At 38.1% G+C, this 72089-nt stretch overlaps 1 long non-coding RNA gene across 1 annotated transcript; it reads left to right on the top strand.

Moving 5' to 3' along the window:
- Window positions 1-48078: 48078 nt before the first annotated feature.
- LOC122223705 lies at window positions 48079-69262 on the top strand. Its single transcript, XR_006204407.1, has 2 exons — window positions 48079-48406; window positions 69013-69262. It is a non-coding gene; the product is annotated as an uncharacterized LOC122223705 (long non-coding RNA).
- The last annotated feature ends 2827 nt before the right edge of the window (window positions 69263-72089 follow it).

Here is a 72089-nt window from a genome sequence, read left to right as displayed (position 1 = left end):
GAATACAAAGTACGTAAGATATGCTCTCACCCTCAAGAAAGTTATGGTCTGACAGGGATCTTTGCAATTCTCAGAGCTGGTGTGCCCAGTTACCACCTCAGAGGCTTTCTATATCTTCCTCTTACTTCCACCTCTATATAGCACTCTTGGGAATTTTGCTTCAGCCCCAAAGATAACTCAAGTGACTGACCAGTAGAGGGTGGTTTTCTTACTTTTGGAACCAAGTAGACTTTCTGTACAGACATTTTAGAATTAAACCCAGTGACCTCAAATTTATGCAATTTTATGATCTTGGCAAAGTCTCCTAAGCAGACAAACTGAAGATTTTACAAACCATATGATGTTCCTAGGGAAAAAAAAAAAGGTTCTATGACCAAATAATTTTGGGGAGTGCTATATATAGTATATTCTGCTCTTGTTGATTATGAGTGTGCATGTTAAATGTTATCAGATACCCAACTGTAAAGAAATTTGGTTAACTTTGTTTAATCCAGCATTTTCCAAGCTTGTTTGAATACAGAGCCCTTTTTCAGTAATGATTATTAACATTTCATGGGAAACTAATGTGCTTTGGAACATAATTTGGGAAATACTATTCTATTCCAGGCATTGGCAAACCTTTATGTAAAAGGCCATATCATGAATATTTTAGGCTTTATGGCCCAGATAGCCTCTGTCACAAATACTCAACTCTGCAGTTGTGGCAGGAAAGCAGCCATAGGCATTACATAAACAAATGGGCGTGGCTACATAGTCCGATATAATTTTACTTGCAAAATAAGCAGTGGGCTGGATTTAGCCCAGAGGCCCTAGTTTGCCAACCCGTGGTCTATAGTTTCCACTAAAACTTTTCAGAAGAGCTAAAGCTCCACCCAGAAAGGTTCCAAACTCCTCTCGCTGTATGTAACATTCAAAAACAATCTATCCATTCTAAAATTTTATTTTTAAGGTATCTTTTTAGTCTGAAACTATTATCAACCTAAATAAATAGCTATTCTTTCCATCAGAGGTTTGAAGTGCTTGCCAAGAGGTAGTTCTTTAGCCACTGACTAAAGAACAGTGGTTATCATGGATTGTGGGACAGCAACAGGTTTTTGTTTTCTTTGTTGTACTTTTCTGTAATATTTTTGTGATCAGAAACAAAAACAACAGAAGATATTTTTTAAATAATCCTCCTGGAGTTCAACAGTTTTTGCAATCCTTCTCTTGTCTTGATAGTAATGTCACCTCATATTGGCATGGCAGTTGGTAATTCCCAATGCCTTCTATGGCTTTTATTTCATACCCACTTCCCATTTCTCCTTTTAAGTAAAACAGGACAAATACAGGTTCTGCTCTCAGCTCTCTTCAGTCTCTTGTCCGTGTTTTTCACTCTCTCTCATAATGTAAATTTTCACCTCTTTATGGCTGTTTCCTAAGTGTATATTCCTAGATCTAATTCATCTCCTCTTATCAGAATCACCTTGGAATTTATTAAATGTGCCAATCTCTGAATCCCCCTCAAGGATTAATCAAAATACTCAAGGATGGAGACTGGGTGTGTTTTTTGAATACCACATAAATCTAGATTTATCTTGCTGGTTTAAAAGGAAAAAACAGCAAACAAAATCCTCCTTTTGAGAGATTTAATTGTATATTATTTTTTCTTGGTTTGTCTTCTGTAGCAGACTTCTAAAGCAAGGTATATGGCTTATTTATCTTTTTATACTTTATATACCTACTTACCAACTCTAATGCCCATTGACATAAAAGATGGAGCCCATTTTAGCCATCAAGACAAATGAATATGCATTAAACATAAAGATATTTATGCATTTGCTCATTCTATTTTCCTACTTTCCTCATACTTCCCAATCCACTACATTTGGGTTCATTTCTTCTGCCACACCACTGACATTGTTCTTTCACAGATCACAAACAGCCCTTTAGTTACTAAACCCAAGAGCCACATAAGTACTCATCTTTTGTGCTCTCTTTTTAGCTTTTGACACTGATGACCATCCCCTTCTTCTTGAAAGGCTGTCTACTTAAATGTCCCATATATACACTAATTCATACTCAAAACTGAACCCATCCTGTGGTCACAAATGGGCACTTCCTGCTTTGTCTCCTCTCTATCCAAATGATACCACTATCCACCTCATTCCCCAAACAGACACCTGAATATCAATCTTAACTCACTCTTTTGCTTATTCTATCAACTTTATATAATTAACTTCCAACTATTTACCCACAATTCCAAACCAAAAGACTCCAAAAACGCAACTATTTTCCACAACTCACTTGGCAACAAAATCTGCCCTGAAATGACTGAAGGTTATTAATAGTTTTAATGTACCTCATTTATGGTGAATATTTGTATGTTTTACTGTGGAAATAGAAATGTCTTGATTACTGCCCAGACCTTCCGGAGAGTAGTATGTAACATATTTTATGTGCATCATATTACCTTTCTGGAAGTATCTAAAAAATTCTTAAATCCAAAAAAGTTTGGTCTTGGCAGATCCTGGGGATTGTGAGCTCATACCTCCTAAATAGCTCCAGAGCTCTTCCGGTTCTCTCCATCTCCCTTATGTAAGGGGACTGCCATCACTTGCTGGATTGCTTCTCAACTGCTGCTGTGTCCTCACTCTTGCTTCTTCCAATCCATCCTAAAAAGAAAAAAAAAAAAAAAAAAAAAAAAGGGAAAGAGAGAGAGCAAGAAAAAAAAAAAAAAAAAGATACATCTCTCATATTTTGCTTCTAGCATGAAGTCCCAAGTTTGAACATGGCCAAAAATTCCCCAGATGATCCGGCCGCTGCCTATGTCTCTAGCCATATTTCCATCACTTTCTACCCCCAACTCATACCAAACAACTAGTTCCTCCATGCCCCTACTCTCCTTCACATTCAGTCTTGGAATGGACTCCATAATTGTTTTGTTGAATGATTAAACAAAATATAATTCACTTTTTTCCTAGGCTGCTAAGAGAGAACCAATAGGTATTTTCTCTGAGCAGATTACTGTTATTTCTTAATTCCTCTCCTTTTGGTATGAGGAATGGAGATGGAGGCCGCAATAACTATACATAAGAGTATTAGTTAATAAAAATAATATATGGACAAGAGCAACCTAAATTTATGTCCAAACACAAATGCCCTGTTGCCCTAATGACATTTCAAAAGTATTTCCTGGTATTTGAACCATTTTATATTAGTTGCTTCTCTACCTAACACTTAACATTTGTAGTAATTGTACCTCTGGCAACATTTATTATTAAACATCTACCATGCACAGAACAATTTATATACATTGTATAAATTATTTCTAATCCTTGTATTAAACACGTAAGGTGGGTATTATTATCTCAGTCTTAAGGATGAGGAAACTGAGGCTTAACCTATTTCCCCCAAGGCCACAGATTCAAGTGTCAGAAATGGGATTTCAAGCTAGTCCTCTTCATCTACAAAGCCTTCTCTACTCCTGCACAGTCTTGCAGTTCAGTAAAAACCCGTCATAGTATTAGGCAAGGCTGAAGTGATGAATCATGGGTGACAGGGAAGGGAAACTAGTGAGAGGCACCCAGGGGAGTGACAAAGTAAACAGGAAGGCAGGAAGAAAAAGCATAGAACTTATAAACTCCTTAGTTATAAAGATATCTGGCTAGACTGTAAATCCTATCAAGGAAGGGTCTAATTCTTTTACTTCTTTATCTTTTGCCCTGCCTAGGACAGGGCTGGGAAAAGAATGGACACTTAATGAGGACTTGTGAACTGACCATTTGTTAATAAGTTGTTGACTAAGTATCACCATTAATCACTGCCTACAATTCCCCCACCCTTAAGATAGTGTGTAGCAGAGATCAGGGCAAGGTGTGGTAGGTTCAGGGAGGCTTATCAATAGAAGGCATTTTAATACCTATAATGATCTCCTCATTAAACTCTCTGACCTAAGATAATATTTGGAAAAGCTCTGATTGCCAATAAGCCAAAGTCCTGTGTTTGACTGTCAGTGAAATGAGCTGATGAGAAAGAAGTTGGATTTCTATCAATGAGCTGGATAGGTACTGGTTTCTATATTCATAAATATTTACTAAGTACCTCCTGTAAGGAAGGCAATGAATGGGTAGGTACTATGCATGGAAACATCCAAATACCCGGATGTATCCAACTGGAATAAATATGCCTTAAAATGCCATTTTGTTTGTCTAAAATGTCCAAACAGAGACCTACCATGAAGAGAAAAAAAAAGCCACCTTGATTAAACACTTCCAAAAAAGCACTGTAAAACACTGCCTTCCCTGCACTGATGATAGTGTGTCTGAAATCTGGTTCTTGATGAGAAAGCTATTATAGTCCCTCTCTTCCCTTTTCTGGGAAGAAAAGCCTCCTGTCCTTCAGAAAATCTCAATGAGGGCAGAAGACCTGTGCCTTGAGTAGACATATGTGCACTTGTGTATGGTGATTTTTCAGGGGATATAGAACAACATGAGTCCCAGGAAAATTCAAAACTAAAGAAGTCATGGGGCGCCTGGGTGGCTCAGTCGGTTAAGTGGCTCAGGTCACGATCTCGCAGTTCATGAGTTTGAGCCCAGCATCAGGCTCTGTGCTGACAACTCAGAGCCTGGAGCCTGCTTCGAATGCTGTGTCTCCCTCTCTCTCTCTGCTCCTCCCTCACTCGTGCTCTGTCTCTCTCTCTCAAAAATAAATCAACATTAAAAATTAAAAGAAAAAAATAAGAAGTCATATAAAAAAGAAGGAAATTGTGAAATGTAGAGGAGTTAGAATGGAGTCAAGGCTCTATGTTAAGCTGGTGCCCGTGATGTGCTTAAACCAGAATTTTCACACAGTTGTGGAACCAGAAAGAACTCTTTGTATTCCCAGTCATCAGTGGGAATTTGAGTACTTTAGAAGGTATGTTATAGGCAACTGATCCAGGAGTTCCTGAGAACACCTGGGAAACTTTCTAAAAATTGGAGACCTAGGCCCCATACCACCACCTGGATTTCCCGGTGGGTAGGAACTGGGAATCTGCTCTATCAGGCCCCTAGGTGATTCTGAAGATAAAAGATGACAAACAATGACAAATTTCAAACAATGAGTATTTTCCCATAAAATAGGGCTTTTCAGAAAGAAGAATGCCCAGTATAGGTTGGAGAAGTAAACTCAGAGAAGAAGGGTATAACAGAATTTACAGCCTCAGAAACACGTTCCTGTGACACAGTCAGAAGTAACAACGTAGTGGCCCAGCTCATCAGATGAGGAGACCAAAGATCTGCGTTCCCCTCTTTCCTGGTCACAGGAAAGTCACATGACTACCAGCCGACTCCTTTACGTAAACCAAACAGAAGAACCTATGCCTGAAACATAGGTGTGATCAGCATGTTTATAGTTGTCTGCACCTCAATTTCCTCATCTATAAAATGGGAACACTCGCGTGAATCCGCTGAAGAGTAATTTTCTCATTCCAAAAGTAGAATTGAAAGTTCTTTCTCCTGTAAATGAGCCTTTACCATAGAAACACTGGTTCGTGGACAGCATAATAAAAACAAGCAAGTCTGTCCCGCTCCTCTGTTCCAGAGACCTTATGGGGAGGAAAGTGAAAGACCTCTATTCAGAGAGAGGGTTTGTTGTACACTTTTGTGCCATTCCTGGCTCACTTCGTGGTACACCAAAGTGAGGGGTGAGTGTTGTGGACTGAATTGGGTTGGATTGTGTCCCCCCAAAAGATATGTTGAAGTCCTACCTCCCGGTACCTGTGAAGGAGACCTCATTTGGAAATAGGGCCACCGATTTAGTCAAGTTAAGGTGAGGTCAGTAAAATGAGCCACGCCCGACATGACTGGTGTCACTACAAGAAGAGAGAAATTTGGACACAGGCACAGAGAGAATATCGCGTGATGACGCAGACACAGAAGAACGCCACGTGATGAGAGAGGCACAGAGTGGGATGCCGCAGCTCCAAATGCAGGAAGACCACGGATGGGCAGCCACCAGCTGGGCCACGTGTGGCAGCTGCACCACAAGGACCGGACTCTACCCAGACTCCCAGGAGAGCCTGGCCTCAGTGTCAGACTTCTGGCCTCCAGAACCGTGAGATGAGAAATTTCTGTTGCTCTGAGCCTCCCCGTCTGTGGCACGTCATCAGGGCCACCCGAGGAAACTAAGACAGTCAGTGAAGACCTCTCGATCCTTAACAAAACCAAGTGTCTTCCTGTCCTATCGGAGGAGAGGGAGGACTTGCACCCATGAGTCCCGGCAGGCACGGCAGCAGTGGTACGGCTCAGGGGACACCCTTCTGATGGCCAGAGAAGCACCAATGGGCCCTACCCTGAGCTTACTCCTAACACCTGGAGTGGCATCACAGTGAGGGTTGCCAGGAGTACCGAAGAAGGGCTGGCACGGATACAGTAACTCCGCAGTCATTAAAAGCAGCACAAAACACAGTTAAAAGTTGTAACACCCATTCATTTTAAATTTGGTCTCAACACCTGCAAGCCAAAGGGCTGAATCCCACCCAAGCCTCCTCGGTTAACTTGCACGTAAGGCCCATAAGCTTCACATACTTCATGGGATAGTTCGGTGACTAGAAGTTTATTACAAAGTCACCTTTGCTTGGGGAACCAGGGGCTCCTAGAGGAACTTAGACCTGAACACCTTTCTGAGATATTGCCTTGCAGAGTTGTTTTGAAGGTGAGAGTATCAAAATAGCGTCCTTGTGAGCCAAAAGCATTGCGCCGACATAGGTGTGGTTGCTGGTTCTTAATCACCGTACTTTTGCAAAATAAAAAAGGTTTATTATTCCCATTAGTTCACTGGTGGAAATTAAATAATAAAGCCAAGAAAAAAGGAATGTATGTTCTTGCTGTCAGATATGCAAATGGAGTATGTGAAGAAATATCCCCATTAGCTTGCTGCCTGCCCAGAGAAGCAGGCCTTTCGTCTGACATCCCCTACAGGTTAATTGAGGATGGCTGCTTGTTTAAAGAGTCAAGCAATTATTCTGAGGAACCGACCAGCCAAATCTATTCCATTTGATTAAGAGTGAAAATGCAGAGCTTAACTCTTCTCTAAAAACAACAACAAAAAAGCACAATTTGAAAGTGGGAAGAAGGAAATCTGAATTCTGCCCAACGGCGGATGCTGGCTTTTAATCCTGTCAAGAAATATTAAATTGTCTCATCCCAACTGCCTTTTAAGTCATATATTACAAATAGGTGAGCTAGGCACTCGATGCAATGTAGTTTCTGTAGTAGCTGGGGAATACAGTGATTCTAAAATATTCCAGGCTTGTGTCTATTTCACTGTCCCTGTAGAATCTTCTGATTAAGTGAGGAAGCCCAGGAATACAGTCATAAAAAGATTTTATTTTTGGTTGTTGCCTTTGGCAAAAGTTCTCTGCCTAAATGGAGAGAATTTATTCTTAAAAAAAAAAAAAAAAAAAGGAGTTTTCTTTTCTGTCGCATAGAGAAATAAAAATAGCAAAGGCCTCGTAAATTATCATTCCTCAGTGTCAGAATGTCGCGTTGTGGAGCCCACTGTTAGGTGAGGCTGTTACAAAGTCACTGCAAGCAAGAGTCCCCTGCCTATTTCCTAACACCAAAATGACAACTGGGAACAGATGAACAGGCCTTTGGGCAAAAACATTTTTTTTTTCCATGAACAGGCACAGGTTTCAGAGAAAACCAGAGGTGACACAGACTTCCTCATCACTATCACACACTTCCCTTCCACCAGCAAAATTCTCAACGTCAAAAAGTAGTCGCTTTTTGTTCCATTCCTCGAAGATGTCAGAAATGAAGGAGCCCCACACGTGTATGCACTGGGGCCTTTCTCCTCACTCACCTGAGCCAACTTGACTCTGAGCCTGCCGAAAGAGGCTTTCGAATAGGTCATGGGTGGTGATTTGGCCACAGCTATCCTGTGTCCACAGGGCGATCTAACTGACCTGAAGCAGGAGAAATTTAAGAAGCTCCACATGCTGGATCTCAGTATACCCACTGTTACCTTCACTCTAATCCCACTGCGTGCAAGGGTGACGTCTACCATTTCCCTTTCTAATCCCCGGGGCTGTGGATAGGATGAGGTATCATGCCCATGATTGTGTTACTTTACATGAAAAGGTGACTTACCAATACAATGAAGTCTACGAATCAGCTACCTTGAAATAGGGAGAAGTTCGAATGGTCCTATTCTGATCACATGAGCCCTTGCAAAGCAGAGGGTTTCATCCAGCTGGTAGCAGCAGAAGAAGCCAGAGAGATCCAAGGAGTGAGAGGAATGTGATGCTAAGGGGAGGGGCCACAGGCCAAACCTGAGAGCAGCCCCTAAGAGCGGAAAGGGGTCCGCAGACAATAGCCAGCAAGGAAACCACCCTCAACCCTTACAACCGCAAGGAACTGAAGCCTGCCAACAACCTCCATGAACCTGGAAGCAGATCCTCCCCCAAAGCTTCCAAATAAGAGCCCTGTCATCAATACCTTCATTTAGGTCTTGTGGGATCCTCAACAGAGATCTCTGTGAGCCCACCTGGACTTCTGACCAACAGAACTGTGAACTCATAAGTGGGTGTGGTTTCAAGCTGCTGAATTTGTGGTCATTTGTTACCACAAATTATACCATATACCAGTATACCCTGTGCTTGAGTCACTATCTTTGTGGCCTGTAGAGTAACCCAATTCCTCTGAGACTAGGATCCTACCTTCCTCTTACAAGATCTTCTCACCTCTTAACCAAAATTCCCAGCTACCAGGGTCCCTTCTACCTGCTTACAATATTCCCCTGGTTTTAAGGGATGAGGAGTCTGCCTGAAACCCCTGTCCTCCGACCTACATGTTCTGGGTGGGGGCTGCCTGATCATTGGGCTCTCTTGTCTCTTTGTATTAAATTGAATGCCTGCTATTCACATACCTTAAGAGTGTGGACTTTGAAAGCAGCCAGGATTTTGAATCTCGTCTCGGCCATTTACTAGTTATGTGATATTGGAAAAGTCATTAAACCTCCAGGACTTCATTTTTCACTTTGTAAAATAGAGATAATACCATTCACTATGTGAGATTTTGTAAGGATTCATCATAATATATGTAAAGTATATAGTATCTTATCATTATGACTCTGTGTGTATGTGTGTTTGTGTGTGTGTGTGTGTATATCAATCCACACAACTTAATAATGCAGTCATTCTGCTGAAGTGCAATTCCTCCAAGAGTGTTCACCTGGATTTCTCCCTCTAACTTCAGCTTTGGCGTGTGAATCTAGTTACAATTCCCCACCACTCCCAACTGCTGTTAACTTCACTGTGACCTATTTCCCAATGCAATACACCTCTGTTCATGTACTCATTCATTCATTCATTCATTCATCAGGAGCCTTCCATATATCAGGCATATGTAAGAGGTATATGTAAAAGGCACAGGGATATAATGGTGATCCAAGCAGGTTAGGATCTCAGAGTTTACATTCTAGGGTGATACATGCTAGAATCATTCCATAAGATGCATGAATTTATTACAGTTGTGAAGTTATCTCAAGATCTAGGTCCATGTTAACATTACCCAAAAAATGTGTGGAAATATGTATCAACATTATTTTTGCATCAAAGAACAGTAAGCATTGCCTCTCACATTTGACAGCTAAGACTTAGTATTTCTTGTGCAAGAGAAAATAACAAAGGTAGTAACTTTTACATGGTAATGAAAGTTCATCTTACACTTCAGTGACTTAATGAAAAGAATCACTTTGTTTCAGAGGTTTGGGTAATTTAGTCCACCAAGAGAAAGCAGGCTGTGGCCAAGTCTGGGAGTAATGGAGAAGTATGTGAACAATTTGCTGGTTGGATCTTAAGCTAGCTGCTGCCTCCTGATTGAAAAGAAAAAAAAAAAAAATCCTCTTAACTTCCCATTGGAAGCAAGCCCTGACTCTGCCTGGAGGCCATTCTGTAACCCAAAAGAGCTCATTCCGGAGAACCACTGAATTTATCTCAATGACAGTTTATCACAGTGAGTGTCAAGGCTGAACAGCTTAACTGCATGAAAAGCCTGTCTGTGTTGGACCCATCCAAAGCCATGGTTTTGTAAGTGAGAGTCCTTCACTGAGGTGTTGGCCCAACATCATCAATATCACCGTTTACAGTTTGTGCTCCAAAGAAGTATATAAAAAGCAAGGCTAAAAGGAAAACAGAGTCTTCATTGAGTTGCCTCCTATTTACCAGTAATCCCACCGAGTGTTTTTTTGGATTGGCAAAACTGAGCTCCACATGTTTATATTGGTAACATTTTCCAGTAGGTTCTACCAAAAGGTATCTGAGTACCTTGTGTTGTGACGTTCAGAGAAATGAAAAACATTAAAACAAATAAGCCTTGTCTCCCAGTACAGCCTCCTGGAAAAGAAATTCTACCTTTCTAAGGGCATCAGCCTAAATGAGGCCTCAGTTCTTAAATTCCTTAATCAGTTGCCTTAGAAACGGGGAGAATGTGGTGAGCACCTCCAGTCAGCAAAGTAATACCTTGATAGGTTTAATCACCTGTTCCTGGCCCAACACACACTTGAGTGAAGGTGAAATTGTTACTGTTCATTGTGACTGACATTCTGAATTTTCCAGGTCTTTTGGCACTTAAATAAAAAGTCTATCTCCTATATCAGGAAGAAGAAGGAGGGAATGTTAGGTGCACTGAGATTCAGAATTCTTGTTTATCACTCCCTGATGAGTTATTTCAGCTGCATAGTACTCAAAGTGGAATTCAATCCTGTTCAACAATTTATTGAAGTCCTACTATGTGCAACTCACCTAGTGAAAAACAGTTAACAAAAAATTGCATTTACCCTCATGCCAGGAGAGCACCATGAAATTTACAAACTAAAGTATGATATGCCATAATCTAAATTTTAAAATGGCAAGAGGAAAAATGTTCTATCATTTATTTAATTTTACTAGAGGAAGGCAGACTTTGGGTTTATAGGTAAACAACAGAATCATCATATTTTAAACTTTTTTTTAATGTTTATCTATTTTGAGAGAGAGAGAGAGCACAGGCATGCAAGCTTCAGAAGGGCAGAGAGACAGAGAGAATCCCCAAGAGGGCTCAGGGCTGTCAACCCAGAACCCTACACCCGGCTTGATCTCATGAACCGTGAGATCATAACCTGAGCCAAAATCAAGAGTCGGATGCTTAACCAACTGAAGCACTCAGGTACCCCAGAATCATCACATTTTAAAATTAAATCTGAGACTTCCAAAACATTTATTCACACATATATCACTGTAAGTAAAGATCAGAGTTCTAGGTTCTGAAATCGGTCTCTAATTTCCTCTGCCAAGGAGATTAGATTTAACTTTTTTTTTTTTTTTTTAAGATTATTTACTTATTTTGAGACAAAGAGCATGAGTGGAGGAGGGACAGAGAGAGAGGGAAAGAGAGAATCCCAAATAGGCTCCGCACTGACAGTGCAGGGCCAGATACGGGTTCGAACCCACCAACTATGAGATCATGACCTGAGCCGAAGTCAGACACTTAACTGATGAAACCAGCCAAGTGCTCCTAGATTTAACTCGTAACTAAGCGTCAATAATTGAAGGTTTTGGTAGTTTTATAAATTCTGTGTGCTCTCTATTCTGGGTTTATTCCAGCCCTACTTGTGGGAAGATAATAATGCCTTCTTCTATCAGGACATTTCATTCTGAACTCTTAGAGTTATTTGTTATATGGGGGTTTGTTTTTCTTTGTTTTTTTTTTTTTTCTAGTGTTCTTGCTCAAAATTTGATTCTTTGTATCTTGTATCTTTTTTTTTCTTATCCTGCTTTCTACCCCTCTTCTCCCTTTACCTCCCATCTAGATAACAAATGTCAAGCATCTAGTTTCATATTTCTCCATAGTCATACCTTACACAAGTATGGGGGGGGGAGGGGAAATCATTGTTTCACCAAAATGGTATCATATAACCTGCAAGAATACATCTTACTTTGCTCGAATAACTGTGCAAAATAGCCTTTGGGGTTGAGTTGCTCAGGTCTAGCTTACTCTTTTAGCTGATTTGTAATATGCCATGTTTTTACCATACCACAACTTATTCACTCATTCTTCGACTAATGGTTACCCCTTTGTTTTTCAGCATCATGCCTCTACAAACAGCTGCAATAAACACTCCTATGGACCAACACTTCTGTTTCTTGGCACAGAACCACAGGAATGGAGCTGCTGAGTCAAACAGTATGTACATTTTTTATTTTAAAAAATACTGCCAGCTTACCAAAAAGTATTCTGCCAGCCGTGCATGGGAATATCCTTTTCCCCAATTTCCAACTTATTGTAGGTACAACCTTTATTTCATTTTTATTATAACTTGTGTTTCTTTGACTTGCACAAAAATTGAATATCAGTTTGTTTACTATCCATTTGGACTTGCTTCTCTATGAATTGTGAATCCTTTGTCCATTTTCCTTTGGTGTGTTTATCTTATGGTTATCAGTATGCAAGCCCTCCTTTAATATCACAGGTAATGGCACTTTAACTGTCATTCATGTTGTCTATATTTTTTTCCGCTATTGATGTTTACATATTACTGCCTACATTTTCCTGTTATGTGATTTACATGTTGTGATTTCATCTAGCAGGAATTGACGTAAGTGAAAGATGAGGGCTTAATTTTATTTTCTTCTGGCAGGGAGAGCCAGTTTTATCAGAACGATTTATATATTTTTTTAATGTTTGTTTATTTTGAAAGAGAAAGAGAGAGAATGAGCAGGGGAGGCACAGAGGGAGACAGAGAATCTCAAACAGGCTCTGAGCTGTCAATGCAGAGCCCAATGCAGAGCTCAGTCCCACCAACCGTGAGATCGTGACCTGAGCCAAAATCAAGAGTCTGATGCTTAACCAACTGAGCCACCCAGATGCCCCTACCGGAACCATTTATGAATTAAATTATCCTTTTCCCATTCAATTAAAATATAATGTCCCTTTTTCCTGCCCCTGATCAGTTTGTCAATTTCCGTGCTAGTATCTCCCTATTTAGGATTGTGGTAGATTTATAGAAATGTTTTATTATCTATTATGCTTAATCCTTCCTCACTATTCTTGTTTTCTTAATTTTTTGACTATTCTAAACATTCTTCAATATGAATTTTTAAATCATCTTGTCAAATCCTCCCCTTAAAGTACTGTCTGGTTTTTAGTTGTGTTGTACTGAATTTTATATTAATTCTGAGAGAATGGATGCTTTTACCATTTTAACTCCTCTCATCTAAAAATATAGCATATCGATTGTTTGTTCAGAGCGTTTTATGTCTTCACATAAGAATTATGAGTTTTGCTTTTGTTTTTTTTTTTACCATAAATGTCCTTATCTTTCTTGATGAATCTTTTCTTAAGCATTACATAGTTCTTGTCACTATAGTGAGGGTTTTCTAATTTTCATTTCTAGATGATTATAATTGATACATAGAAAAACTGTTGCTTTTTTCATACCTATCTTATTTCATCAATTCTGAAATACACATTTTTATATCTTTGAAAGTGGGACTGGGGCGCCTGGGTGGCGCAGTCGGTTGGGCGTCCGACTTCAGCCAGGTCACGATCTCGCGGTCTGTGAGTTCGAGCCCCGCGTCAGGCTCTGGGCTGATGGCTCAGAGCCTGGAGCCTGTTTCCGATTCTGTGTCTCCCTCTCTCTCTCTGCCCCTCCCCCGTTCATGCTCTGTCTCTCTCTGTCCCAAAAATAAATAAACGTTGAAAAAAAAAAAATTAAAAAAAAAAAAAAAAGAAAGTGGGACTTATCCTATAATAATGACATCTTAATTACAATTTCAACATTTTTCCTTCTTGGGGGTACATAAAGTAATGGGATATCTTGATATCTATGGCATCTTAGACCCTTTTAAATATGATATACCAATCAACTTACCTCATTTTCTTCTTCTGTTTAATATTACTGGATTTTTTAAGGTTTTCTAATAATATAATCGTATCTCTCAGAAGACATAATTTTATCTCTTTGTTTCTCAATGTATACCAATTATTTCATTTGCTTATTTTGGGGTAAATACTGTGTTTTTATGTTATGGAATGGTTAGCATAAACAATTTTAATTTCTTGCTATTGGTTTTTTATAGGTTTCAATCATACATAATTTCTTTTCCTATTTCACATAGACTTGTTATTGGAATGTCGGGCAAATATTAACAAATGCCTTCTAAGCATTGTATCTTTATTGGTAAATGTTGCAAGCACAGGAAAAAGGTGCAAACACGAATTGTGTCTTTCCACAATGTCAGCTTTATTCAATCATAAAGCAAGGTTAAACTGATTGTAAAGCGGTGTCAAGATTCCAGACTCGATGACATTTCATTATACATTTAACATAGCTTCATATGTGTCACACAACACAAAGTACAATACTAAGGCACACAACAAACAAGATAAAGCGAGAGGTAACCAAATGCAAACTCAGTCCCTGAGTGAGTGGTTTAGATAAGAATCCATCTGGTCCAAGTCAGCTCTCAGGGCTCACTGCTTATTCAAGCAGTGGAGGGGTCTCAGTTATGTTCAAAGATTGGTCGCTCAGGCAGACCTTTCAGTGGCCATTGCCTTTCTAATACAGAAGACATGGAAGAGTCTTGGAAAGAGTGATGGAAAATCTGATAGTTTGCTGCAGAGGATCCTCCCTTTCTAAAGGAGTTTACTCAGGGTTGGGCCTTTGCAAGCCTCTTCTGGTTCTAGTGATTGTCAGCTCCTGGCTCTTCCAGGTTCGCATGGCCTTACCAATTATCAGTCCGTAGCACTGCCACTCTGTGCTGGTTTGGGTGATATCTGGTCTTAGCTGCAGTGCCCATGGCTGCTTTCCTGATTATGTCACTCCTTGACATGAGTGACTCTCTCTTGCTGTCTGTAGTAAAAGCACCTGATCTTTCTCCTTCAACATATAAAATCACACTAACAGTTCTCTGGATTTTGAACCATTCTTGCATTCCTGGAATTTATCCTACTTAGTAATAGTGCATTATGGTTTGTGTATTTTGATACAATGCTGGGCTCAGTTTGATTATATTTTAATTTGGGTTTTTTGCTGCTCTATTTATAAGAGTTGGCACAGTTGTGTTTTATCAGCACTGTGTTTAGTAAGTTTTATCAGCATGCTGGTTTTATGAAATGTGGGGGGAGATCTACACCTTTTCCTGTGATTTGGAATAGTTTAAATACTTGGATAGATGATTTCTAAGGATTTGATTAAACTCAGCCACAAAGATACCTGGTCTTATTAACTTCTTTAATGGCTTATTTGTATTCACCTTTCCAGTATTTTCTATAACATTTAGCAAGTAGTTCTCCTTTTTGATCAATTGCAGTGATTTACATTTGTTTTAACATCAGTTTCCCCTAAGTTATGAAATGTGTTGCCGTAAAGTTTCATGAAGCTTTTTCTTAGATTTTTTTCATCTTTTCCATATCCACATTATGACTCATTTCTCCTTTCTAATCATTTACATTTTTCTCCTTCTTTCTTTCTTTTTGTAAGAATTCTGACAAACTTATTAATTGTTTCAAATAATCAGGTTCCAGGTTTATTTAACCTTTCTAACTTTTTTGGTTTATTTTCTATTTCATAAATTTTAGATTTTATATTTATTAATCTATTCTGGTTGATTTTTTTGATATTTTAATTTCTTAAGATGAGTACAAGGTACTTTCATTTTTAGCCATCCTCTAATAAAGGTGCCATGTATAGCTATGAATTTCATCTGAATATAGCTTCTGTCATGTTCCATAAGTTTTTAGTTAAAGCATTCTCATTTTTGCTGCCTTGGAGATAGTTTGCAATTTCTGCTTTTATTTTTTTTTCTTTGATCCAAGAGTTTGTGAGGAATGTTTTAATGTCCAAATTTATTATATAGCTATAAGAGAACATGGATTGTAAAATCTCCTCTCTTGTTTTTAAAGTTTCTTTTTGGCCAGACACATGATCAATTTTTGTAAATATTCCAGGGAAAAAAAATACCTGAAGGATGTAAAATTCCATATTGGGCTACTAATTGATTTTGTCGATCACATTATTCATTTCTTCTGTCATTACTTTTGTTTTCCTTACTTAATCTAATTTTAAATATGCTTATTGAAATCTCCTACATTTATAGTTTTCGCTTTATATACAATGCTATGCTATTTGGTAGCTATGCTATTTGGTACCTTCAGGTAAAAAAAGAAAGATAACTGAATAAAAATATATTTCCTGGTTTTGGAGATTTCAAAAGAGGTCCTGGTCACTGTTTTGACCACCATCCAGGTCTTAAATTCTCTCACAGAAAATACCTAATTGAGCACTGTGAGCAAGTTCCACAATATGCCCTGTTCTATTTGCACAATGTAATTTGTTTAACAAGAATTTCCTTACCCATCCAATTATTTTATGATTATCTATGCACTGGGGAAGCAGTGAGTTTAATGCTTAAGGCTGTGGGCTCTTGAGTCAGACTGACTTCTAAAATTTGGTGTAACTTTGTTCAGCTCTGTTTTTATGCCTGATAAATGGGACATAGTGCAGTGTACCTCAAAGTATTGTTGTGACAATCCAATGATGGAATCCATGGGAAGTTTGGAGTCAGACATGTAGCATACCTTCAATAAAAATTACCTGTTGATGTTATACTAAGTTTTTAAAGCTCCCCATAGACCGTGTGTGTAAATATGCTTTGAAAAGAACATAAAATTATATACAAATACAAATCAGCATGGTATTTTTTTAATGTTTATTTATGTATTTTTGAGAGACAGAGCACACAAGTGGAGGAGGGGCACAGAGAGAAAGGGAGGCACAGAATCTGAAGCAGGCTCCAGGCTATGAACTGTCAACACAGAGCCCAATGTGGCATTCAAACCCATGAACCGTGAGATCATAACCTGAGCCAAAGTCAGACACTCAACCGACTGAGCCACCCAGGTGCCCCAGCAATAGTATTATTAAAGCAGACCAGAGAAATGCAAATACTTCAGAGATATAATTATGTTACATATGATTAAAGAAGATAAAATTACGTGAAATAATATAAAAACAATGCCAAAAATTAAGTGCAAGTCCTTCAAGGACAAGGGCTGCACTCCATCCCATAGCAATAGATCCATGGTTCCAAGAACAGAGCTGGTCACAATGTAGACAAAAGCTGTTGCAGACTATTACTCTGGAGTTCTCTCTTGTCCAGCAAGAGAGTGGACACAGAATTGAGTACAAGAGAGGCTAATGTTCAGAAGGAGACAAGAGCCCCAAACAGGGGTTTTGTCTCCATATTTATTGAGCTCCCAAGATATTACCCATGTGGTGAGTGTGAAGAAAACACAAGATATTACCCACCTGGTGAATGTGAAGAAAACAAGATCTTACACATGTGAATGTGGAGAAAACAATCAGAAAGTAATCATTAAATTGTGTGTGTAAGAAGCAAAGGGTCTGGGAGGCAAGTGGAGTTTATGATCAAAGTACAATAGTGTATTGGCATAAGATGGAAAGTACTCATGATCCCCTTATAATATCTTGCTAGCTAACCTCAGGCGTTTTTCACCCCGTGATGGCGGTTTTCAGCCCTAAGCTTTTTTCTAACCTGTTTATGTAAGCAGAACCTATTTCCCCACAAAAACCAAAATATTTTTAAAATTTTTTTTTATTTTCTATGATTAGGTACTGTTTTCAATAAATTATTCTTAGTTAAATATAATAAAAATTTTAATTTCTTATCTTGTATCTTTGTTACAAAATGGATGCTTCTAAAAAGTCTTATGAAAATACTTTTTAAAATATAACTGGACTGGTATCAGAAAGATTAATCATTCAGAAGCTCAAAAAAAAAAAACAAAACAGTAAATTAAAAACCATGACACCTGACAAACTTTGAAAGACATTTAAAACTCTCTGCTTCCATTTCCTCATATAAAGAATAGGCTTATGTTTTTAAAATATTAGGATGTCTCAATTTCCTTGGCACTTTGAAATCCCTATGAGTCAGTAATTTTTGTAGCATTATGCAAAGTGGTCTAAGGAGATTTAAAAAAAAAAGTGTTACATCTTCTGCCTTGAATGAGTTTAACTTTAGCTTCAGAGTCCTGGCACACCCTTAAAAACTTTTATAAACCAACATATAAAGAGTACAATCTAATATAATGCAAATTGAGTACCTGAAGACTGAGGGGAACAAAATTGAAGAAGCTCTTAGTGTGAGATAAAATTCACTAAACCCCCCAACATCAGCAGTTCTAAATCTTGAGAATGCTTAACAATCACCAGTGGAACTTGATAAAATGCAGATTTCAAGTTCTAGCTCCAGAGATTCTGATTTGATAGACCTATGATGGGCCCCAAGATTCACGATTTTTCTAAAATTCATAATCAGAGGGGCACCTGGGTGACTCAGTCGGTTGAGCATCCAATTCTTGATTTCGGCTCAGGTCATGATCTCTCATTTTGTGGGACTCAGCCCCACATCGGGCTCTGGGCTGACATCATGGAGCCTGCTTGGGATTCTCTCTTTTTTCTCCCTCTCTCTCTGCCCCTCTCTCATTCCTATGCATGCACGCACACATTCTTTGTCTCAAAATAAATTTTAAAACTTAAAAAAAAGAGATTCATAATCAGAGGAAGGATGTAATGTCTCTTTTTCTTTCTCTGGAAAGTGAAACACAAAATGATGCTTGGTATGCAAAGATATGCCCGCATTTCACTTGAATCTCCTCACCAGACAAATGGGAAGGGAGGAAGTAAAACAATCCATGAAGACTCTAGTAGCTTTAGGCATATATTTGTACAAAACCAGACCTTGTGAATCACACAAATATATTTAAATTGTGTCAAATATCTGTACCATCTGGATTTTCTACCTCTTTTTACCATGGATAAGTCTCCATTTATACTATGGAAACATAACTAACACCATTGAAAATTGTGTCATCTTCACAAATAGTTAAAAAATCTACCAAATCAGAAAATATTTGCAAACAAGATGACCTTAAAAGCCAGTGCAATTAACACAGAGAAAACACTTATAAATCAATAAGGAGAAGCACTGATACTCTCATTAAGAAATATAGGAAAATAATATGAGTGTTTCCACAGTCCAAGAAATATCCTTGGCTCAAAGAAACCTGTGCAAAGCATTCAACTTCACAAATATTTAAAGAGCAAGTTAAAACGACAAGGATTTCAATTAGTGAAGAATTTTTTAATGGTAACTATATTAAAGTGTACTATTATGAAAAATGGACACTCATACAGTCCTGGTGTTGATTTTTAAAATTTTCTGAAAAATAGTTTGTAATAGATATTAAAAACCTTCAAAAATTCAGACCATTTTAGTAATTCTACCTAGGATAAAATGCTAAGAAGAAATGCTAAGATATTCAAATAATTTATTTCTAAAAATGATTATTATAGAATGATTATAAGGGCAATAAGTTACAAACAATCTACACATAAAAATAAGATAATTGCACAAATTATGGTCTATTCATACTGTGGAAAAATAGCCAGTGAAATGGTTTGTTTTTTCAAGAACATTAAATAAGATGAGAAAATGTTCAATGTGAAATATTAAACAGGGGAAGAAGGGTTAAAATTACATATTTGGCAAATATCCCAAATGTTTATTTTGGCATATGTCTGTGTATGCGTGCAACTGGAAAAAAATCGCATCAAACTCTTGAGTGTTGTTTCTGAATAGTGGAATTCTGGGTCATTTCAATTTATCTTTTTGTAAGTTTCTATCATTTCTAAATATTCTACAATGTGTGTGTGTTTCTTTCATACCGAGAGCTTAAAAAATTAATACCATAGCATATAAAAGGTTAATAGGATATAAAATGGTTCCTCAAATAAATTAAACACTTTTATGTACAACCAAAAGCAGTTGAAAAGCAGTTGTTCACATATATGTGTAATTGAAACAAGGACTAAATCAAGTAAAGTTCCTATGCCATTAAGAGTGATGCAGTCAGTGTGAAGAGTTCTATGCACTGTCAATATTTACGCATTCAGGGAAACCTCAAGTCAAAATTCTCTAAAGCTAATTTGTCTCTCTTAAGTACTGTGGAAAATTCGACATGTAAAAAATTTGGAAGCCATCCAAAGAGAGATTTCAATTCCAGCCTGATTCACAAAATTGTCTTCTGTGGCTCAGATTGTCCTGAACAACTACTAAAAGAAGTATACCAGAATTTTCATCCTCCCTCAGAGGCTAGGAAAACAAACATGACCATAATATTTTAAAACCCCATTGGAAAAATCAAGAATTTGATGGAGACTTCGAATCTAGAGTCAGGAAAGACAGGTGAAGACTCCACAGGCTTCTAAACCCAGCCATACATCAGAATCACCCATGGAGTTTGTTAACTGTGATTCCCAACGCCACCCCCAGAGATTCAGAAGACTGAGGTAAACTTCAGGAATATGTATTTTAAACACATATCCCAGGTGATTCTGATGAAGTCCAAATACAGATATTACCATATGAGAGCCACTGATCTAACACTGACAAGGCAATTTAGCCCAAAGAAGGAAAGATCAATTACTTAATTAGTAACAAAGCAACTGGACCTCTTGCTATATATGACCTAAGTAATAACAGAAAGGAAGGATTACAAAGAGAAATGGTCTTTCCTGAACATAGTCATTAGTTTGATAGGATGATGGGGAAGGGCAACAGGAGGAAAACTTTTGTTGAGCAAAATACTGTGCTAACTGCTTTATGAAGGTAGGTATATACCTATAAATTGGTCAGGGGTTTGTGTGGCTCTTAGAAAAATCCTGAATGTCAGAACATTTCCTATGATAACAGATAACTCAGAACCCAGCTTGAGAACTAAATAGCCACATGTGGTGCGATTTTTTGATCAGTTCATACTTTCCATTTTCTTTTTTGAAGATCAACTCACCAAAAACCAACAAAAAATGTATTTGCTGTGTGATGTTACAACTATTCAAATGAAACAAATATTGACATTTTAGCTCTTCTATCCTTAGGTCATTTCAGTAGCTGAAGTTCTAGAATGGGGAGTCATTAAGAAAAGAAATCACAGAGCAATGTTATATGAACTTTAAATCTCTAGGCAAAGGGTTCTCCCTTTTTACTAGGCACCTCCTCTGTGCTAAGCACATTTAGTCTGCACAAACCTTGTTTAGTAGTCATTGTCTTTCCTCATTTTATAGATCAAGAAATAAAAAGAATGAAAATCATATTAAATATTTTACTCAAGGCCAAGTGAGAGAACTTGAATCCAGGACCAACTTGTAAGCTCAAGTTGTTTCTACTTCCCTCTAGAGCCTCCTTCATAACTAAAAAAGTCTTTGTCAGTAGACATATTTGAATGAAAGGGCCAAAACATAGATGTTACCCTAAATGCTAAGTGAATTCTTGATTCACTATGTTCTTGCCCCCAAGTAAAATATATATATATATACATATATATGTATATATATGTATATATATATATGTGTGTATATATATATGTAAAAATCTGATGCAGAATATATATGTATATATACATATATATGCATATACATATGAATATATATGTATATGTACATATGAATATATGTATATGCATATACATGTGAATATATATGTATATGTACATATATATTCTGCATCAGATTTTTAAAAGTTATTATTATATAATTTGTGGGGAGACACTACAAATCTAAAATACCTCCTTGGTATTTCAGTCATTGAGTGACAATCCAAATTGTGTACTTGTTCTTTTTAAATGGCCACTGATTACAGGATTGAAAAGGCTTTGTTATATCAGAATGGTGTAATTTTTTTAAATTTTCCTGGGGGTCACTGTATTCTCACATATGGTAAAACCTTTCTCGGAGGGTTCTGCTGAAATCACAATGGAAGTTACAACAGGAGTCTTATCACTTGCCAGTTTTTCTTTGGGTCCAAGAGCTCCCTGAGAAATTTTCCTCTTGAAAAATCAATCTGGTTTGGAAGAAGAATGCCAATGACACAGCAATGGTAACTAACAGTGTATGAAATGGAGACAGTTTGGATATGTTTTGTCTTATCAGACTGTTGCCTCTATGCCATTTAAAGAAGTATCATGTTCTAATTAAAACTTAGGAGAATAGCATAGCAACAATTGTATCATCAAGGAGACAAATTTCTAACACTTAGAGTTATGATTTATAATTTTTGGCTTTATTATCATCATTACTATAGTCATAAGATATCTGAGTTCTAGAGCTTTCAAAAACATATTCCTTTGCAAAATCCAGTCACACTATATTAACACCAGATTCCATAGACTTTGAACTTATCCCCAATAGACTATTTTTACTGGAACTAAAGACAATAAGCCTCTTGTGCATATTGTGAAATATCCATAGATATTCATCCCTTGGGCCCTCCTGAGTTTTTCTCATTAGTCCTCAGTAGGTCCCTGTGAAGCAGAAGAAGGGGTGCTATCTTAAGTCATCAAATTAAAAAAATTAAAAGCAAAAAACAAAAGGTGGTGAGTTTGTCCAACTGAAGTCATATACTACCCCAATACAGAGGAACCTGAGGTCTTGACATGTGATTAGAATGAGAATTCATTCTAGATCTAAATGTGGAGAAAACAAGAGTATGAGGATGAGGTGGGGGAGAAGGAGGAAATACAGATGCCCCCTACTCTTCTCTCTGCCTTTCCTATTCCACATTCCCTGGAGGAGGAATGAGGAATTCTAAAAGCCAAAGCAGAAGGAGAAAACTGTGGATAAGGAGGTTACATTTCCTGGTTTAGTGTCCTGTTAAGTTAACAAAAGAGGCTCTGTCTTTTGGGAAATTAGCATATAACCTCCAATTACCATTCAGATGTAATGAAATTTCTAAGCATAACTCAAGTGGGCTGTTAATAGGGCTCAGTTTTCCATCTTCAGCTATTTTCTCTCTAGAGTTCCATTCTTAGGAGTGTATCCACTTGCATCCAATGCTACAAATTCTCATACCTACCTTAATCAGCACAAATTTGGTGTCTCCAACACTAATTTTGTAGTCAAGATTTAGTTCCATATTTATTTTCAAGAAAGAAGATGCCAGCAGGACATTTCCACCAGAACATCCTGCTTTAATTCCAAGTAAAATCAAACAAAGGCACAATTCCCACCTGAATAAGCTTTCTTTATATGCAGCTTCAAATTCTCTCCCACCACATTTTCCAAATTACTCAGTAGCTAAACCTTAGACTCTTCTAGTCTCTCTTCCACCCAGCCCTAGTAATCAGCTACCAAGTACTGGCATTTTTTTTGTTTTATGGTCTCTAGTGTTTATCTCTACAATGTCATTCCTTCAAATCTAGGCCTTTATCTTCATAAAGATTTGCAATTTCCATCAAATTTTCAGCAATAAACTCTAATACACTAACTCTACAATAATCTCTCTGATACAACAAAGCTACATTAGTCTTTATAAAACCTCTAATATCATATCATTTACTTGCTTAAAAATCTATACTCTTTCATCATGGCCCTTCTCATCAAGGCCAAACTCTTCAGCCTAGCATTCAAGATTTTCCATTATCTGACATCACCTTGCCACTCCAACCATATAAAAAACCCCATTAGAATGTGATTCCTGAATCCATGTCTCTTGCTTTGGTCAAGGTGTTCTTAATGCTTCCTTCTCTCCCTAAAGCACACCAAGTATCCTAATTCTAGGCATAGAACTTATTCATGAACTTCTACTTGGAATGCTTGACCTTCCATTATCTAGGTGCTACAACTCTCTAGACTCAATTCCAATGTCAACATTCAGTGAAACTTTTCCTGATAACATATGCACAGAATAGTTACATGCTTCTCTAAATGTCTACAATATGGACCATGTGAATTTGATTATAGAATATCCTGTGTTATTTTTTAGCTTATTTTATAAGCTTGCCTCCCCCTGGATTACAAGCAGTTGAAGAACCTTAATGACAAGAAGTGGTTTTGTTTGTTTACTTGTTTCTTAAAAGAGAACAAAACAGTTGCAAGCCGATACGTTATGTTTGATGTTGTCTTAATCATAAGAATTTAAAATCTCTTTTTCAAATGTTAAGGGTCTTGAGAAATTCTTTAACATTATTCATGATCATGAAATTTCATTGACTCTACATAAAGCCTGAGGTCATTTCGTTAGAAAATCACATTGAGACAGTCACAGATTCTCCCCCAATATGTCAGTCTTGTTCAGTTCTTTGTTTCCTTTTTACCTATTCCTAGATGTTTAGTTCAGGTGAGGGAGAGAATGCTAATGGGCATTGCAATTTTATCACTGCCCTTTCAAAAACAAAAGAAAGTGGTGTTAAATCACTAGCATTTTTTCACATTTGGAAGTGACTATATAAAAACGTATGAAGATATTTAGGAGAGTGCCAGAGAGAGTACTGCAAGAATAAGTGCTTCACACTCCTGACTGACCAGAGAGAAAGGTTGGCTTAACTTATATGATTGTCCTAGGCTAGTTCTTAGCAGCCATCCCTGAGTCATTGACTTACATGCATGTGACATATTAAGGAAGTGGTCCAGCAGAAACTGATAGAAAGTAGGGTAAGCAGGACCTGGAAGGCTCAGTCAAATAGGGTATGATTTTAGGCAAAGTCTCAGACTCAGCCTCAGTCTGATCCCAAAAGGAGTCTGGAGGTGACTTTCTCGTCTACCACTCTGTCATTGGCTACAGCCTGATCTAGTGGGTCATCAGCTCCCAAGCCCTTCCAGCCCTTTGTGTGAAACAAAGCTGCTCTGGTAGCCCAGAGGCAGCCTTCAGCAAGCACAGAGACTAGCCATGGGGCCAGAACTGGTAAGCAAGCTCCAGAGGATGTGGGTGGATCACAGACAACATGTTTACCAGGATGCTTTCCTTAGTTCTGTAAAGGAAATAATATAAGTGCACATTTATTTCAAATGCTTGTGTGTGCATAGAAAAATAATGCTAAAGGGTATAAATCCAGTTATTAAGTGTGGGCTCTGAGATTGGAGAAAGGAAACTAACACTTTACTTTTCACACTTCTGTATTAGGTTTTTACAATAAGCGTTATTTCTATAAGGAAAACAAAAACTGTTAGCAAAACAGATTTTTCTACCAAAAACTCAATGATGTACTTTGTTTGATTTAATCACATAGTGCTTTTGTTGCAAGTACAAGTAATCTAGGAAAGTAACTCCATCTGAATAAAAATAGATTGCTTAGACTGTTAAAATGCTTGAGTCCGTTCATTAATTAACAAATTGTAGTGTCAACTATACTCAAATAAAAAATTTTAATAAATAAATAATAACCATCAGAATTAAGGCTCATAAAAACATTATTTGTTATAAAATATTTAGACATAAATTATAAAAATAATAACACACTTCTATATGTTCACATTAAATAATAAAATACTACATATACAGTTGTTTAAAAAAATGCTTTCTTTGGGGCGCCTGGGTGGCTCAGTCGGTTAAGTGTCCGACTTCAGCTCAGGTCACGATCTCACGCTCCGTGAGTTCGAGCCCCGCGTCGGGCTCTGGGCTGATGGCTCGGAGCCTGGAGCCTGCTTCCGATTCTGTGTCTCCCTCTCTCTCTCTGCCCCTTCCCCGTTCATGCTCTGTCTCTCTCTGTCTCAAAAATAAATAAACGTTAAAAAAAAAAATTTTTTTTTAAAAATGCTTTCTTACCAAGTATAAATGATATCCATGGTATGCCCAGAAAGAAATAAGCTTTAAGATTTAAGCCCAGAAGAGGAATTAACTGGTTTTGTAATCTGCAGGCACTAGAAGTATGGCTCCAATCATAAGATATGGTCCATCCATCCCATTTATCATCTATATCAAAAAACATCGCAACAAAAAAATTACATTGCCTTTAGAAATGTAAAAGTACTTTAGAAATTCAGATGAAGAGTAGGATCTCATTTAGTTATAAGGAATGCCTTGACTGCTTTGGACATCACTGGATACAAGCGATTGGTCAGACCTGTGCCTTAAGGGTAATCTGGTAGCGGGGCACCCAGCTGACCCCGTCAGTGAAGCATGCAGCTCTTCACTTTCAGGTTGAGTTCAAGCCCCACGTTGGGTGTAGAGATTACTTAATAATAAAATCTTTAAAAAAAAAAAAAAAGAGTAATCTGGCAGCTATATATAGTTTAAGTGGGCAAAAGAGTGGTAGCAGGAAGGTCAGTTAGAATTCAACTAGAATAATCCAGGTAAAGGCAATAAAGGTAATAAATAAAGGTAAAGCAAAAAGCACATGTCCTGTATTTCCTATATGAACTGTACTACTGGTAACCAAACAATAAGTGAGGACAGTGGTGATTTTAAAAATTAGATGTACAAGAATGACTATGGAGGTTAAAATTAGCAGCAACCACTTAGATTGAAGGGCTGAAAGAGAGACCATGGTCAAAGATGACTGGGAAAGATAGGGACTGTTATAGCATGACAATGTTGAATTTGTAAGGAAATAATGAATTTTAAATATAGGTGGATATAAACATAAGGATATGTTCCAGCAGGCAGTGGAAATATGTGCCTGGAAATTTTAAAAGGGTTAGATATATAAACTTGAGCCATTACCAGTGGGTGATAGTGGAAGCTACAGCAGTAGAGACAGAAAGAACAGGGAATAGAGAGCTGCCTGGGTGGCTCAGTTGGTTAAGCATTCGATGCTTGATTTCAGCTCAGGTCGTGATCTCATGGTTTGTGAGTTCAAGTCCCACATCAGGCTCCTCACTGACAGTACAGAGCCTGCTTGGGACTCTCTCTCTCACTCTCTCTGCCCTTCACCTGCCCATGCTCTCTCTTTGTCAAAATAAATAAACCTAAAAAACAAACAAGGAATGGAATGAAGGGTAATGACCATATCTGGAGAGGAGTAGGATCCCGAAAGAGAGTGGGAGAAGAGAAAGTGGGGGATTAAGAAAGAAGTATCACAAAAAAAAAGAAAGGAGACCAACCCTGGGAAATGTCAGGGAAGATGAAGGCAGAATATATTTGTTGATTTTCACTGTTAGAAAACTGAAAATTATAAAATAACCTGTTTTCCATCAATTTTCACAGCTGAGGAATCAGAGTCCTAGATGAAATCAAAAGCATTGTTCATTCTATATAATCAAGAACTAAAATAACTCAAAAAAATATTGTGTTTTATCTGGCTAAATTTTCCATGGAGAATATAACTCTGTTCTTATTCCATAATACTCATTCAAATCACCCCTTTACCCTTAATGGCAAAATAAAATATTCTTAAGTCTTTGAACCACCCAGGGAAGGAATTAGACCTGTCCTCTTGAGTCGCTAAAGATTTCATGGGCTTAAAGTATAAATCAGAATAAGCCCACCATATAAAGTAAGCAATCGCGATTTGGGTCAGGCAACCAGACTGGAATTGAACACACAACTGGGGTAAGCAAATACAAGAAGCTAGGTGAGGATTCAGGAGGTGTGCACCAATTCACAAGCCATGGTTAGGTACAGGAGGCGATACAGGCTTGAGAAAGAAGGAACTATCGCAGACGGGAGCATACTAAGTCTAGCACCTGAATGACAGCCATGGCCTTGAGAATATGGCACCCCGGTGCTCTCACTTGATCTACTTCTAGCTGAAAGGCTTATTTACTTCCCTGCAGACTCTTGACCTGAATTGTCCTACATCTCCAGCCACTACAGCTTCCAGGAGCCTTTAAATTTAAGTGCTCAATTTATGAATCATCTTCAAATTACTAATTTTTGTTCCTATTTCATGCTTTTTCAGAGCATCTCATACTGTCATCCAAAACTCATATTATATATACAGTAAAACCTTGGTTTGCGAGCATAATTCATTCCAGAAACATGCTTGTCATCCAAAGCACTTGTATATCAAAAGTGAGTTTCAGGAACCATTGGCTCAGTTGTGATCATGTGCCAGTCAGCAACAGGTACTAGTCGTATTGCAAGACATTACTCATTTATCAAGTTAAAATTTATTAGACATGTTTGCCCATCTCGCAGAACATTCATGGAACAAGTTACTCGCAATCCAAAGTTTTACTGTATATATATTTTTTTTTTCTTTTCGCACTTTAAAGATTGTGCTATTAACTATTTTCAGAACTCCGATTAAACCTTAAACCCCATATTTGAAGTTTAATTTTTTTTACTGTCACCATTAAATGGTTTCTTGATATTAAAGTGACCCAGATTTTGAACGTAAAATATATTTGTTATCCTGGCTATTTGCAGTTTAGGAAACCATTTTCACTGCTCAGCGACTTATATCATATGGGTGACATTTGTGTTATTTTAAGCACCTACACACATGCCTGTTATGATTACAGTGATTAGAATAAATACACTTTCTAAATGTCTTAAGTAACTTAATAACATTTTTTTTCAGAAAGAACGGTCCAAGCTGCTAGGCCCTGTGTTTACACTTCGTGGAGTGAGCCACACTATACTTAAGAGTTGAGTCATGCCATCCATTTAGCTGCATTTTGTACTTGTGGAGTTATCATTGCAGATGATCAGTTACTTCATTCTAGCCTCTTCATGCTGAGGTCACTACATTCTCCTTGTCACTCAACATCTTCAAGGAATCAGCACCAGTCGCTTTACACAATTTGTTCCCTCCTTTTAAGGAGGAGTAGGAGGAAAAATTAGATTTTTCCCATGGTATTGTTCTAAAATGAATAGAAAAGTAATTCTGTGTAGATCTGAGAATATGTATCAGAATACTAATCATAAGATTATTCAAATTATTAGGGTGCCTGGGTGACTCAGTCAGTTAAGCAACTAACTTCAGCTCAGGTCATGATCTCACAGTTCTTAGGTTCAAGCCCCACGTCGGGCTCTGTACTGACAGCTCAGAGCCTGGAGCCTGTCTCAGATTCTGTGTCTCCCTCTCTCTCTGTTCCTCCCCTGCTCGTTCTCTGTCTCTCTCTGTCTGTCAAAAATAAATAAACATTAAAAAAATTTTTAAAAACATTATTCACATTATTGACTGCTTTGGTGATGACCATTTATTGTTTCGCTGAACATACTGCTCTATTACTGACTTATGTGCCAAACCTTTGTAATTTGAGGCCATCAAGAAAGTTTTTTGGAAAGTTCTTTGGAAAGTTCAAGGAAAGGAATGGAGGAGAGTATGGTATCAGAGTCTGCTCAATGAGTTAAAACTTTAGTTGATCAATTTCCAGCAGTAAAGTCATTCAGAGCAAATAGCAAATCTCTGCTAATTTTCTTCCCTTGCTCACAGATACCTTACACTCTCATCAACACATATTCTACCTCTGAATTTGTGGCAAATTCAAGATAGTTCAACTTAATTTTGCAAACATGTATTGAGCTCTTTTTTTTATGTTTATTTATTTGGAGAGACAGCATGAATGAGGGGAGAGGCAGAGATAGAGGGAGATAAAGAGAGAGAGAGAGAGAGAGAGAGAGAGAGAATCCAAAGCAGGCTCCACACTGTCAGCGCAGAAACCAAAAAGGGGCTTGACTCCAGGAACTGTGAGATCATGACCTTAGCCTAAACCAATAATTGTACACTTAACTGACTGAGCCATCCAGGCGTCCCTGGATTGAATTCTTTGTATCTATTAATTATGCTTTGCACCATGGAAAGGCAGAGACAATTGGTATAACCTCTGCCTTTAAGAAACTTATAATATTACAAAAGCAGGTGGATAGCCAACTGTAAAACCAACTAGAATAAGATAAATTTTAACACAGATCTAGAAATAATTGAGGGAAAAGTGGGTGATGGGGATTGAGGAGGGCACCTGTTGGGATGAGCACTGGGTGTTGTATGGAATCCAATTTGACAATAAATTTCATATGAAAAAAAAAGAAACAATATGCTGCCATGAAAGAAAGAAAGAAAGAAAGAAAGAAAGAAAGAAAGAAAGAGAAAAAGAAAGAAAGAAATGGAGACTTTAATTCTTAATGAGAGAAGGAATCAAAGGAAGGCTGTTTAATCTTTGAGGATTACTTACTTTCCTAGTAAGAATCAATAAGAACATTGATTTTTTTCTGTAAGTCACTGAAGATAATCAGAACAACTGAGATTTTACGTATTTCACCTAACATTTCACTGATCTCTGTATTCATTCATTCAGTGAATAAATATTGAGCATCTATTATGGGCCATGTCCCTTGGAAAGGACATGAAAATAAATATGATAAATATTAGAAGTTTTGGGACAGTACAAACCGAGGTAGAAAGGGAACAAAAGAATATAAGAGCCAATACGTTTTCCCAGAGATGCGTGGTTAGGTTAGGTCAGGGCCAATGAGCTGAAGGATATTGGAGACTCAGTTTAAGTCTGAGTTGGCTACCAACCTTCAAACTAGCAGGACCATGATATGCACAAAACCAAGGATACAATGAGCAGCGGCTGCTTCTAGTGTATTGCTTGTTCCTTAAGAAGTCCCTAAAAGTCACTGTGTTTGGTAAGAAGAAACTGCAGGGTGAGAGGAGACAGAACCCTAGGTTCTCAAATGTTCAGACTTTTAGGCTGCAGAAGGGACTGTGTCATCACACATGAGTTCATCCATTTACCATCCAAGAAATGCTTTCTGGACCACAGCTACATACCTCCTAACTGTATCATCAAACCTACATCCGACTTGACTGTGACCTACAACAGAGGTCAAAAAGGGGCTGATGGAACATCATAAATTGAGTATATGTATTTATCACCATCCCCACCTAAACTCATCTACAATTACAGTAAAAAAAATTGTTTTAAGTTTTTTTTATTTTTGACAGAGAGAGATAGAGTGAGCAGGGTGGGGGTGGGCAGAGGGAGGTGGGAGAAAGAGAGAAGTGGGCTCTACGCTGACAGTAGAGAGCCCAATACGGGGCTCAAACCCAAGAACCATGAGATCATAACCTGAGCCAAAGTCAGATGCTGCATCAAGTGAGCCACCCAGGTGCCCCCATAGTAAGGAAATTTTTTAACTAAAAAACAAAAACAAAAACCACACAGATAAAGAAAAAGGGAACAAAGGCTGTAGTTGATGAGGCTTATCAGCAAATTTTGGAAAATGGAAAGAGAATAGATAGGAGTTAGCTGACAATGCAGGTCAAAGAAAAGTGGAAATAGAAGCGTATATGGAGGATAATAGCAATGAAGAGGCCAAACCCCAGAAAAGCACAGGAAAAGAAGTGTCAGTTACCACTCAGGAATCAGTGAGCTGAGAGTGAAGATGAGACATTGTACTGAAAACAGGAGAATTCAGGGGATTTCCACATTGGGGGATGATATTCCCTAACCCCCTTCCCTTGATCACCTCTCACTTTGCTGGCAGCCAGAATTATACCACCAGAATATCTCCTTTTGTTTTCCTAATATAAAAATGGAGTATTCCTCTCTAGGAAAAATAACTAGACCAAGGGGAAAAAAAAAACATAAGGACACTGGTATCTGGCAGGTCCAATCACCCTACAGAGAAGCTCCTCATTCAACAGACCCAGTCCCCCAACATACACCCACAAACACACAATCACAGAATCTTGAATCAACTTTTTATAGTGTCTCATTCTAAGGAGTATACATTCAAGGCACAACAGATATTGGAAAAGCTCCAACATGGAACAGAAAAACCAAAATAGATAGAAAAAAAAAAAATGTATCTAAACGAAACACAGTTCATGTTGGAAACATGAGGTAAAACTAAAGTAAACAAATAAAACTGTCCTTAATGTTTCCAGTGATATTCCATACATAAATTACAAACAAATGGATTTTTTTAATGAAGCATTAAGAGAATTATATATAGCTCTTGGAAATTAAAAATACAATTTTTAAAATGTTTTATACTCAATAGATATTTAGAAGTTACATTGAACAAATCTAGAAAATAAATAACAAAGAGCAGGGAAATGGAACAACCTAGAAAAATAAATAGTAAAGAATGGGGAAATGGGAAAATACTAACAAAGATTAGGGTAGCAATTCAGGAGGTCTGGCATCCAAACAGAAGGAGTTTAAGAAAATATGACTAGAGGGGACATCTGGATGGTGCAGTCAGTTAAGCCTCTGACTGGATCTCAGGTCATGATCTCGAGATTCGTGGGTTCAAGCCCTGCAACTGGTTCTGCACTGATGGTGTGGAGCCTGCGTGGGATTCAGTCTCTCCCTCTCTCTGTCCCTCCCCTGCTTGTGGCCTAAATAAATAAATAAATAAAGTTAAAAATTAAAAAGAAAATTAAAAATTTTTAAAAAGAAAGCATAACTAGGGAAAATGGAAGGGAAGGAATGATGAAAGAAATCATAAAAGGAAAGTCCTTACATCTAAAGGAAATGAGTTTCTTAACTGAAAGAACCCATCATGTCTCCAGCAAAGTGAAGGAAAAAAGACCCACACCAGGATATATCACAATGATATTTTGGATCACCAGGGATCCAGGGATAAAGGCCTTAAAAGCTGAGAGAGGAGAGAGGGAGGGAGAGAGAGAGAGAGAGGGAGAGAGAGAGAGAGGGAGACAGAGCAACAGAGAGAGAGAATGGGAGGGAGAGAGGGTGGGAGAAGAAATCCAATTATATACAAAGAATCAGAAGTCAAAACATCATCAAGCTTCTCAACTGTGTCTCTAAAAGAGAGAAGACTTTAGAGCAATGACTTCAAAGTATTGAGGGGAAAAGATGTCCAACTTGGAATCCTATAGCCAGACAGATTATTAATGAAGTGTGATGGGGAATAAAGATATGTAAGAAGACAGGGACTATATTCCAGGCAGAAGAAGCAGTGAGAGCAAATCCCTGCAGCATGACTCATCATCATGGTTTGTTATAGATTTAATACCTGCAGAGGGAAGGCAAAGTCCTATCAGATGAGGCTTTGAGTCATGCCTAAGAGTTGTTCATCTTCCTGCCCAGCCCAGGGGTGTCGCTGAGGACTTCAAGAATAAAAGTGACATAATCTAATTTCTATTTGGAAAGCCTGGTCTTGGTACCATTGAGGAGACTGGATAAGATTTGGGAAGTGTAGGGAAAAAATATAACTAAATGAGAGTTGGTATGGACCTAACGTTAAGGCAATATCAGTGAGGAAGGAGACAAAAGGACTCACTTCCAGGCAGTTATGGAGTTAGAATCACCATGAGGTGTCTGATTGGATGTGGATGTTCCATGAAAATGTCTGGGATGATTCCCAGGTTTATACCTTAAGTATATGAATAATAGTGCCTTTCCCTGGAAAGAGGGAAGGATTTAGAGAAAATAAAAGCTCACTTTGGGACATGCTGAGTTTGTATTATCCTATATGCAACTTTCTCCTTCACCCTTCTGCTTCTACACTTGTTCTATATTCTACTTAGAATTCCACCTAACCCCTGCCTAAATTATAATAAGAAGAAGGGAAAAATCATTCACAACCTCAACCAAACTCACACTTTACATATTTTTGTGTTCTCTTCCAATTCCAGTCTACCTACATAATTTTGCATAGTTATCGCCATAATAGAGATGCAATTTTACACTCTGCTTCTTTCGCTTAAAATATTTTTAAGTATGCTTCTCTGTTATTCCACAGTCTTTATAATTATCAGTTTTATGGCTGCATCGTATTAAACCAGGTAGTACTTTCTTATTTTACTTTTCATTTCCACTGTTGTTGAACATTTAGGCAGTTTCCAATTCTCTCACTATTGTGCTGAATAATGCTACAATGGTAATCCTTGTGCACACGTCCCTTATTCCCCTGCCATTTGTCCCTGTGGATATGAGGAAACAGTGATTTTTCATTCGCTCCGATGTAGTTCTACAACTCAAAAATAAAAGAAAGTTGTATGGTTGCATTTTGTTTTGCATAGACTTGGGAACAGTTTTTCATGCCAAATTTATGTTCCTCCTGAGTTTTTCTCTGCTCGCTGCTGGTACCACCACATAATGAATGATAGCACTGCCTTCTACTGGCCCAGGGCCTTACTCCAGGCTCCTCTGCCCACCTCTGCCACTATGCCCTGGTATAGACCTGTATCGTTAGCCCCCTTAGCCCTTCAAACCAATGACACAGCTGAACTGCCTGGCTTTGGTTCTGGTGTTTACCGTTGGGGGAGGTGTGGGGGAGATGATCTACAGATTACCTGGACTGTCAGTTGCATGCAGTTTGTCAGAAATCCTAATCTGTGCCCATGGCCAAGATATCCTACCCAACTCAAATCTAGCTACCTGGAACTGTGTTTAAAAGGAGGAAGCAGACATAATGAGTAGAGTAAGACTAAAATTTTAGCACAGTTGATCCTTGAACAACACGAGAGTTAGGGGTGCTGACCCTCCACGCAGCCAAAAATCCGCATATAACTTTTGACTCCCCCAAAACGTAACTATTAATAGCCTACTTTTGACCAAAAGCTCTTACCAATAATTATAAATAGTCGATTAACACACATTTTATATATATTAGGTATTATATACTGGATTCTTACAATAAAGCAAGCTAGAGAAAAAATATTATTCAGAAAATCATAAGGAAGGGAAAATACATGCATGGTACTACACTGTATTTGTTGAAAAAAAATCCATATATAAGTGGACCTGAGCAGTTCAAACCCATGTTGCTTGAGGGTCAACTATACTTCTTCTTTAAAACTGCCCACCCTGCATTTCCCTCTCTGCAGTGCTTAGAAGCAGCCAAATTTGGGGTGCCTGAGTGGCTCAGTTGGTCTGACTTTGGCTTAGGTCATGATCTCATGGTTCATGGGTTCAAACCCCACGTCAGGCTCTGTGCTGACAGCACAGATTCTGTGTCTCCCTCTCTCTCTGCCCCTCCCCTGCTCATTCTGTCTCTCTCTCTCTCAAAAATAAATAAATGTTAAAAAAAAAAAAAAAAAAGAGCAGCCAGTTTGAAGTTGTATCCCCTGGGATGCCTCAGCTTCCTCATCTCTAAGATAGGGGTAGATGTGTAAGTGCTCAGAATAGTGCCTGGCACATGGGAAGTCTTCATAAGGATCCACTATTATTAGTCCCCTCACAACCCTGGGGAAATTAATATAATTGACAAGGCCCTCTAAAAAGGCATGAATCTTATTAGAAAATAATGATAGCTAAATATGTAGAGCATTTGTATGACATTGTCCTAAGAATTCTGCATATATTGTTTATTAAAACTTCTCAACATTACCTAAGGCAGGTTTTATGAGCCCCATTTAAAGATGAGTACAGTGAGGTACAAATAGTATTAAGCACCTGCCTTTGATCACACAGCAAGGTCCAGATTCAGGGGTTCAAACCTGGAAATGTGGCTCCCAGGATGTACTCCTAGCCACTAGATATACAGGCTCTCTGAATAAAGCAGCAGAAATTTAGTGGTTCGTGAAGAAGGAGAGAGTGGCTAACAAATTACCTAATCTTTGGCAATGTGATTCCTCTGTTACCGCTCCAAAGGAAAAAGTTGAGTTCCAGGGCACTAAAAACTATTTACAGCCTCTACCTCTCATTTTACTTAGTGCTTTGAACCCGAATCCAAATTGAATTCAACCCTTATGGTTTTCTAATGCCATTGTGAGTTAATGGTTCTTTTAATCTACATCTTATCTCCCAGCTGTAGTCTCTGTGGCTGTTCCTAACTCTTAAGTGTCAGAGCAAGGAATGTGGGACTTCAGTAAATCCTTCAGAGGTTAAGATTAATGAAAAGAGAAAAAGTCTGATGTCAGTTAAATGATAATGTCCTGTAGTTCTGTTTTACATTTCAGGATGCAGAAATTTGTTTCTAAATAAAAAGAAAAAAAATATTTTGTCTTGTGCTCATTATGCAGATGAGAAACAGTAATGATGCATCTGTATAGTTAGAAGATGAGTGGCCAGGAAGGAGCTCTTTGAATAAAAGAATTGATAATAATATTCTCTATAGATATGAGTGTATTGCTGCTAGATCACAACTGGCATGGGCTATGTTGTGAAGTGTTTAATTTCTCATTGTGATAATGTGAAAAAGTAGGAAATGGTATCCTGGATAGAGGACAAGATGTGTGAGATAAGTTTTGGAGGTCATGGCTCCTCCTGAAGAGAGCATCTCCGGAGTTCAGGAATATACATTAGAGGGGAAGGAAAGAGGAGAGAGCATGAAGCTGGAAGAAGAGTAAGGAGAGGCCAGATTATAAAAGGTTTGGAAAGCAATACAAAAAGTTTGGAGAGCACTAAATGGTTTTATGCTGGAGTGACCAGCATTTAAAAAAAAAATTTTTTTCTGGTGAAAAATGATCTTTCTGGTTTTCTGTACAGGATGCAGAGAGAAGAAAGGAAGGAGTGAGACTGGATGGCAAAAGAGGGTATGGGGATATTTGCAAATAGTACAATAGACCAAGGAAGTGATGCTGCAGAGGGACCCAGTACTCAAGCAACAGCAATGGAAATGGAAGGGAGAGTGATGAATATGAGAAAGATATGGAAGATAAGAAAGATGAGTTTTTGTGGCAGATTACATTTGTTTTTTAAGGGGTAGCAAAGTGTTTCTCCATTTTTAAGATTTATATATTTATTTTGAGAGAGGAAGAGAGAGAGAGACAGAGAATCCCAAGCAGGCTCCATGCTGTCTGCACAGGGCTCAATCTCATGAACCATAAGATCATGACTTGAGACAAAATCAAGAGTTGGACGCTTAACCAACTATACCACCCAGGCGTACCATGTTTCTCCATTTTTCAATCCATGGTCTCTCTTGAATAAATGTAAAAACCTCACATTGCCCCTCCAATGAAATGTTTAGGTACCCTTGTAAGTGGAACATGTCCTACCACAGCACTCTTAAAATTCATTTCTCTTTAGTTTATCCCTAATGACAGGGAAATATTTTGTCAAACTTTATTTATATAGTTTGCATTACAAAAAAAAATAAGGGTTTTTAAACTATGAAATTGCATTTATTTTATTTCTTAATTATATTTTATTGTAAAATATAAATATTCAATCTACAGAAAAATTTAGAGAGACTGAACACCCACTACCTCCACTAGAATCCAGGTACTAGACTGGCTCCTGGGTTTCCACCTTGGGCAGAAAGGTCAGTTATGGTCCTTAAATAAAATAGTGAACATGAGAAAAGAGGTTTAGAAAGCAAACATTGAATTTAAAGTGAATCAAATGATTCACTAAACCAAAGACCACTGGAAATCAGGGACCATTTCTTAGCCCTGAATGACCTAAACAGTGAAAAACAGTGAGTGACTGGCTCATACCTAAAAGAAATAAAACAAACAAACAAAAAAATCAAAATTAAAAATGCATACTGATCTGATCTGAACTAAAATGCCTGCGGGACATCAGAAAGGAGACAGCAGGAAAGGTGGAAAGTGGAGGTGATGTTAGGGCTGTGGAAAGAGATCTGAAGGGAGATAGTACTTTGTGGTGATAATGGCAAAAGTAATGAAGGGTGTTGAAAGATTTTTAAGGTCATGAAGGATTATGAAAAACTAATGAAAGCTATCAATTTTTTCCTGCATACCTATATATATAATATGTGCATACAGTTGTGGGGAGGCTCATTAACTTCCTGAAGTCTTACTTGAATTGTTGAAGAGCTCGCTAGAACCCAGATCAGGAATCTCTGTACCAGTAATAGTTGAATCTGGGCTTGGGTCTACTGACTCAAGGACAGGGCAGGGCAGGACGAGAACAAGGCTAAGAACAGAGCCTGGGGGGATGCCAGCATTTAAGAGGCAGAGGGAAGGAGATGGTCTTCCAAAGAAGAATGAATACAGTAATCACAGAGGTAGCAAGGAATGGGCACGAGTGGTGTAATTAAATAAAGATTCTTCCAAAGAGAAGCTGAGGTCACACAAGGTTAGATGATGATTAAAAAACATTATTTGGATTAAGTGGATATTTGCTGTTTGTTTGTACAGTTTTTATTCTTCTGCTTTCTGGGGTGAGAATCCCAAATTTCCTCTGAGAAATCAATCCCCTGTTCAGCCATTCTCAGCCATACGAATTTTGTGGGATCGACCCCAGCCCTTAGTTCCCAAGGACAGCACCTTGCTGCCACAGGGCTGGGCACATAGAGGTGGTCTGGGCAAACCATAGGATTTTATTGGAAATTCTGGGACATGGAGGCTCTGGATGTGAACAAGAAAGCAAATGGGCTCAGGAGCTACTGGTGGTCATCCGGAGACAGCCAAAAAGAAGCCAGGTCATTGGTCACCGTGATAGGCCACTCAGTCAAGCCTTTGCTAAAACTCATCTAGCTCTGAACGTTTTAATTTCATGTGCCCATGTAAATCACATCTGCTGATTTCAATATGAAGCATCCAAACTGATACAGCTCTTTGCAGAAACTGTTTCAGTGCAATGATGGTGACAGACATAAAACTGCTATGGGCTAATAAGTGGCTGGGAGGAGATGTAATGCTTCAGCAACCTGAACTACATGCTTTATTTAGTTCTGCAACAGATTTATTGTGGTCGTTTAAAATACAATATAAGTGTTTCTGGTTATGTTTTCTTTTAAATTCTTTTCCTTATACGGGCTTTAGGAAACATCAAAGAATAGTGTGACTCCTTTTTTAGGACATAGATGATAGCTACAAATCTTGGAAGAAGAGTTTAAGTGATGCTTCCCCTAATATATTAATATACCTCCGTCAGCCAACATTGCATTTTACCCACCACTTTTCCTCCCCCTTAACGTTAAGCTATGCAGTATAACTGTTGCTGTCAGATGTCCTCCTCAAAAAAGCAAACCTAGACATTCTGCTGGAAGCTCCTATCCAAATCTCATCATCTGTTGCCTAGACCATTGAAACTGCTCACTAGCATGCCTCTTTGTTTTCATTCTTTAGTACTTTCCATCTAGTCTCTACACAGCAACCAGGAGATCAGACGCACCTGGGTGACACAGTCAGTTGAGCATAGGACTCTTGATTTTGGCTCAGGTCATGATCTCAGGGTCGTGGGATCAAACCCTGAGTCAGACTCTGTGCTGAGTGTGGAACCTGCTTAAGATTCTCTCTGTCTCTCTGTCTCTGTCTCTGTCTCTGTCTCTCTCTCTCTCTCTGCCTCTCTCCCCTGCTCATCTCTCTCTCTTTCAAAAAGAAGAGAAAAGATGGGGCGCCTGGGTGACTCAGTCAGATGAGTGTCCAACTTTGGCTCCGGTCATGATCTTGCATGAGTTCAAGCCCTGCGTCAGGCTCTGTGCTGACAGCTCAGAGCCTGGAGCCTGCTGCAGATTCTGTTTCCCTCTCCCTCTGCCCCTCCCCCACTCACATTCTGTCTCTCTCTCAAAAATAAACATTTTTTCAAAATTTTTTTAAAAAGATAAGAAAATTTTAAAGTACATATGTGGGTCACATTGTACCTCTATTTCTACTGATCTAGAAAAGGTTTCCCAACTTCTTATGCATCTAACAACATGTTGCCATGGGCCGTGGTGCCAAGAATACCTTAAAAAGAGCTCTTTAGATGGCTTTTCCAACTCTTGTAATAAAGTGGGTAGAGGATTTGTGCTATTACACACTTGTGGGTACCAAGGTTACATTTTGAAGAAGGCTTGTGAAAAATACAGGGGTGGCACTGTGACAGTCAGCTAAGCTTGTCAGCTCACCCCAGGACTATACCCTGACATTGAGTTCATTTGCTCATTAATCAAATGTCTTTATTCCCTTTATCACCCTCCAAAGAATTAACTAGTTTCTTAATTAACCCTGAAGTGGAAATCAAGTCACTTCTCCATTTTTCTGTTGGACATAGAAGTGAAAATAAGCTTCCTATGAAAGCAATGGAACAATGAGCTACAAGGGAGAAAATCAGTGACTCAGTGGTTTGAGCGGTGGAGGGCAAAATATAAGAACATACTGATGAAAGATAGGGCCTCATCAGCTGTCCCTGAAATTCCACTGTAGAGGAATTATAATTTTTAATTAAAATGTAAGCAGAGAAGCATGCCTGCAGAGAAACTAAAGGCATCTCAATGACCAAAGAATGCATGCTGTTAATCACCACTGTCATCTTATTATACCATCATCTGAGTAATCGAGGGAAAGAGAAAAATAAATGTAGTGGAAGACGAAGGTATGTGTTGGGTGTGTTTTGTGTTCATTTAGGTATGTATGTATGAGTATCCTCATACCTGGGCCATTTCTATCATTCACTCACTCAACAAATATTTATTAACATCCCCTACATGCCAAGGCAGTGTTCTGAGACCAGGGAAAATAGCAGAGAACAAAGTCGGTACTCCCAAGGACCTTACATTTTCTGGTAGAAATTCCCTGGAGACAGCTATGTAGCCCATGTGTGTGACCATTTCTCCTATATCATTGCTCCAGCAGCCTGCATTCCCCACCTTCCTATCAGCTCGATGTCCACATGAGAGCCATATGAATTAACATATTATACACAGACAATCCATTTTTAGAATGTGGGGAGGGGGAAAGAGGATGAGGGAGACTCAATATTGGAATCCCCTTCAAACTGGCAAAGCCATAACTCCTCCTGAATGAAACCCTTGTTCTTTTTTTTATGGCTGATAAGAAAAGGTAGCCCTTGTTACAGTTGGGTACACCACAAGCCACCTTGTTCCTTATCTTGGTCCCTCCTCTCTGGTGTTGCCTCTCTGGGAGGCAGTGACAGGTGAACACAGTACTAAAAGATGCAGAATTGGGCTGCAGCAATGTTCAGGGAGGAGAGGGATTTTACATGTGACTCCATTTCAAGGAGTCAGGTTTTGACCCTTCCATGAAGTAACTGTGTGACGTTGGACAAGTCACTGAACATCCATGGACGTGGGCTAGTTTTCTCTTCTGTAAAGTGCAGGTATTGGAGTAGAGGCTCTCTAAGACTCCTCTCAGTCTTGAGGTATTATGCCTTTAAATAATTTAGGTAGTACAAGAATAGGACCAAGAAATTAGAAATTAGAATAAAGGCTAGGAAGGAATTTATAAATATTTAATATTTACCAATATGGAAGATCAGTAACAAGAGAGAAAACTAGTGTGTCCTCTAAAAAGTGACTTGAATAAGGTCACTAGTGAACAGAGGGACAGAAAAATTTTTCCTACAGTGTCTTGTGACCTTATTTTTCAACAAGTTTCTACTTATTACACTTGGCAGTTTCTCAAATGGACTTGTCATATCTGTATAAATTAGTCTACAGCTGTAGCCAGCTGTTTTGTCAGAAGTAACAGAATGTCTAAACATATTTCCTATCAACAATAAAAGCTCAATCTGGTATTTTCTAAAAACAGCTTTTTGCCTTTAGACCACAGACCTAAGCTAACATTCCTGCCCTTAAACGTAAAATACACACACACTAAGGGCGTTTACCCTGGAAATTTTGGGGGGTGTTACTACTACATTATGTGCCTTGTGATTAGTGATCCAAAGAGTGGGTAAAAATATAGCAGGAAAAATTTTTTCTACATTTTTTCCTTTTCCTCCATCCCAAAGTTGGAAAATATTCACATGGGGAATCCTTAGAAACCAAAAAAAAAAAGTAAAAAAAAAAAGCCTAATTTTTCCAGTCCTTTACACTTCTAATAATGGTGGGCCTGGCAGTTTCCACTAATGTTTTCCAAACACTGCATTGACCACATACCTGATATAAATAGAATTAAGTCTAAACAACTTAGGAAAATAGCACTCCAGGCTCCTGCAGAGGCCATCTGGGAGATGGTCCCTTCCTAATGAGCCTGTGACTTCAGAACAGTCCCATATTTACCCATTTTGGTCCATAGACTTTTGGAAGACTTGAATAACACTTTTTTTTTTTCTGGGGGAGAAGAGCTGAGGAGCTAGCAGAATTAGAAGCAGGGAAAGGGATGAGGACAAGAGAGCGGCCATGGCCAAGAGGAGGCATATGAAATTCCGAAGACTAAAGCATGGTCAGCAACAAAGACAGTTTTGTGGTTGAATCCCTCTACTGCTGAAAACATTCAATTCAGTGGTCCCTTCTCCCCGGATTCTCAGTAAATATTTGACATTAAACACGTAGCATTTATTAAAACGTCTCATATTTACTTAACCATCAACTCTGTTTATTAGGTGCATTCCTGACAGAATTTGAGTGGCATTTTCCTTGCCATCACTGTTTATCATATCCAGCCACTAGCTGATCAGAGAATAAATCTAGGAGCCACAGGAAGGTGAGGGAAAAGGGGGGGGCGGGTTGCAAGCCCAGGGGTGGTTAGGGTGGAAGAGAAGCCAGGCAAAAGCTGCTTAAATTGGAGGTGTTCTCTTACAGTAGATTTAAATGGCCAAATCAATGGAGTCATTCAAAACTAAAAAGGAAAGCTTGAAACATCTTCACAACGGGATCACTGATTTAACTATTTCATACTTTTTCACCCATTTTGTTACTTTGCAAACCCTGAGAATTTATCATGAACAATCCCATATCAGATTAAGTGTACCTATATTAATTCTCCTGAGAGTGCTTAGCACTTAAGGAATCCTTAAGCAAATGTGTTTAACATCATCTTGTTAAATGTTTATTAAAATTATGTATTTGACTTTAAATGTACTAAGATGGAGAATGCCCATGGACATTTTCATAGGATTTTGAAACTATACACACAGAGACCCATTTATGGTAATACACATTTTAAAAAATCTAAAAATTCTAAAACTCTACTAAAACATAGCAAATTGCTAAAGAATCAATGAGATGTACACAATAAACAAGTACTTTGTATTTCTCACTACCTTGAAAAATAGAAAAGAGAGCCACAGAGTTCCTCAGTAAAACCACATCCATAAATGTTAACCATTTAAAACCTGAAGAAAACTATGAATTCTTGGAGGGGGCGGAGGGAACTATGAACAGCACTTCAATATTTTTAAATATTTCCATTTTAATTTTTTTTCAAAATTATAATTATAGGAGCACCTGGGTGGCTCAGTCGATTAAACATCTGAGTCTTAATTTCAGCTCATGTCATGATCTCACAGTTGTGAGATCGAGCCCCAAATTGGGTGCCACGCTGAGGGTGGAGCCTGCTTAGGATTCTCTCTCTGTCTCCCCTCTGCCCCTGTCCCCCACTCACATGTTCTCTCTCTCTCTCTAAAATAAAATGTAAAAATTTTTTTAAATTATAATTATAAAAGTATAATTATATACTTTTTAAAACTGATTATATGGTAATCAGTGGATGTTTATAATTAGGGCACCTAGGAGAAACAAAGAGATGAGAATTGCCTGCCCTAACCTCTGCACTAGCAGAGATATGGAAGGGGCCAAGACGAGCCCTGCCATGCTTTCTCAAGGGGTTTTGATAATGTAGTCACAGTCGAGCATAATTATACTGGCTTTTAATAGATGAAGAAGTTCTCAGGGCAAATAAGTTTGAGAAATGCTCAATCCAATGTTCTCTTTGATTCTCATCATACACATTACCAGCATGGGATGCATTCTAGGGAATCCTGCTTCAATAAAATTCTTTAATTTTGATAGATTTGTACATTGCTCTATAAAGTTCAAATATATTTGTCAGTGAACCCTCAAAGCACAGTGAAGAACACTGAGTTATAGAAAAATTAAGTGATTGCCTAAGATCTCTGGTAGTAAATGGCAGAATGATCTGGGACACGATTCTTTTTTTGTTTTTTTAACTGTTTATTTTTGAGAGAGAGAAAGAGACAGGGGGAGTGGGGGGAGAGGCAGTGAGAGAGGGAGACACAGAATCTGAAACAGGCTCCAGGATCCTAGCTGTCAGCACAAAGCCTGATGCGGGGCTCAAACTCACAGACCATGAAATCATGACCTGAGCCAAAGTCAGGTTCCTAACCAACTGAGCCATCCAGGCGCCCCTGGAACACAATTCTTTTGACTCTCCCTTGTCTAGAAGAACCAATTGGTCTTACCACCCCACAACTGTGACTTAGGATGTACCAAAAGAACGATATAAAAAGACAATTATGAATTCCATTGTTCCTGAATTTCTTTTGTAGTTGTTTTTTTTGTTACTTTTTTCTTTTGGAGTGTTTCCTTTGAACTGATTTATCTACCACTATGAAGAGAAGGGAAAAGGATAACCGTCTAGAAAAGGTGTTTGTTATAATGGCAGGCAGCCTCCTACCACCAGATGACCCATATTATCTCCCATCTGTCACAAACCTAAATCATAGAGATCAAGAAATAACATGTTTTAGAAGAAAATGATTCTTTATATATGACATTATGTTCTGTTGCATTATTTTATTGATACTGTAATCTATATTTTTCATATCTTAATAATCTAGATAATGTCATATAATAAATATTAATCTCAAAACAATTTTAATGGGTGCCAAATACACAAGTACACAACCCAACACATGCAATACTCCAACTAAATGATAAAGCCTGGTGAAATGAGTACCTTAACATATTTCCTCTTATAGCCAACACTGTGACGGTTATTCAGGCTGGGTGTAATTTATTAAATCCACTTGGAAGTGGTAGGAAAGTAACACAAATGGTTACTTTTAAAGGAACCAACTAGTAGCAGCTCTGGTTACCAGGTAGCTAATCAAGTGACTTCAACCAGTTGTTTCCAAACATGTATAATAAATATAGTCTTTTCTGGGGGGGGGGGGGGGGGGGGGGGGCAAACAAAAAACAATGAAACAACAAAAAACAACTTTCCATCCACATGTATATAATCTCACAACAACTCTGTGGGAATTAAGTATGAGACTCAATGAAATTAAAGTGCCTAGAAATAAGTGGCACACCAATATTTAATCCAAGTCCACTGACTTCTGTCTCTACACTCTTTTCTTTCTATAGAAACACAAGATACTGGATTATTTCAATGCAGATCACTTTAGCAAGTTAGTAGAGGAGAAAACATTTGTCCTTTGAAAAGATTTTTTATTACGTTTCTAACACTTTGCTTCCTGGTAAAATATTTTTGAGCTGTATCTCAATATTCATACATTTAAAAGACGTTAAGCGTGGGGCACATGGCTGGCTCAGTCAGAAGAACCTGGGACTCTTGTTATTGGGGTCGTGAGTTCAAGCCCCATGTTGGGTGTAGAGATTACTAAAAAAATAAATAAATAAACTTTAAAAAATAAAATAAAAGACATTAAGCTTATTTTGCTTTATCTATTACTTTGGAGTTTAAATGACCTGGTATTAAAGAAATCTCCTGTATTATTGCATTCTGTTTTCATCAGATATAATATTCTACGTATGTTCATGAAAAGGTGTGGTCCTGAAAATTTGGGGAATTTTTGGAAAGTTGGAACATATTACAAAGTGCTCGCAAGTTGTTTGGTGTGAAAAGGAGACTGGAAATGACTCATTTTATAAAGCAACATGTCTTGTTGTTGTTGTTGTTGTTGTTGTTGTTGTTGTTAGGAGTTCTGTAAGACTGGCCCAGAAAGACTGACAGCCATGTGGAGATTACCAAGGGTACTACAGAAAGGGATGAAACACAGGGGATCGCATTAAGTTAGGAAGAGAAAAGAAGTCAGATAAGCCAATGTTCGCTCGTTCACTGTGAAACCTAGAGCATGGAACTCACAGAGGAGAAAGGAAAAGAAAGAGTCCATCAATAAGATGAAAGATTTAGCGTCTTGTGTTCACCAGGTAATTACTGAGAACATACTATGTGCTGGCCTATAGCTGTGGAACAAACTACCTCTTGTGGAGAAATTGCTGTGCACAAGAGAAACACAGTCCTGCCTTTATGGAAATTACTGACTTCTCCAGCGTTTCTCGTACTTGGGGAACATAAAGGCCTCCTTTTTATGGGCAAAAGCCAAATTCTCCCAGACCCCTAGCATTGACTTACATTAAATGTATTACAGTGTCTCATAAAAATACCTAAACATAAATCAGATATGAATACATTGTGTATCAGTTATAAAAGCATATCAAAATTATGAAATAAATGGAAGCAGACCTCCAATACCAGTGCAATTCAAATTAGCCTCATTAATTGAGTATCCCGAAAGATGTTTTGTTGAAACCAGCAGTGACTCACATGTGATCCAGTTCCATAACAGTGTGTGATTTCTTACATGTGTTCTCTATAGAAGTGCCTATAAACCTTTGTTTATGTGGCACGCTGGGACACTATCTGATTTTCACTTAGCGTGAATCTCGAATTTACATGTTGAATTCACCTCTAGTCTATTCTCATTTACCCAATTAAAACATTACTCAGCACTAACATAATTTAAAGCAAATAGGTATATTTCTTTAGATTATACTCATATTGAAAATACAAAATTTAATCTTGATTATAACCCGTAGACATCCCCCTCCCCACCCCACCCCCACACACACCCAGGGATACATCAGTTCGGTTCATCCCTCTTACAAGGAGAGGTGGATGAGGAACTTGGTTAGAACACTGGTCTGGTGAGGATGACAGATGAGAAGGGAGCTATTGTAGGTGTGAAAAGCTTTACTCAGAAGGACAGTATTATGAGGGCTTTGCAGAGGGAGCACTAGCCCCAGGCCCTTAGGGGTTAGACGCCTCTTGGGAAAAGTAATAGTTAAACTGAGACTTGAGGAAAGAATTGATCTTACCCAGGAAAAGAGTAAGGGGAAAGACAAGAGCTAATTTTCAACCTGTTAACTCTAGGATATCTGTGCGTGACTTCAGATCTATCACCTTATGGGACTGGTTGTTAAGTATTTTTACATTTACCTACTGGCCTAAAGAATCTTCAAATATGAGATGGGGCTGTAATAACAAGCTCACAGCATTCTTGGGAGGATTCAGTGAGTCGCAGTGATGTTGGCACTTGGCACAGTGCCTGGAATGAAGCAGGTACGTTTAATTGGAGTTGCAATAATGGTGGTGATGATTATGAGGATTCTTAGTAATTCAGTCAGAAGTAATGTTGATAAGAGTGATGGTGTATTTGTTGACTATAAAAGCAAAGTTTAATCCGCGTCCAGGGCCTATTTTTCTTTCTTCTCCATGGATGAGAAGAGGAAAGTGGGACTCTATTATTTCATTATAACATGCATCCCAGAACACTCCATGCAGCATTTGGGAGGGAAAAGCAAAATACTTCTGGGGTCTCAGGGGACAAGTAACTGTCAAGGTTTATGTGATGTCTTCTGCAGGACGGTATATTTCCTAGTCCGTGTAAAACAATTGCCCTCTGTGTTCCCTGTCTGTTGGGGGGCAACTGTTAACCAACTCTGACGCATCAGAGTCTCTGTTCTGCAGACATGTGTGCTGTGTAGCAAAAGGTGAACAGTTCTTCACCCTCAAACAAGTCCCTTAACCCTAAGGGCCAAGAGAAAGAGTTGAGGTCCACACACTCAGTCTGATCCCTCAGTCTTGGTAGACCCCTACCTGTGGCCCACACTCATAGTAGCCCTCCTTTTGGTTCCCCACACCTAATAATCCAGGTCCAGAGTGAAAACAGGAGTTGCTCCCACATTGTTAATGTCAATTACCACAGATAGCTGGCTTTCCAATAGTTTCTTATAGACTGAAGGTTGACAGGCAGCCCAACCATGAAAATAAACTCTGACTCATGAGTTCAAGACTGAAGTAAAAGAAGCACAGCGAGTCACAGCTAAATGTGATCTTAGATATAGGAAAATTCCAATGACAACAAAGGTGAGACTCGGTTTAAATTGTGAATACATAATCTAGAGTCTAGTCATCTCAGAAGCTCATCCATGTGGAACACAGCACATATTCTGGTAGTAAGTGGACACTCAAAGTCAACTGTGGGCACCATACAGCCACTTGATTGTACCATCTGTCATTTTGTCATTTATTTCTTGGTATGAAATGACTTAGCTTCTAAACCAGGTCTGTGTTTCAGGCCTCTTGATTTTTAATGCAGGATCCTCCTGATGTTTATTATTGCTCTCTCCTTTCCCGCACGTTTAACTGCAGACAACATTTTAAAATCTCCCACCATTTGTACCGGTTTGCATCCAGGAATCTTTCTAAGCTCTGCTTCCCAAACCTGAACTCTCTGTTGCCATCCCATTGTGATTGGTTGCATTCTTGCTCTCTGCCTGCTTCCATGGGCTTGCTGCTCCACACCTCCCTTTATTACCTGTCCTTCAGTCACCTAGTACTTTAGCGGCAGTACCTTTGGCTCAGTGCCCTCCACCAAAGACCAGCCCCCATGGCTGAGATCTGGCCTTTCACTCTTACTCCTAAGTGGGCACAGAAATAACCACTTTCTAGAAGAAAGCCAGTTCCTTCTCCAAGAATCTGGCTGCTCTGCCATGGGATAAGTAGAGAACTGACAGCCCTAAAATTCAACACCAGCCTGAATGGTTCTGGTCAAATTCTTGGATTTGTCCCTAATTCCTGCATCCTACAGTGAACTCTGCTAATTTCCACAAGGGTTTATGCCATGGCTATTGTCTCCTGACCTTGACTCATTTCTGACTCCTGCTACTTCCTTGGCAACTTGTTCTCTCCAGAAGGGACATGGCAATCAAAGGAGCCCAAAAGCAGCTGGCACCTGACCCAGGCTATTGGCAAATGCATTTTCTACTGGCCCATCAAACTGGTGAGAAACAGAATCATCTCAGGAGGAGAGTGAGGTGGCAATCACAAATGTGAATGTGAGTAATGTGAGCTTGTCAGGCCTTATGTCTAAAAAGCAGATTTTTGTGACAGAATTAGATAAAGTTTTATTTCAAACTTGCATAACTCAGCAGTATGCCATGCAAGCCTTCATGCTTTTAATTTCCTCCTAAATTTCATGGTCCAAAAAAATCAACAGATGCTGGAAAATTATATTTATGTAAAAGAGCTTCTAATTCAATATGAAAATAATAAAAGAATGAAGATTTACTCATGCAGTTCAAAAAAATCTAGGCAGAACTTTGAAGTCCAAGAGCTTCCCCTGGGAGGCACTGGCATGTTACAGTGGCCACATGATACTAATGCAGCCTTCTCCCAACACAGATATCTCTTCCCCAACACTAGCCATCATCTTTACCTTTGGCTTCATGCCTTTTCCAGTGATTTAATGGTTTTGCCACCACAGCCCCTGTCTTGATTTTTTATCCACTCAAAACAGCTACCTTCGAGAAAAAATATTTCAAAAACATAGATATTCCTCCAGCTAGCTTAACTTTTTTTTTATTTGAGTATATTTGGCTCAATGTTGCATTAGTTTCAAGTATCCAACATAATGATTCAAATTCTCTATAAGTTATACTCTCTCCAGCTAGACATCTTACTACAAATATGTGTCATTAAGCTCAACACAAACTTGGAGAAAGTATTAATGTCTGTACAGGTTTTGATAGATAACAAACCATCCTAAAACTTAGTGGTTTAGAACAACTACAATCAGGGGTGCCTGGGTGGCTCAGTCGGTTAAGCATCTGACTTCAGCTCAGGTCACGATCTCTTGGTTTATGAGTTCGAACCCTGAGTCAGGCTCTGTGCTGACAGCTCAGGCAGAGCCTGGAGCCTGCTTTGGATTCTGTGTCTCCCTTTCTCTCTGCCCCTCCCCTGCTCATGCTCTGTCTCTATCTCAAAAACAAATAAAAAACATTTTTTAAAAATTAAAAAAAAAAAAGAACAACTACAATCATTATTTTATCCCTGAAGATACTGTGAGTTAATAGGGCCCAGCTAGGCAGTTCTTCTGCTCCCTGTGCTGTCCGCTGGTGCTGCATCCCTCCAGAGGACAGACTGGGCTAGAGCTCAAGATGTTCACTCATACAGTGTTGGACGCTCAGCCAGGGCTGTTGGCTGAAGCACATAGATTCTCCTCCACATCCTTTCTATGCCCCTTGGACTTGTCACAGCGTCCCAAGAGGTATCAATGCACAGCATCATTTGTACCATATTCTAACTGCCAAACACATCAAGATCAGCTCAGTTCAAGGGGAAAGGGGAAAGACTCATCCATTACACTCTCCAAATCCATCGTATCTATGGGGGAAAAAAAGGTTTTATTATTGGGCCACTAATCAATCCCATTGTTATTTATAAGGAAACTTCCCTTATCAGACTCAATCCCAACAGGGTCCAGAGCAACTGATTTACTGCCTTTAGATCTTCAGAACAGAGTGAGACTTTCTCAAATTACTTGGAGTCTGAGTTCACGGGGGCCTAGGACCCTTTGGGGCTATTGAAGAGATCAAGGGCTATGTAGGCTTGAAAATTCCCATGGTTTATAATACTGTTGGGATTTACCTTGAACTATATAAATGGAAAAACAACACAAATAACTTTCCAACAGATTCTGCCAGATGAAAGCATAGTAGGCTATTCAGGTATTATTGATAGGTGGGAGAGGACCACACTAATTTGTCCGTCAAAGGATTAAATTTAAAGATGATTTCTAAAATCACCATTCATTTGCATTGTTCTTCATTTCTATTAGAATATAAGACTAGAAAGGATAGGATTGTGGATTCAGTTCCCATGAGAGAAGTCAAGTTTTGCTTTCTCCACACCAAATTGGCCATGTTGTAAATCTGCACCTTGACTCATCAATGGATCTGAAAGAGAAGGGACAGATCAGTGTTACCCCATCCTTGACACTGAGAACCACATAGCATTTTCTTGAATACCATTTAACTTTTTCCTATTCTCTTCATCTCAACCTCCCCCGACCCATTAAGAGTCAGGAAAGAAACTTATTGAACTCTTAGTAGGTATCACCCACTGTATTCAAATTTTTTTCCTGTTTTTGTTAAACTAATATTGTGTCATTTAATCATTACCATAAAGGGTTTTGTGTGCTGTGGGCACTTAATAGTGCTCATGTGACTTGCTGAGATAAACTTTGAGGCAGGTGATCAACCATGGCATTAGCAATGTTTTATTGGATGAAGAAACCTCACATATTTTTGAGGACAGCTTCCTTTGGTTCTGAAGTACAGAAGCTAGATATCCTTGCCAGACAGAGAAATGTATTGCTTTTTGGCTCATATCAGCTCAGTATATGATATTAAACTTGCAAAACATGGTAATAAAACCCTGAAGAAATAGAAGATATTTTGATAGCTGTACTTTAGCCTATATAAGATATTTTGTCGTGGAATATCTGTAGAAAATGCCATTTGACCATGATTTGGAGATGTTGCTTATTGCAAGCATTTTACAAGCTAATTTTGGACGAATGTACCACTTTAGCAAATTTGCAGTTCTCAAAAATAGGAATTCCATCCAGAAGGGAATGGCAGTTTTCCCTCAGGGCATGAATGATCATTCTCATTTCATTGAAATATTTCAATAGGCTGAATTTAATCAGAGTGGTTTTAATTATCCCATTCCTCTGACCCCCGTGTCCACTTCTGCCTTTACCCCTAAATTCCAAATTATCTTTAGCAGAAGTTTAATATCTACACATTTTTCTTTCTACCACATTGTTAATGTAGTCAACACTTGAGCTCCCAAGAAGTTGAGAAAGATTTTCAAAATGAAATAATCATCTCTAGAAATCAAAAGGCATTTTAATGATAGGACAACTTAGCTGGCCTTTGGAAAATGAGATCACTCTAAAGAAATCTACTGATCAAGAAGACAGAATGAAAGTGTCCAGAGGGTCTTAATCACCAGTATCAGGGATATAAGTGAAGATAGAATGTGAAAAGAGGAAAGTAAAAGATGAAGCAAGTATCAGAGTATTTAAAGACTTATTAGAGGTTGCCGCAAAAACAAGACATATGAATCTAATCTTATCTTGTATAAAATATCAACATTGTTTTCTTGTTTAAATCAAGAATTTCTTCCAAAAGGGTTCCATTGTCTCATTTACTTTTATGGGTAACAGTATCTAGTCGTCTGAATTAAAGCATATATTTCCAATTAATATAGATTTTATTTGATTGGTTTATTGTGTACTATTCCTAGACAATGTTATGCATATGGAGATATTTAATGTATTTCAAGTACACAGATATTTTCTAAACAAAAATGTTGTATATTATGTGTGTATATGTATGTGTGTGTGTGTGTGTGTGTGTGTGTGTGTGTGTATAAACAGATGGGTACATAGGTAGATAGATGGGTAGTTAGAGAGGAAGATAGATAGATATATGATAGATAGATGATAGATAGATAGATAGATAGATAGATAGATAGATAGATGATAGATAGATAGAATCTCCTGTTAAAGAGTATGATTGAGTATTTGTCTCCTTTAAGGAGTTGTAAGCTTTTGATTTGGTATTCTAACTATCCCAGAAAAAGTTATCCAAATACCTACTATTTCTATCCTGCGTCTACAGAAGGTACTAAATGTCATTGTCTGCAACAAGTTGGAGTCATCAAATATTGTGCTTGGATCTCTGTTCTAAGTTGTTTTGCCTCCCAGAATCTGACTTCTCCTGTCATATGCCGACACTGATGCATGACTGTCACCTGACTATTGGTGTTCAGAGTTGATAAAGTTTCCTAGTCCCTTTTAAGAATGGTGCACTTTGAACCCAGCCTATACAAACCATCTATGTAAGCATAGTAAATTCACAATAGTGTATTATGATTCAATACTCTGGAATGATGAAACAAGGTTTAGGGTAGTGCTTTCAGACAAAAATGTTTCCCTTAAGTTGAATCTTGTTTCTGAGAGTTTGCATTCATAATGGAAATCCATCATCTATGAATTACTCGGAGCCTCATAAATGTCTCCAAAATGACCACAGCTCACTCCTTCGGGTCTCCTAAAAATAGGCATTCAGGTGCCAGGAGTTGATTACGTAGGCAGTCTGTGATGACTCTAACCATGCCAAAGAATGCTTACATTTGTCCTAAATCTATTTTTAGAAACCAATTGTTAAAACAGCCCACAATGTGTGGACCTGCAGGTGAATTCCATAAACAGATGTCACTTTATTTTTCTATCTTGAAAAAATACATCAAGTACCGTTTGCTGGCTGCCAAAGAGAAGATTATAAAGGAGCAATAAGTGATAGGTTAACTCACCCTTGGCTTTCGTGTTTAAAATGAATCAGCTTTTCAGGGTGTCCCATTTCCATTCTTCATATCACAATGCCTGTACTTCTTTGTGGCACATTTCTTGTCAAGATTTCCAAGTGGCCCTTGAGATGGGATCTATCTGTGAAATATCCAACCTGTGAAAATGAGCCCATTACCATGTTTATGGACAAGTGTTCCCCAATAGCTATCTCTTTCAATGGAACCCTGCAGACAGATTTTCTACCCTCTTCCCTCTTGCCTTTGTAAATATGCCATGTAAAAACAGTGTTTCATCTGTATAACAGGCTGCTTGGGAAAGGGTGTATGGTGTTATAAATGACTGCCATGGTTCATCTCTGCAGAGTTATATTCTATGTTAGCCAGCAGAGCAATCCTCTTTTACTGATGGAGTCAAAATAGGCACATCAAAGAGTCAAGACACCTGTGGTACATGGTATTAGGGTTAACTTCGTTTTCAGTCAGCTGCTATATTCCAAGGGGAAGATGGTCTCTGATATAAGCCTGTGGCTCCAGAAAGCTACCCACCTGCTCCATAAAAGGCTCCCCGATGAAGATTTGAAGAATCTTTACGAACAGATCCCCAGGTCCCTAGGAAAACAATGTGAGGTCATCTATACAAGGTACTGGGTTATAACAACAAAACAGAAGATAATTTTTTAAGTACATTTCTCCCAATGTTTTCTAGCATCCTTTTAGAAGTTATAAATAGAGGAAGTATTTAAATGACCCCTATTTTGACTGTGAATAGACTTGAATTTCCATATCCTAGAAGAAATGAATCTCTTGGTTATGCTTGTGCGGTGGAAGAGTTAATCCAAAAGACAATGTTTTCCTGAAATCTTATATATCAGTACAGCTCAGATCAGTAGGGCTAAGATCAAATACCCTCTCAGTCCTTCTCTTCAATTGTATTCAGAATTGCAAAAAAGTTTCAGCTCCAGATGAAAAGGAATAGATAAGTATTTTGCAGCATAAAAATAAACTGCCTGTTAAGTATGATCTCTTAAGTAGTATAAAATTTCTATAAGCTGGGATATGTGTTACATGTGGCTAAAAGACTACCCTTCATTTTCCACCAATCTGGTTTTTAACCTGCTGTTCTGAGGCCATAAACTCTCAGAGGGAAGTCCTCTGTAATTTTATATGGAATTTGATGACTTAGAGGCCCATGGCAGGAATTACGGAGAGGGAGTTTTCTCAACTCCACAGCTCCTATAGAGAGACTAAAGCTCATTATCTGAATCTCAAACTAGTTCATCTTACAGAGCTATGAAATAGCATAAGCTTTGTTAACTCCTTTAATTTCATTCTTTGGGTGAAGTATTCTGTACACCTTCTAGAAATGTATATTCGATGTCACTTGGATAGAGAGAAAGGAAGGCTGAGTGCGCCCAGAATATTGGAGGACATAGAGTGGGAGATCAGAAGTTAGAAGATTAGCCTAGTTTTTCATGGAGACAGTCCTTCAAGCTTTCCCAGGAAATAAAAGGCTTCTAGCGGGGGGAAACAATAGACCTGAACAGCAGGAGTGTTTGGGACGGGAGCCAGGGAGCAAGAGTCACTAACAGAGAGTGGTAATTTGGAATGAATTGCTGTTTGTGTTGTGAAGCACACAGGACACAGCTGGTGTACTGGCTAACCTGAGGATTTGTAGTGACTGCATTGAAATGGTAATGAAGTTTTTATTTTATGATTGCAGATGTTTGTGGATTATTGTTATTAAGCTTATTAGTGTACCACTACAAATATGAGATTTTTATTTACTTGGGCTCTTATTTATGGGAGCTTTGTTAAAGTCTTTTTAACTCAAGACAAGAAAACAAAAGCCGTGCAATAACCAAAATGTGCTGAGCCATCAGGCAATCCTTACGGAGTGGGCCTGTGCGTGCGTGCGTGCGTGCGTGCGTGCGTGTGTGTGTGCACATGTTCACCAGTGCCCTTAATGTAAGACTCTTATACATTTGAGATAAATCCAAATGTCCCCCTTGTTGTTGTGCCTTAAGTAACGTTTTCAAGTACTCTGCTCACAGGTGAAACAATCATTCTAGTAACAGTGGTCACTATCACTGGTTCTGGCGTTGGATTGCCTTGCCAATTCTGCCATTTATAAACTGTGTAGTATTAGGCACTTAACTTCCCTCTGCCTCAGCTTCCAACTCTGTAAAATTGAGGTTAAAGAAATGCTACCTTTTTTCTAAAGTCATTGTGAGGTTTAAATGTGATATCTGGGGATGCCTGGGTGGCTCAGTAGGTTAAGTGTCTGATTTCAGCTCAGGTCATGATCTTGCGGTCCATGAGTTCAAGCGCCACGTTGGGCCCTGTGCTGACAGCTCAGAGCCTGGAGCCTGCTTCAGATTCTGTGTCTCCCTCTCCCTCTGCCCTTCCCCCACTCACACTCTGTCTCTCTCTGCCTCTCAAAAATGAATAAATGTTTAAAAAAAATTTTTTTATGTGATATCTGTATAGAGCACTTATCAATTAATGTTAGCTGTTACCTAAAAGGATCTTGATGTAGAAGGACACTTATGCATTTTATTCAAAAGGTTGGGACTAAGAATTCTGTTAGAAACTTTATTATCTTGCAGAGTGATCTCATATCAAACAATTGAAAGAAGGTGCACATATGTCTGTGGACAACTAGTTTTCAAGCAATAAAATAAATAATAACCAGTTATTTTATTGTTAGGCATAGTATGATCTCTTTTAATGATTCAGAAACTGCTGAAGAATCTTGAAATCTTTCAAGATACTATCATTAGTGAGTATTAAGTAGCATCATAGAATGGATTGACAAAAGTGTTTAGGATATCAGTTATAAAAATTCCAAATGATTTTGCTTTCATTATAGTTCACTTCCTAGCTGGCCATAAGGACACAGTAAATATACAGGAAGTGAAATGAGCATCTCCAAGGAATTCAGTTTCTAACATGCTAAAATAATTTCCTTAGGTTAGAAAAATCAAAATCCCCAAAATATGCCATATGTAAAAATAAACTCATTACCATTAAGCATTTCAAAATGAAAATGATTACTAGTTGACCAATTAAAGAGAAGCCTCTTTCATATTGACTATACAGCAATTCCTGCCAGTATCATGATGTGATGTTGATGATTTAAAACCAATTGGGGACGCTAATGAAGAATCCCATGATTCACAGTCAAATGTATCTTGGAGTCTAGTCATAAATTTACAATAAAGTTGACATCTGGGGTGCCTGGGTGGCTCAGTTAGTTAAGTATCCAACTCTTGATTTCTGCTCATGTCGTGATCTCAGTCATAAGATAGAGCTGCACCTCGGGCTCCATGCTGAGTTTGGAGCCTGCTTAAGATTGTCTCCCTCCCTGTCCCTTTGCCCCTCCCCCGCTGGCACACTCATGCACTCTCTCTCTCAAAAAATAAAAAAAATTAAAAAGTTGACATCTAGTGAGAGTTTCTAAGTGAGTATATCTTCTGGAATTTTCTAACAGAGTTCATCTAAAATAGGTTCATGGTCAGAAATTAAATATGTTCACCTTAATTTGTTGATAGATAACGTATTTCCTTAACCAAAGGTGACCCCTCATGACTCTGAAAGCAATAAGAAAACACTGTGTAAATTATAAAGCATTAATTTGGGGTGGGAGAATGTCAGGAAATTGGGAAGCAAACCAAGTTCTCAAATACATTATTACATCTGAGGGATAGCTTTAATTAGGTAGTTTCATGATATCTTAAACCAGTATGCACCCATACCATGGGTTGTGATTAAAAAGACCTTTATATAAAAACAAGGTCTTCAGGAATTACATTTTATATCTCATTATTGTAACTTAATTGCTTATGATTTAAATACTTCTAAATTAAAAAAAAAAACCAATTCACTTGTAATAAGTTCTATTCTGTAGTGGAGATTTTTCCAAAGTGAAATTTGTAACTATAAGTATAATGTAAGCCTGGAGATGCCAGAGACCACCACATAGAGAATGAGTTCATGAGAATGAAGCCAACCCAGAGGAAGGTTGAGCCAACAGATGGAGAAAGACAGACACTGGTGACATCATTTGAGGCCTCCAGATTCAGCCATGCCTGGGTTTCATAATTCTGTGAGCCAATAAATTCCTTTTATGGCTTATGCCTGTTGGAGCTCAGTTTCTGTCACTTAAAAACCAGGAGAATCCTTACTAATACAGCAACGAGGGTCACAAGTTTTGGGGAAATGCTTCAAATTATATTTGTCTCTTACAAATTCACAACGTGTACTAACTTGTTAAAAGATCTGAGAAAACCTGCTGTAAAGGAACTTTCTTTCTCTGTGTTAACCCGCTGTTTCCCCAAACTTGGTTGATAGTAGAGTCTCCTTCTATGCAACACCTACGAGCACCTGTTTCACTAAGAACGTTTTGGGATGTGATGCTCTTCTAAGGCATGGAGGGAAGAGAGTTGTCAAAAATGACCCCAGCAGGACTTCAAAGACTCACTGAAAAGAAATTCATAAAGTGAAGTAACCTCTACTAGGTGAGTAAGTCTAAGTGGGGAGGGAGCCAAAAGCAGGGTCTTCTCTACACAGTCCCCTCATTTCTCTGTAGCACCATGATGGGAATAGTGGAGACCTCCATCATCTCTTTAAATGACAAATTACTAGGGGCTCACTATCACATGCTGTTCCTTCCTCTGCCATGATCCAATATATTGGTGGTTTTTCCTCCTGACTTTATCCCTCTCCATAGAATCTCTACCACCTATAAGATGAAGATATGCCAGGCTATTTGAAGCCTCTTCATTTAAGGTAGCAGGGAACCTCATCTTCTAGGCTCCCATCATATTTCCCAATCCTACACTTACAAGCTTCAGCTTCTGAGATGGGTCTCAGTTCTCTTAAATTCTACCAGCTAATGTCCATCTTTTCTACAACCATTCAAGCCCCAAGGCCTGAGACTCAGGAGAGCCACTGGTGTAAGTTCCAATCTGAGTGCAGACCAGTGTCTCAGTTGAAAACAGAGGAAGCAAATTTTCCCTAACCCTGCTTTTCAGGCCTCCATGGGATTGAATGATGCCCACCCACACTGGGGAGAACAAACCACTTTGCTCATCTATTGATTCAAATGTTAATCTCATCCAGAGACACCCTCACAGACATACCTAGAATAATGTTTAACCAAATATCTGGGCACATCTGTGTCCCAGCCAAGTTGACATATAAAATTAATTATCACAGTAACAAAAATCACATATGCTTCTGTTTCACTTATTCCTGAGGATTTGTTCCAGAAGCATGAGCTCTTTGGGAGTTGTGCAGTCCTTTCTTGTCAACATGGTCTTTGACATCACCTTAGTTCAGCAGTTACCAGCCTTGCTTGACATCAAAATGTAGAATATTATGAAAACATGGATTTCTAGGCTTCCATTAATTACAACCTTCTGAATGAGAATCCGAGTTTGAGGCCCATCTTAGATCAGAATATAAGATAGAGGCCCGGGCCCATTTCCAAAGGATTTTTTTGTTGTTGTAGTTTATTTATTTGAGAGAGAGAGAGAGAGAGAGAGAGAGAGTGAGTCGGGGAGGGGCAGAGAGCAAGAGGGAGAACACAAAATCTGAAACAGGCTCCAGGCTCTGAGCTGTCAGTACAGAGCCGACACGGGGCTCCAGCTCGCGAACTGTGAGATCATGACCTCAGCCGAAGTCGGACCCTTTACCAACTGAGCCACCCAGACACCCCTCCAAAGGATTTTAATAATCAACCTCACTAAGGAATAACTGCTTTTTTTTCATTTTATTATTTTTTTAATTTTAAAAATTTTAATTCCAGTATAGTTAACATACAGTGTTATATCAGTTTCAGGTGTACAATATAGTGATTCAACAATTCTATGCATTACTCAGTGCTCATCAAGATAAGTGTACTCTTAATCCCCTTCACCTATTTCACACACATCCCCCAGCCATCTCCCCTCTGGTAACCATCAGTTGGTTTTCTACAGTTAAGAGTCTGTTTTTTGGTTTGTCTCTTTTTTTTTCTTTGTTTCTTAAATTCCACATATGAGTGAAATCATATGGTATTTGTCTTTCTTTGACTCACTTATTTCAGGTAGCATTATACCCTCTAGATCCATCCATGTTGTTGCAAATGGCAAGATTTCATTCTCTCTTTATGGCTGAGTAACATTCCATTGAGTATATGTACATCTTCTTTATCCGTTCATCTATTGATGGACACTTGGGCTGCTTCCATAATTTGGCTCTTGTAAACAAAGATGCAGAGGGATAACTGCTCAAAGTGCAGAGTCACTGGAGACAGTGACTCCAAACCCACAGCAGGGATTTTAGTAGTGTCCCTCCTTCTCACTCCTGTGTTTTCCTCTCCTCCAGACCCCCTTGGCTCATTTAGGGAGGAGCCAGGAGGATAAAGCCATTTGCTAAGTTAGTAGTTTGTGGCAGGAATTGGACTATGTATTTTATATGCTTTATTTCATTGTAATCCTCTAGTCAAACTTGTGAGAGAAAAAAAGGAGAGATTCTACTTTATAGATGAGAAAAACAAAGTTTAAAGGAGTTAAGTAATTTTACCAAGAGTTTAATTAGTGAAAGAGCTGGAATTTAAACTACAACCCATTTGTTTTTCTCTACACATCAAACTTTGTGGTTGGTTTAGGAATAATCAGATGACCCCAGACTGGAATGGATTAAAGATTCAGAAAAGAATGTTTAAAGCATCTTGTACTTGGTAAGCAATCAGTAACAGGCTCAAGTAGTTGGCTAGACATGGAAAGAAATAGGGGACTGATGGTCTTCCACTGTATTAGGAAAACCCATAGCACCCTTTGGACAGAAATGTTAAAAAACATGACCACACCTCAGAGAGGCATCAGACAGTTTTATGAAATCTTCAATGTCCCTGTCCTACATCTTCATTCAACATAATAGGTACTCAATAAATGACTCTTGAATAAACAAATGATATAAAATTTACATAGTACTTGTATTTTTTTAAGGAGGGGATTATTCAATAATTTCTTGCTTTGTTTGTTTTCACCCTGAGGCCAAGAATAAGAATACAATAAATTTGCATAATCTGCACTTGAGAAGAGCTCTTTAGTAGTTCCCCATTCAATTTATTTTATCTTTAGATAAAAGGTGAATAGGTGTTAAGTATTCTAATTAGCTGTTTGGAAAGGCATCATAAGCCTCTTTTTCTGAATGACATAAAAAATAAGTATTTGGCTGGAATACTATAGTTCTGAAGATTATTCTTATTTAAGAGCCTTAAATAATTCATCCTTTGGGTGTTCAATAAATGCTTCCTGAGTGATTGACTTTGAGGAGTAGAAGGATTCTCTAACTAGTAGGCAATTTTAGAACTGGTTGTCATAGATCCTGTGTTCTGGTCTTATTCCATCTTCAAAACAAAACAAAAAAACTTTCTAGTTGCTAGTATCAGCATTATAAGAAACAGAGTTCAGGTTTGGAAAGCTATGACTACTTAACATGCACATGAACAAAGTATTACTAAATTGCATATAGTATGAGTATAATATGATAATGAGTCAAAATTAATGTAAATAGGACTGGTAAAAAAAATTACTATGTCCCCTAGAACCTGGAGAATCTGGAGGATATTGCTACTAATTAATAAATGTATTCTTGTGCTATCAGTCACCTGAATGATTTGGTTCATCCTGCAATTAATGGGTTGTAGTGAAATGTCAAACACTCCCTAGGCTCAAAAATCCTGTATGAAGTATCAGTAAGGATACAATTCTTAGTCAGAAGTAGCAATTATCAATGGGCTATCCATATACTCTGGAAAGTTATTTAACATGTAAACATCTTGGTAGATGTCGCAGTAGTTCTCTGTTTCTAAGCAAGGATTCAGCATTGTTGATCCCTGACTTTATTTCTCCTAATCCAAGAACTAATTTACTATTTTCTTTCTTTCTCTCTTCACTCTCTTTTTCTCTTTCTCTCCTTCCATCCTTCCCTCCCCCTTTTCCTCCACCTTCCCACTACATCTCTCATTCCTTTCTTCTCTTTCCACAGGAATTTCTTGAATCTGTATAATAGGCCCGATCCACACTAAACCCTAAAGATACAATGATGAACAGTATTCCTGAATTTAAGATGCTTACAGAAAAATGAAGGCGGCATAACATAAAAATAGATGGGATTCCAAGTAAACGTCAGTGATTACCTAGGAGATTAAAGGAGGTTATAAAATATTACCAGAGTAGAAAAATTCAGCAAGTTTCAATGTTAGCAAAGCATGAAGAAATTTATTCTGAATTTGAAGTTACATGTGTTCAATAAACTGAAACTGATGAAAACTTACTGAAATTGCTCAATTTATAAGGCTTAACTACTTTATAATGGGAGAAATCAATGAAGCAGGTATTTATGATATCTAGATTCTTGATGTATATTATATTTGATTATGAGAAATACTTTATTGCTTAGAGTATGGCAAGGAATTTTACTAATACTTTGTGTAACCATATTTGAGTATTATTCATTGTATTAAAAACTTTCTCTTGAACCTAAAATGTACACTAAATTATTTTCTGGATTCTGAACTATGCTTTTATTAGATCTAAAAGAAAAAAATTTTCCATAGTGAATTCATTTAACAAATAGTTATTGAATACCTCCTGTCTCCTAGATACTATGCATTAGAAAACAAAAACAAAACAAAACAAAACAAAAAAACACCACACATGGTCCCAGCCCTCATAAAATTTATATACTGGTAAACAGTTTCAAATTGTGTAATATAAATCTTTGGCAAAGTAGAGTTTCCTTCAGAAAAAAATGCCCTTTATAACAAACTTGGCTAAAAAAACAGTGTCCCAGTAAATAGGGCATGACCGTCTCTCCTATTTTCGAGGCACAGTTCTGAAACCACAAAGCATAGGCTTTAAGTGAAATGGAACTCGGTTCAAATTCAGCTCTGCTCCTTCTTGGATCTCTGACTCCATCCATTGAATGAGATTTGTAATTCCAACTTCACAGGCATATTGTGAAAATCAGATGGCCTGTGTACAGAGAATAATTCTGGACCCTAAATTGAAAGGTGCCGGATTCGGAAATATTTGAGCCTTTGATTTTTAGGATGTGTGTATGTCGGTGTGTGCATTTGTGTGTGTGTAAGTATATGAGTGAGAACATTTCAGTACCTCACTGCCAGGATTATTAACATGAATTAACTGATCAGTAACAAGATGTTGATATAGCAAGTCATAGTCAAGTTGAAAATGGACTGACTCCCAGGGACATATTCTGATATCCATAATTGCTTTTTGAATGCATAGGAAGTATTCCATGTGTCAACTGATGATGAAAAAATCCCTAATTTGACTTTTTCACATTCATTAAAAAAATTATACCCAATTACTAATTATGGATCACTGTATTCCAGTTGGGATTTCACACCACTTCTAAATGATACTTGTAACAAATTACTTCTCCCCAAATCATTTGACTTGCTTCACCAAATATTTTGATAGTGATAGAAGGATCACTTAAAATAAGTGTTGGAGAGTGAATCATTTACTTGCAAAGAATTATAGTCTTAGAGCATTTAGATTGTGAAATTTGTTTGGTAAAATCTAGCAAAGACTAATATGTGGTGGTATTTTCACTATTTTTACGTTACAGAATTTACTGCTTTTTGTATATATGCTCACACGTTCCTTTGTTTTTATTTAAATAGAATATCTGTTAACTGTAACAAATGTTAACAAATTATAAAATTGATCAAAATAAGATTTCTAAGATGAATCCAGCATTTTCTTCCTATGAACAAGTACTTATAAATCTTTAAAACCACATATAAGATCCTATTTCCAAACAATAGGATTTCTTTTTCCATTACACATGATGATAACTCCTAGCCAGAGCAGCCACAGTTCAGTGTTGATTCATTTACACAAGCTTCACATTTCATAGATGTTCATGGGCCCTTTTATTCTTAAATAAACAGCTTTCTTGAAAGGTGTTTTACTTGTAAATATGTATTATAAAAGATTTATTTTCCTCTTTTGACCTGACCTTCTCCTACCCTCACCTCATTAGACAAAAAAAGTAATTTTTGTCTAATAATTTTTTTCTTTTATTATTATTATTGTTACTTTATTTCAGCACTCGAATTTAGTGACTCATCACTTACATATAACACCCAGTGCTCATCCCAACAAGTGCCCTCCTTAATACCCATTTAGCCCATTCCCTGCCCACTTCCCCTTCAGCAACCCTCAGTTTGTTCTCTATATTAAGAGTCTCTTAAGGTTTGCCTCCCTATTTCTTTTTATCTGATTTTTCTTTCCCTTCCCCTATATTCATTTGTTTCTTAAATTCGACATGCAAGTGAAAAAATATATTTATCTTTCTCTGACTGACTTATTTCGCTTAGCATAACACACTCTAGTTCCTCCACATTGTTGCCAATGGCAAGATTTCATTCTTTTTGATCACCAAGTAATATTCCGCTATATATACATATATGGACATATATATATACACATATATGTATATATGTATATAGACATTTGGGCTGTTCCATAATTTGGCTATTGTCGATAGTGCTGTATTTTTTTTAATTTTTTTAATGTTTATTTATTTATTTATTTTTAATATGAAATTTATTTTCAAATTGGTTTCCATACAACACCCAGTGCTCATCCCAACAGGTGCCCTCCTCAATGCCCATCACCCACTTTCCCCTCCCTCCCACCCCCCAATCAACCCTCAGTTTATTCTCAGTTTTTTAGAGTCTCTTATCGTTTGCCTCCCTCCCTCTCTAACTTTTTTTCCCCCTTCCCCTCCCCTGTGGTCTTCTGTTAAGTTTCTCAGGATCCACATAAGAGTGAAAACATATGGTATCTGTCTTTCTCTGTATGACTTATTTCACTTAGCATAACACTCTCCAGTTCCATCCACATTGCTACAAAAGGCCATATTTCATTCTTTCTCATTGCCAAGTAGTATTCCATTGTATATATAAACCACAACTTTTTTATCCATTCATCAGGTGATGGACATTTAGGCTCTTTCCATAATTTGGCTATTGCTGAGAGTGCTGCTATAAACATTGGGAACAAACATTGGGAGCAAGAATCACAGGAAATAGGAGAGGTGGGAGTGCTGGGGGGGGGGGCGGGGGGTTGTAATCTTAAAAGAATAAAAGAGCAGTTCACCTGGCAGCTGCCAGCTACTAACCTGGCATATAAGTGACTGATATTCTCTCTTACTGCTATCTAAAATTTATAAAAATTATAAGTAAGCACTTTCTATGGGGAAGGTGGGTGATTACTATCTCTGAGGAGCTCATAGTGTTTGACAGCATCTTTATTTTTTACATAGATAATTTTCAAAATATTCCTGCAAAGAAACTACAAGTGAAATATCTCTTTTTTAAAGGCTGGATTAAAAAAGAACGTGAAGAGAGGCCATGTCAGTGAATATGTTCACAGATTAAGCCCTGGAACTAGAATGCTGGTGTGTGTGTGTGTGTGTGTGTGTGTGTGTGTGTGTGTGTGTGTGTATGCATGCTCGTGTGTGTGTGTGTGTGTGTGTGTGTGTGTGTATGTGTTTGAATGTCTCTTGATTTCTGTCTTTACATCTCTCAATTTTAAGATTTTACTGTTTCTCTGCTTCTCTAACTGGTTTCTCACCTTCAATGACTTCATCAACCAACTGGTGATTGGCAAAGCTAATTTTCCCTTCTCTTGCTGTATACTTCTGAATCCTTCTTTACCCGTGTATCTTATATAAGCCATAGATTTCATTTCCTTCCCTGAATCTTAGGGTTGACTCCACTAAAATACGGCAGATTTGGGTGAATGCATTTGATCTGATTGTTCAGAATGCTCTGACAAGTATGGCAGCTTGACAGTGACTTCAAAGAGGGTAGTTGCAGGAGAGATGAAGAAGAAAAGTTTGTATATGGGGTAGTGGTTTTTATAAAGAGACTCTTATAAGAAATGTCTAACTTCTGCCATGTCCCAAGCAAAGGGCAAAGGGATGGTAGTGCCCCCTCAACACCTGCACAGTCGACAGACCCTTACTGAACATCATTAAAGCTCCAGATATTGTACTGAACCATACATGGGATGCAGACATAAAGGAAGGCATGTTCTGTCTTGAATTTTGAAATCTGGTCCAGTAGAAAAGATAGACAAGTATACATGCCTAACTATAAAGTGGAATGAGTTATAGTAAACTATAAGCTTTTTAAAAAAGCTATGGGGATATGCAGAATAGAATAATCCTATCCATTCATATATGTGATTTATGCCCCCCATTTGAAAGGCACTTTGGCCCACTGTGTGATGGCTAGTGTTTCTCAAACCTGGAAACTCTCCCTAGTATTCGTTGCGGGTAGACTGGGCCAGCAGTGTTACAGGTACATTCTTCTCTACAAACACTATGATGAAGTTTTCTTGGCCTCTGAACAACAGTGACAGAGATGAAGCACTACCTCTGTGGGTAGCTCTACCTCATGGGCTGGTAGCTCCCATCATTGAGTAGTCATTTAATTGAAAAGATTTTTTTTTATTTATTAGAGGAAAAAGTGACAGGCAAATTTTATCAGAAACATATTAGCATAAAATGTCTATTTGCAAGTGATCACATGAAAAATGGCAGATGATTAATTTCTGACTTGGTCAGTAACACTAGAGTAATTGAGAGTTGGGAGACATTCTGAAATACCCACTGGTGGATGTTACACAATTTAAACATCTCCCAGTGTTCCTGCAGTACTTTCACTGAGATTTGTGCATATGTCAAACCAGTTGGCAATATGCCAAAGTCAGAATGGATTTATACCAAAAAAGTACAAACAATGGAGATAGGGTTTCTTAGAGAGCAAAGATACTAATACTGTATTGTTCAACTAGTAAGAGATGAGTTTCAGCCAAAGGAAGGAGAATTTTATCAGCTCTTACAAATTATGGTACCAAGATGGATGCTATATAACTTTGATTTCATTCTTTTTCCAAAGAAGCTACTTTTTCAGATGCAAGTTTCAAGCTTTTTGGATGAGTTTCTAATTCGGAATGTTCAAGGAGGATTAAAAATGTGAAGTATATACAGAAGGACAAAAAAAAAAAAACTTAAAAGAAGTTTTTCTAGTAAAAGTTTCATAAGTGGTCACTTTGATATCATAAGATGCAGTAAAATACCATGGCCTTAAGTTTTCAAACACTAGATAATTTTCCCCTAATCAATACAAAAATTATCATATTACCATATGATCCAGCAATTCCAAACACTACTGGGTGTTTACCCAAAGAAAATGAAAACACTAACCCAAAAGGATATATGCACCTCTATGTTGATTGCAACATTATTTACAATAGCCAAAATATGGATGCAACCCATGTGCCCATTTGATAGATGAGTGGATAAAGGAGATATATGTATTATGAAATATTATTCAGGCATAAAAAATAATGAAATATTGCCATTTGCAACAGCATGGATGGACCTCAAGGGTATAATGCTAAGTAAAATAAGTCAACCAGAGAAAGACAAATACCATATGATTTCATTCACATGTGGAATTTAAGAAACAAAACAAATGAACAAGTGAAGAATAAAAAGAGACAAACAAAAAAACAGGGGCACCTTGCTGGCTTAGTTAGTAGAGCATGAGACCCTTGATCTAGGAACCGTGAGTTCAAACCCCACATTGAGGGTAGAGTCTACTTAAAAAAAATAAAAAACAAACCAGACTCTTAAACACAGAGAACAAATTGGTGGATGCCAGAGGGGAGGTGGGTGAAAGGGATAGAGAAAATAGATAAAGGGGATTAAAGGTATACTTATCTTGATGAGCACTGAGAAATGTATAGAATTGTTGAATCATTACATTGTACATCTGAAACTATTATAACACTGTGTGTTAATTATGCTTGAATTTTTAAAATCTAATGAATAATTATTCTATAAATTCCTCCTGAATTCCAGCAGTGTTCATTATGGCAATAGTGAGAAGGCACTCCTTATTTTGACATTAAAATCATCCTAAGAACTATAATCATGTGACACCCTTACCCTATTCCACACGTGGCTGAGAATCACACAGTTACATGAAGCTTGTCTCTTCTTTAAGTCATTAGTCCAAATCAGCTGCAAGAAAAAAATTCACAGTATGAATACAGCAAAACACACACACACACACACACACACACACACACACACACACACACATACACACACACACACACACACACACACCTGGTTTGTTGAATTGAAGTTGGTCCTAACAAAAGAAATAACTTTCATACCTTTGAGTCTTTCACTAAAAATTACTTTGAACACCAATCAAAGCCTTGCTAAAATCCATTTGCTGCATTATAAATGCATGTATGAAGGGCATTATATACTCATTTGATGTAGTTGGATTTTTTTCTTTTTAAAGTTTATCTAATGATCAAAATTCCTAATTCTAATAATTAGATAGCCTGTGCTGTCTTGGTGGTTAGCAATCTATATAAGAGGGTGAAAATTCAGCATAGTGGTGGTTCATTAGGATTCTCCAGAGAAATAGAACCAATAGGGTATATATATATATATATATATATATATATATATATATATATATTCATATATGTAGCTGAAAATGGATATGGATAGATATAGATACAGATATAGATATCTTGGGACTTCTCATTCTCCAAAATTCATGTATATTGGCTCACATGATTTTGGAGGCTGAGAAGTCCTACAATCTGCCATCTGTAAGCTAGAGAACCAAGAAAGCCTGTGGTGTAATTTGGTCCGAATCCACAGGCCCGAGAACCAGAAGCACAGATGTCTGAGGAGAGGAGAAGATGGATGTCCCAGCTCAAGCAGAGAGCAAATTCTTGCTTCCTTTACCTTTGTGTTCTGTTCAGGCCCTCGACACATGGGAAGATGCCCACTCACACTGGTAAAGGCAACCTTCTTTACCCAGTCCACTGATTCAAATGCTACTCTCTTCTGGAAACATCCTCACAGACACGCCCAGAAATGTTTTGCCAGCTATCCTGGTATTCTTTGGACCAGTCAAGTTGACACAAATCAAAATGACACTCATCACAGATGGTGTTGTGAGCTTCATTAACAACATCACCTCTGACATTCACTTACAGCCTTTTATGTGCCTGACACTGGGCCAAGCATTTTATTTACATGATCTCAGTCCTCTCAACATAATGTGACAGGTGATGTATAGTAATGATCTCCATTCTCCAGATTAGGAAATTGAAGCTTAGAGAAATTCGGTAACTTGCCCAAGATCATAGAGTAGGAGGTAGAGCAGGCATGAAACACACAGTTCTGTATGATACCAAAAGACCAGGCCCAAAGCCCTAATCCTCTAATTACCCATTTCCAACTTGAAAACGGATCCTTGGGTATTTCAAAGCAGTCTATGTAAAACAAATATGAAAGTCAAATGATATTAATGTAATTGGCTAAGTAAACAATGTGATTTGTAGACTTTCTTGAACTGAGAGTTTCCATTTATTTACGTTTTATGCATATCCTATTTTGTTTCAGAGATGAAACTGGGATTTAATATGAAAAATGGCTTCATAAAAAGCAGTTGGTCAGAAAAGCAATCTGTCGAAAATAGAAAACGTTTGAACCAGAGTTATACTGGCTGCCGTGAAGGCATGTCACTTTACACCTTCTTTCTTCCTAGGGCCTAATGGGAAAGCATGAAATTGACCTAAACTCCAAGTTTCCCAGGGTTTGGCAGGCCGTCACTTACCGAGGTGTGGTATGACCACACAAGCCGTCCAAACAGCTGCTCTGGGACCAGGCCACTCAGGGTGTGGCCATGTGGACTGGTGTGGATGGTAGCAGTGAGCAGACCAGAAGGCTACGTTCCTACAGTAGCCTTCTCGGCATCCAGGCCTCGGTACTCCCTTTCACCCCTCTCATCCACCCCACTTTCTCCAGAAAGGTTGGCTGGATAAAGGGAGGCTTCCACTCCAACTAGGAGAACGGTTGAGAAGGCAGAATCCCACCCAGCGTGGGGGACTGCCCGGCTTCCAAGCAGCCATGTGCTGATTTGCAGGGGCACTTGAGTATGAAACAGGCTTGTCAATACACGTGTCAGCGTTCGTCCCACTGATGTGACTCAGCTGGGAGCTCACTCTGCTGTGGGGGTGGGCCTGTCCTTTTTATTCCTCTAAGGATTTCCTGCGAGTTGAAGGATCACGAGGAGCTGCCAGAGTGAGCATGTGCAGATGGCAGGTGAAGTTGTGCGTCAGCAAAGAACGATCCCTTTTGTTTTTTTCAGGAGTGGCAAGTCAAAATCCAGCTATTAACACAGGAGGTTCACTGGGGAAGTCGGAAAGAAAAGCACATTGGCATTCACATTAGGCAGAAAAGGACCCACGGAGCTGTTAGAAAACCCAGAGGGAAATAGAAGCTAAAGAACTTTTCCTACTAACACACTAATGATGTTTATCTGCACACAGCCTGCTTTTGTGCTAGTACTTTATATACAATTTAGGGGCCATTAAACTTTAATTTAAGATAATTCATTAGAAACGTGTTTTGTATTGGAAGTTTCAGAATAGCAACTCAAACATTTCAGAAACCTCTGTTTTTACTTACACTGTGTTTTGCCTCCACCACGGAGCAAACAGCTCAGATATATAACCCGCCCAAAATAATTGACTCCTGCCTCCAACCTTGCTTCTGAATATTCAAACACACAGCTGTGGGAGTGAAGTGAGAGGCAGGGAACCTGACAGCGAAGAATATCTCTCTGTTTTACATAAACTCAGGCACTTTGGAGGTTGGGAGATGTGTTTTCCAGAGTGTTAGACACACTTCTTCGGTCCTAATTGAGAACATTGTTATCAGCATCCTGTAACTGCAAATGCCAAATTGAAATATCAATTTAAATCAAATAGGGATGAACAAAGAAAAAAATTCAAAACACTCATAGAAAAAATCTTCAATTTCCTAGATTATCAATATCAATTTATATGGATAGCTATTGAGGTCCCTACCTAGATATTGCATTTTCAATGTGAAATAAAGGAATCAATAGGTACATTAAAGTCATAAAGATTACAGTAAAATCTAGACCGTATCCATTCATATGACATTGGACAAATCACATATGCACCCTAAGCCTTGAGTCTTCATCTGAAAACAGGATAAATAATCCCTACGTAATATATGTGATAGAGATCTCCACCAGTAAATCTCCACCAGTTTGTAAACTTCATGAGAGTAAAGAATCTGAGATTTTGGTGTTTTCCCTTCAATTACATTGTATCTTCAGTACCTAAGACTTTGGCAATCCAATACTTGCTGAATGAATGAACATTATACACATTAAAAAAAGATGCCATATGTGAAATGTCTATCACACAATTAATAAAAGTTTGTTCCTTTAATAACCTCTACCTTACTCCATCTTCATTCCTACCATATTAGCTCAAATGTTTGAGGCTGAATTCTTTCAACTCAATTCATACAATAGGTTCATTTTCAGATACCCTCATGTCTATACTAAGAATTATCTTTGAGCCCTTTATTTCTCTTTCCTTATCAAGACTGTTAGCCAGTACCATTAATTCAGCCTCCACAGTATCTTTCAGATCCATTCACTTCTGTCCGCCTCTACTGTCATCATCTACTCTAAGCCACAGTCCCCTAAATGGACCCTAGCAATAACCTCTTAACTGGTATCTCCATCTCACTGTGGTTTCACAATCCATAGGTGGATCTCCTGTCTCATCTGGTACCATTTTTCACTCTTGCCCATGTCCCACCCATCCAGACTTCCTTTCTGTTCCTCACATATCGATCTTTTTCTGTTCTTAAATCTTCATGCTTGTTATTCACTCTGCCTAGTAATGTTTTTGCCCTGGCTCTTCTATAGATGGTTCCTGTATGTCTACTAGGTCTCTGCTCAACTACCCTTCTTCAGAGAGGCTTTCCCTCTTTATCATATTTTCTCTACAAATAATTGCCTATAACACTTGGAATAAAGTCCAGACACCTTGCCAATAGCCCAAGGCATGATCTGACGACTGCCTGGCTGATGCTTTAAACTCATCTTCTACCGTTCTGTTGCCTGGTGCCGCTACATGCCCAACCCCCTCCGCACCCACCTCACTCCTGCTGTTCCAGTTAGGAGAGAAGAGTTTAGAAATCAATATAAAATTGGAATGATCAAGGGAAACAGACACAGCAAAAATACAGCAAAAGGCATAGAGGTAAGAAAGCAAACAAGATGAAGGAAAATAAAGGATAAAAAAATAGGAGAGAGAAAACAGGAGAAATGGAAGACTGTCAGAGAAAACACAATATTTGCATAGAAGGAGTGCCCAAAAAGAAAAATTAAAAAAAATTAACAAAACAAATATTTAAAGTTATAATTTAGGGAAATTTTCTTTATTTTTTTTTTTATTTTTTTAACGTTTATTTATTTTTCAGAAACAGAGATAGAGCATGACGAGGGGAAGGGCAGAGAGAGTGGGAGACACGGAATCTGAAGCAGGCTCCAGGCTCTGAGCTGTCAGTACAGAGCCCCACATAGGGCTCGAACTCACAAACCACGAGATCGTGACCTGAGCCGAAGTCAGACGCTTAACTGATTGAGGCGCCCCCCAAATCTTCTTTAAATATAGATTAGAATCTCTATGTTGCAAGGGCACAGTGTGCTATCACAGAAGAAAATTGATCCACCATAGTTAATGCTCAGTCTTATGTTAGCAAAATTATTAAATACTTCAAATATAGAAAGAATTGGACAGCCAGACAGAAATATATCAAGTTACTTGCAAAGGAAGGAAATTATGTTGGCTTCAGAAATCTTCACAGCAATTATAAATTCCAGAAACAGTGGAGCAATGCCTGCAAAACACTCCACGAAGAAAGGGTACATCAAGAATTCTATATTCAGCCAGGCTGTCCCTAGAGAATAAAAGTTTCAGACATTTTACATATACAAGACTTCATGGAATAGTGTTCTTATGGACATCTCTCAGGGATGCTCCTAAAGGAAAAACTTCAGTCAACCAAGATATAATGAGGGAAGCTACCAAAAAAAAAAGACTGTAGTGACCCCTGAATATATTTAACTGTACAATTGAAACGATTACACAAATTGCAGTTTATGATGAAGGAACATAATGTAAGTTGTATATGCTTCACAATAAAAACTCAACATTTTTTTAAAAAATGGGAGGTCAAATGGAAAATATGAGTGGAATAGTAAGCTTGTCCATCTACAACAGCCAGGAGGCAAATACTATAATTTAAAATGGACTTACAAACATATATAACTCACAAAAGAGAACACTAGGAAAGATATCTCAATAAAGTTGGGGAGTAAAAGAGAAAATAATGAAG

This window comes from Panthera leo, chromosome B4 (assembly GCF_018350215.1).
Source record: "Panthera leo isolate Ple1 chromosome B4, P.leo_Ple1_pat1.1, whole genome shotgun sequence".
Lineage (NCBI taxonomy): Eukaryota > Metazoa > Chordata > Mammalia > Carnivora > Felidae > Panthera > Panthera leo.
Note: the sequence above shows the minus strand (reverse complement) of the source record. Positions and strands in the feature narration are given on the sequence as shown.